This window comes from Haematobia irritans, chromosome 2, assembly GCF_050003625.1.
Source record: "Haematobia irritans isolate KBUSLIRL chromosome 2, ASM5000362v1, whole genome shotgun sequence".
In the NCBI taxonomy this organism is placed as follows: domain Eukaryota; kingdom Metazoa; phylum Arthropoda; class Insecta; order Diptera; family Muscidae; genus Haematobia; species Haematobia irritans.
The window spans coordinates 65,974,263-66,046,351 of NC_134398.1; the positions used below are offsets into that span (position 1 = coordinate 65,974,263).

The 72,089-nt window shown below is 32.0% G+C and overlaps 1 protein-coding gene and 3 non-coding genes across 4 annotated transcripts; 1 reads left to right on the top strand and 3 right to left on the bottom strand.

The window, feature by feature from the left end:
• Window positions 1-21,675: 21,675 nt before the first annotated feature.
• On the bottom strand, window positions 21,676-21,747 carry TRNAP-AGG (transfer RNA proline (anticodon AGG)). Its single transcript has one exon. It is a non-coding gene; the product is annotated as a tRNA-Pro (tRNA).
• An 11,287-nt stretch (window positions 21,748-33,034) lies between these two features.
• TRNAP-AGG (transfer RNA proline (anticodon AGG)) lies at window positions 33,035-33,106 on the top strand. Its single transcript has one exon. It is a non-coding gene; the product is annotated as a tRNA-Pro (tRNA).
• A 2,265-nt stretch (window positions 33,107-35,371) lies between these two features.
• On the bottom strand, window positions 35,372-35,443 carry TRNAP-AGG (transfer RNA proline (anticodon AGG)). Its single transcript has one exon. It is a non-coding gene; the product is annotated as a tRNA-Pro (tRNA).
• Window positions 35,444-55,793: 20,350 nt separating this feature from the next.
• Window positions 55,794-61,072, bottom strand: noc (zinc finger protein no ocelli). The gene is made up of 2 exons (XM_075295129.1): window positions 60,479-61,072; window positions 55,794-58,489 (listed from the first exon to the last, which is right to left on the bottom strand). The coding sequence occupies exons 1-2, from the start codon at window positions 60,566-60,568 to the stop codon at window positions 56,960-56,962; spliced, it is 1,620 nt and encodes a 539-aa protein (XP_075151244.1). The 5' UTR covers window positions 60,569-61,072; the 3' UTR covers window positions 55,794-56,959.
• Window positions 61,073-72,089: the final 11,017 nt, after the last annotated feature.

Below are 72,089 nucleotides of genomic sequence, written 5' to 3' on the forward strand. Positions count from 1 at the left end.
AACCCGCTATATATTATCAAGTAACATGTTACGACGAAGAGTTTTCAAAGGTAACTGCTATATTTGATTCATGTTTGTGGGTATTTAAGATTCGGCTTGGCCGAACTTACTGCTGTATGTACTTGTAAATTACAAATTTTGTTTTACATAATTTTCACTTTTTTTGTCATCCGTTATTTATTATATTATTTTAATATCTTCCAAATATACTTTATACATTTTTAATAACGTTAAATCGGCCTTAAGAAATTTCGTCCTTTTTTCTGAGAGTAGCTTTCCTTAACCAGTTTCAATATTGAGCTTTAAGTACACATTTCTAATACAACTTTCCTACATCCTGGGAGACTTTGGATATCCTCCTAGAGTACCTATAAATGTCTCTTCGTTAAATTTAAAAGTGACAACGAATGTTGTAACTCGGATTCAAGTGAGTTATGTATAAAAAATGTTATGTATAAAAATGTTATGTATAAAAAATTTATTAAATTGAGGTGAACCAAGAACCAAAATATTCTCTGATCGCATTTAAGAGCTTTTGAAGATATCAAAGTGAAGGAAAATACAAAATCCTATTTTTGGTGCAAAAAATTTTTACAATTTCATTGAATTATAAAAAACATAACCGCAGATATAACAGGTTGGCTGATAAGTCCCCGGTCTGACACATAGATGGCGTCGCTAGTATTAAATGCATATTATTTTTATATAGTACCAACCTTCAAATGATTCGTGTCAAAATTTGACGTCTGTAAGTCAATTAGTTTGTGAGATAGAGCGTCTTTTGTGAAGCAAAATTTGTTATTGTGAAAAAAATGAAAAAAAGGAATTTCGTGTTTTGATAAAATACTGTTTTCTGAAGGGAATACAGGAATACGGTGGAAGCAAAAACTTGGCTTGATAATGAGTTTCCGGACTCTGCACCAGGGAAATCAACAATAATTGATTGGTATGCAAAATTCAAGCGTGGTGGAATGAGCACGGAGGACTGTGAACGCAGTGGACGCCCGAAAGAGGTGGTTACCGACGAAAACATCAAAAAAATCCACAAAATGATGTTGAATGACCGTAAGCGTGGAAAGACTCAAAAGTCCGCTGGCAAAGTAAATGCCTCTGTTTTTTGGGATGCGTATGGAATAATTTTTATCGATTATCTAGAGTTGGGAAAAACCATCAACAGTGACTATAATATAGCGTTAGTGGAGCGTTTGAAGGTCGAAATCGCGGCCCTATATGAAGAAGAAAAAAGTGTTGTTCCACCAAGACAACACACAGTGCCACAAGTTATTGAGAACGATGGCAAAAATTCATGAATTGGGCTTCGAATTGCTTCCCCACCCACCGTATTCTCCAGATCTGGTCCCCAGCGACTTTTTCTTGTTATCAGACCTCAAAAGGATGCTCGCAGGGAAAAAATTTTGCTGCAATGAAGTGGTGATCGCCGAAACTGGTATCAAAAAATTGGAAGGTCGTTATAATCGTTGTATCGCTCTTTAAGGGAACTATGTTGAATAATAAAAACGAATTTTGACAAAAAAAATGTGTTTTTCTTTGTTAGACCGGGGACTTATCAGCCAACCTGTTAGACTTATTCTCTATGGTTGTAACAGAATATCTATTACATGATATCGTATGATGTTTCGGAGGTTGAAGTAGTTTAGCACATTTCAGGTAGTGTCTTGCTCTTTCGAAAAATTCTCAAAGAATTCTGTAAAACTCCTTTTAAATTTACAAGTATAAACATATGAAACTAATAAAAGCTATTCTGTGTGCTATTACCGTACTAACTCCTAATAAAAACCCAAAGCTTTATAGAAAAATAAATCGCGGCATTAATCTAAATGTAAGAGCCGTTATAATTTTTCTAATAAACGATAAATTTTGCTCTTATCAATCGATTGGCTTGTTAAAAGCATTATTGATTAGTTTGCAAATATAAGAAACCTTTATTAAACAAACAAAAAGGCCATCGATATCTGACTAAACTGTATTGGAATATACTACAGCCATAATTTATTAATTTATTGATAGAATTTTACTTAATCAAATAGTACGAGACGACATTTCTAAAAACGTAAAAGTAATTTATTTGTTTATTTGCACTTTTCAGCCAATGAATGATTATCGAAAAATGCTTAAATTTCAAGTGAACTGAAGGCAGAGATGATTATCAAAGTCAAATTTAAAAATAGAATGAAATGTCAAAGAAGATTGATCTAGAAAAGAATTAAAGGGTGGAGTCATCGAATAGTAAATATACCAGAAAGTGTTTTAATTAATTATGAATCATAAATATTTAATTTCCCAGCAAAAATAGCGTCGCCAAAAAGTTGTAAAAAAGTTATTTTTGTATCCGGAAGAATCCAAATTGGCACATAAGCGTGAATTTAACATGCCGTAGAACGCATGTCCATCATGACAAAAGCTAATGCGATTGTCGATTAAAAATTCTGTGGTTGCTTTTAAGAATTTTTTTTGTGTGCTTTTAAAATTGTGGCTTTCCAAAAATCTTGCTGGGTTACCTTAGTTGAATATATTTTGTTCGACTGGATTACTTTATTTTAATATAGTATAAATCAAGTTGAGCTATTTGTATTTGGGTTTACGCTTGTTTGGAAGAGTACACTGAAAGGAAAATGTACGTCATGAGAACGAATTTTTACGTCCCGATGACGAATTTTTCGTTAAAAATGAGTTAACGTAAAATTTCATCCCGGTGATGATTTTTTCCTCACGGCGATAAAATGTAATTCATCGCTGTGACGAACATTTGACATCCCATTGATCACTATATTACGTCCAGGTGATGAAAGTATTTCATCTATGCCATTATGTTTTTCGTATCTGCGATTATTCTCTTTCGTCCACGCGATGATGAAATTCTTCAAAAGTGCGATTGTCCTTCGTTGTCGCTACAAACGCGATCGTCACGGCGATGAATCCTTTTCCTAAATTTGACGTAATCTCTTCATCAATATGATGTAAGCGATTCATTAACATGATGGGAACCGTTCATAAATTTTATGTAATATATTAATCAATATAAGTCAATTTTGTGGTAAGGGGATATGTTCGCTACATAGACAATTTTATATTAATGAATGGACGGATAGTATTATATTCGTATTCGTTCGCTCGATAATATCAACTCGATTACATTGCGAACATTTCCGTCCTTATCAAATTTTACTTATATTGGTGAATAGATTACATCAATTTTATAAATGGATTATCAGAAATATTTTCTACGACACTTTTAATAAACAACCATATTGTTTTTTGTTTTAATTAAATTAAAATTTTATTTATTTGAAATAAAGTACAACTAACGAAATAAAATTTATCATACACATCTTCGAAAGCAAGGATGAACAGTTTTATGGGTTCAGCCTGTGGAGTAAAAAATGTATAAAGAAGAATTTAAAAATGTATATTTTGAATTATTTTAATATATTCGATCCTACTAGAATTTTGAACAAAATTTAACACACCTTTTTATACCCTCCACAATAGGATGGGGGGGGGGGGTGGTTATATTAACTTTGTCATTCCGTTTGTATCACATCGAAATATTGCTCTAAGACCCCATAAAGTATATATTCTGGGTTGTGGTGAAATTCTGAGTCGATCTAAGCATGTCCGCCCGTCCGTCCGTCTGTTGAAATCACGCTAACTTCCGAACGATACAAGCTATCGACTTGAAACTTTGCACATGTAGTTGTTATTGATGTACCATATACTAACACCATGTTCCAAATTTCAACCGGATCGGATGAAATATGCTTCTCTTAGAGGCTCCGCAAGCCAAATCTGGGGAACGGTTTATATGGGGGCTATATATAATTATGAACCGATGTGGACCAATTTTTGCATGCTTGTTAGAGACCATATACTAACACTATGTAGCAAATTGCAGCCAGATCGGATGAAATATGCTTCTCTTAGAGGCTCCGCGAGCCAAAAGTGGACCGATATGGCCCATTCGCAATACCATCCGGCCTACATCAATAACAACTACTTATGCCAAGTTTCAAGTCGATAGCTTGTTTCGTTCGGAATTTAGCGTGATTTCAACAGACGGACGGACGGACATGCTCAGATCGACTCAGAATTTCACCACGACCCAGAATATATATACTTTATGGAGTCTTAGAGCAATATTTCGATGTGTTACAAATGGAATGACAAAGTTAATATACCCCCATCCTATGGTGGAGGGTATAAAAAAACTCTTCCACTGTACTTTATACTATGCCTGTAAAAAGCTCATTAGGACAGTTTTGCTGTTTATTATTTTCATAATAGTGCGCCATTATGTCCGTCCATTTAAATGAGGGGGCGGTTTGCATGATAATGAAACACCTCCACAAAGCACTTAATCAATCGTCAGTGAACTGACATTTGTATTCACATTTGACTGCTCATAAATGTTGGATGATAATTTTTGCGTGTTTCGCGTGTGTTTCTAAAATTAATGAAAAATAAAATGAAATGGATGAAAAAGAATACTTTTCTTGTCTATTGTTATTCACAGTTTCTATTTTGACAGAACTTTTCACAAAAAAAAAAAAAAACACACACACACCATAGATATTTGAGTGTGATTTATGAATGTAATAAAATAAAACTGTTATAAAAGCGGCACCACACTAAAACAACATAATTTTATTTATCTATCAAATAGAAATATAACAATATTAATAACAAGCAAAAGTTCATTTAAATTGTCAACAAAAACGAAATTGTCATTGACAAAAATGCAAATAAAATATTTCAGAACAAACATTTCAAATAAATATTTTTGGATGTTTTTATTTTATGAATAAGTTAATAATTTTTGATTGTTTTAACTTAAACTATTGAAATATGCTAAACTTTAAACGAAGCAAGTTGGCATTTCTATAACGCTACTTTGTGCTATTTCAATTACAGTAGAGTTTATTGGTTCGATATTAGACGAGGTTACAACGTCATTATCTAATTGCGGGGTTCTTAGGTCTCTAATGGACATTAGAGACTTTCATTTAACAAATAAGCTTTTAGTAAAACACACCTTAAGACAACAAAAATGGGCAAAATAAAAAGAAAAGTTATTTGAAACTATTCAAGAGGCTTTGAAACATCGTCGTTAACATTGAAATTTTAATCAGCTGGCAAAAAATTGGGGCATTAGAGAGTTAATTTGTACACTTTTTGTAATAAAAAACACTAAGCTTGACTTTTAATCTCTGCAAATTCAACTTTCTTTCCTAATTTGCGCAGACAAGTTCAATCGACTTTGATTATATTTTAAAATTCATTTAAAAACTTTTCTTGAAACAACTGAATTTTTTCTATTCTTCAATTGATTTCTTCGTATTTAACCTACGAATCTCAAATTATAATTATTGGGTAGACAGCCCATCAATTATAATGAAAAAAAAAAATCAAAAATTCTAACAAGTGGGTAAAGTCTTAATTCGGGTTACAAAAGATTGATGGTTAATTGTAGGATTTTAGATAGAATGTTAAATCTTTTTTCGGTGTAAAATAAAAGCAATTGGGTGCTATACCCAAAAAAAGTGAACCATCCATGAAAGAAAATGTAGCGTTATTTTAACTAAAATAGTATTCCAATTGCAACATGTTACAAATAAGTTAATACTTTTTGTCAAATTGAAGAAAATTTATTAAAAATAATAATTTTTTCTGTTGTTTAAGAAAATTTCCTATGTTGAAGGAAAAAATAAATTGTTAAAATATCTTTATCGATGTATGAAGTTCAAGACAATTACAGTTTTTGTAAAATTACTTAAATGGGCTTATAAACTCAAGCAAACTTCTCCCATTTTAGGAAAATATGAACTATTTTATTGTACCCACCACCATAGCATGGGGGGCATATTAACTTTGTCATTCCGTCTGAGTCGACCTAAGCATGTCCGTCCGTCCATCCGTCTGTTGAAATCCCGCTAACTTCCGAACGAAACAAGCTATCGGCTTGAAACTGGGCATAAGTAGTTGTTATTGATGTAGGTCAGATGGTATTGCAAATGGGCCATATGGCACCACTTTTACGTATAGCCCCCATATAAACCGACCCCCAGATTTGGCTTGCGGAGCCTCGTAGAGAAGCAAATGACATCCGATCCGGTTGAAATTTGGTACATTGTGTTAGTATATAGTTAGTATAATAACTATGCAAAAGTTGGTCCATATTGGTCCATATTTATATATAGCCCCCATATAAACATGTCCCCAGATTTGAACTCCGGAGCCTCTTGGAGGAGCAAAATTCATCCGATACGGATGAAATTTGGTACATTATGCTAGTTATTGTCTTTAACAACTATGCTAAAATTGGTCCCTATCGGTCCGTAAGAATATATAGCTCCCATATAAACCGATTCGCACATTTGGTTTTGGAGCCTGTTCAATTCTGGGTCCCTAATTGCCGCGCAAAAGTCCATATCCGTTCGTAAGTATTTGTAGACTTACTTATATATACATTTATTTGTGTAATATATACCACGTATGGATTAACTTACAATTTAGAAGACGGTGTTAAGAAGTTTTAAGATACCTTGCCATCGGTAAGTATTACCACAACCCAAGTAATTCAGTTGAGGGTGCTTGTCTTTCGTTTCTACGCAATCGATGGTGGTGGGTACATAAGATTCGGCTTGGCCGAACTTACGGCCGTATATACTTATTTTTTTTTAGTAAAATTGTGCACTGTATGTTATTTGTATACAACTTTTTTTCTGACTTTTAGTTCACGTTATTAAAGTTAGCAAAAACTTATTCAAATAAGGAACATTTGCTTACATTGGACAAAATTAAACTAAACTCAACTAATCTTCATAAACTAAAATAAAGTTCAGTTGGCCCCCTTTTTTGAGTGCACATTTAAATCTTATATATATAACCATGTGTTGTTATTTGTATTCCAACACAATTATATTTAAGATATCTTACTGCAAGCAAACAAATATTTAGAAAGTGGTATTAACTATTTCGGGTCGTAAGAAAAGATAAGCTTAGGGTGAAACATAATATGTTTGCACAGTGCAAATAACATTTTGTTTGAACACATTGTGAGTATGCTTCAAGCTGAATGTGTTTGGGAGTATATGTTACAGAAGCGATTTTGTAGGTTGTGCTTAAAACAAAGGCTTTTCATAAATCACATCAAAAGAACTTCTTGACAAGTGAAAAATAGGACCATCTCTAGAAGAGCATTTTTGGAAGTACTTTAAAAAAAAAGACAAAGAAATTTGTTTATAGCCGATTTAACTTTATTTTAGTTCATGAAAATTAGTTGGTTTTACAAATTTTAAATATTTTTTGTTTTCTTTTGACATGAACTACACATCAGAAAAAAAGATGTATACAAATGAAGTACACAATTTTACTAAGTTGGAACATATTTCACAAATTACTAAATGGGTAAAGTTTACTTAAATAGCGTTAATAAGTTTCTCAAAAGAGTAAATTTTACTTAAATTGTGTCTGCCTTGAACTTCATATAAACAGGAAGAAAAGGACTGTTTTTCATATGTTTCGGTGTAAAAATTATAACATTTTAGCACGTTAGTTTTGAGCACAAGCATATAATTATCATAAACTAGAATAACATGTTTGCGACATATATGTCAATATGTTATAACATATTATGTTTGGGACGTAACATTTAATATGTGTGTATGCAAACATATATTAATGTAGAAATTGCTTATAAATATATATGTGGTTAGAAAGAGGGACTGAGTGAGTATGCTGCGAGTAAAAAAATGGAAGTAACCAACTGGCGCCTTAAAAATATATACCTACAAAGAAAATGTCAATAAAAGTTAAAGTAAAAAAAAAGTAAAAGTTTTTTTCTATCTGTGTATATTATAAGGTGAAACATATATATGAAAATATATATTCTTGAAGCAGAATGTGTTTGGGAGTATATGTTACAGAAGGGTGTAACACTAAAGAAATTTTAACAATTTGTACTTCCAATTTGTTTCATTCAAAATATTAAATATTCCTTTTTAATAAATCTTCTTCAATTTGACAAAAAGTATTCACTTATTTCTATCATGTTGCAAATAGTATAATATTTTAGTTAACATTTCCTAAAATTAACTTACATTTTCCTTCCCAGAAAAGAGTGAAACTGAATCACGTTTTTCTGGGTGAAAACATAATTTAGGAGGAACTTCAATTTTTTGCTGCAAAAAATTACTTAAATTGTATTAATTTTTTTTTTGAAATTTCCATAATGCGTTGATAAAATAATGACAAATTCCTAAAATTTTTGAAGGTTGTCTTTCATTTACGAAAGTCTTGCTCATTGAATCAGAAATGAACTAATATTTCAGCATTTCGGTTATTTGTGCGGTAATTGGAATTTGTTCGTAAAATTTCTGAGACATACTTGTAATAAAGAAACTTTGATTTGGCGCTAGAAACTTTCAAAATAGAATTTTGCAATAAACATAAGACAATTTTATGATCAGTTTAACAACAGTCAGTTTTCCCTGCGTACACACAAAATTTGTTTTGATTCAATCACGAAATTAATTGATCCAATTAATATTTTAATTGAAATGTCTTCAATCACGAAAATTATAATATCAATAATATTTTTAATTAGGCATAACAAAAAAAAATTGATTAAAAAATTAATTGATTTGGTTTGAAAATTTCTATTAGTTTTTTAATCGATTCAATTAAAAATTTAGTTGGTGTTGATTCAAAATATCAATTAATTTTTTTATTGATTTTTCGTAAATTTATTTGGATAGGAAAACTCGTTAAACCTTTTAATTAAATCGATTAAACAATTAATTAAGGTTTGTAATCGATATCGATTAAAGTTTTTAATTAAATTGTTAATTGGAACAATTAAATATTTAATGAAAACCGCGAAATTTGTCACTCATTTTCATAACTAACTGTGTGTTCTTAGTTTGATCAATTGTATTTCTTTTTTTTTGTATTTAATTAAAGACGTAAGTATTTTCAATCACTTTCTTTTTTGTGTTTTTATTTTGATGAAAAAATGGAATGTATCAATTAATTGTTATACCCTCCACCATAGGATGGGTGGTATATTAACTTTGTCATGCCGTTTGTAACACATCGAAATATTGCTCTAAGACTCCATAAAGTATATATATACTGGGTCGTGGTGAAATTCTGAGTCGATCTAACCATGTCCGTCCGTCCGTCTGTCTGTTGAAATCACGCTAACTTCCGAACGAAACAAGCTTTCGACTTGAAACTTGGCACAAGTAACATAGTTGTTATTGATGTAGGTCGGATGGTATTGCAAATGGGCCATATCGGTCCACTTTTACGTATTGCCCACATATAAACGGACCCTCAGATTTGGCTTACGAAGCCTCTAAGAGAAGCATATTTCATCCGATCCGTCTGAATGGTGTTGGTATATGGTCTCTGACAACCATGCAAAAATTGGTCCACATCGGTTCATAATTATATATAGCCCCCACATAAACCGATCCCCAGGTTTGGCTTGCGGAGGCTCAAAGAGAAACAAATTTCATCCGATCCGGCTGAAATTTGGTGCATGATGTTGGTATATGGTCTCTAACATCCATGCAAAAATTGGTCCACATCGGTTCATAATTATATATAGCTTCATATAAACCGATCCCCAGATTTGGCTTGCGGAGCCTCTAATAGAAGCAAATTTCATCCGATCCGGTTGAAATTTGGAACATGGAATATGGTCTCTAACAACCGTTCTAGATTTGGTACATATCGGTCCATAATTATATATAGCCCCCATATAAGCCGTTCTCCAGATTTTATCTCCGGAGCCTCTTGGAGGATCAAAAATTCATCCGATCCGGTTCAAATGTGGAACGTGGTGTTAGTGTATGGGCTCTAACCCATGCAAAAATTGATCCACATAGGTTCATATTTATATATAGCCCCGATCCTGGAGCCTCTAAGCGAAGCAAATTTCATCCGATACGGCTGAAATTTAGAACATGGTGTTAGTATATGGCCTCTAACATCCGATCCGGTTCAAATTTGGAACGTGGGGTTAGTATATGGCCGCTAACAACCATAACAAAATTGGTCCATATCGGTCTATAGTTATATATAGTCGATCCCCAATCACACAAAATTTGGTCCATATCGGTTCATAATCATGGTTGCCATTCGAACCAAAAATAATCTACCAAAATTTTATTTCTATAGAAAATTTTGTCAAAATTTTATATCTATAGAAAATTTTGTCAAAATTTAATTTCTATAGAAAATTTTGTCAAAATTTTATTTCTATAGAAAATTTTGTCAAAATTTTATTTTTATAAAAAATTTTGTTAAAATTTAATTTCTATACAAAATTTTGTCAAACTGAATTATATACGTATTTAATCGGTCTTTATACCCTTCACCACTACGGTGGTACAGGGTATAATAAGTTTGTGCATTTGTATGTAACGCCAAGAAGGAGTAATCATAGACCAACCTTTTAGTATATGGATCGGCTTAGAAATAAATTCTGAGTCGATTTAGCGATGTCCGTCTGTCTGTCTGTTGGTGTATTTTTGTGTGCAAACTACAGCTCGAAGTTATAGTCCGATTGTCCTAAAATTTGGTATAGGGTCCTGTTTCGGCTCAAAGATGATCCCTATTGATTTTGGAAAAAATCGGTTCAGATTTAGATATAGCTGCCATATATATTTTACACCGATCTGGTCATAATTGGCGTGTATATCAACCGATCTTCCTCAAATTCCGTACATCCGAATATTTTATGAGTCCCGAAAAACTTGCCAAATCGGTTCAGATTTAGATATAGCTCCCATATATAGCTTTCGCCCGATTTACACTCATTTGCCCACAGAGGCCAATTGTTTGCTCCGATTTAGTTGAAATTTTGCATAGGGAATAGAATTAGCATTGTAACTATGCGTGCCAAATTTGGTTGAAATTTGTTCAGATTGGGATATATCTCCCATATATATTTTTCGCCCGATATAGACTAATATGGTCCCAGAAGCCAGAGTTTTACCCCAATTTGGTTGAATTTTTGCACTAGGAGTACAGTGAGTAGTGAAGTCAAGTGTGCCAAATTTTATTGAAATCGCTTCAGATTTAGACGTAGGTCCCATATATATGTTTTTCTGATTTCGACTAAAATGGTCAAAATGCCAACATTTTCCTTGTAAAATCGCCTCTGCTTAGTCGAAAAGTTGTAAAAATTACTCTAATTTTCCTAAACTTCTAATACATATATATCGAGCGATAAATCATAAATAAACTTTTGCGAAGTTTCCTTAAAATTGCTTCAGATTTACATGTTTCCCACATTTTTTTTTACTAAAATTGTGTTCCACCCTAGTGCATTAGCCAACTTAAATTTTGAGTATATAGATTTTGTAAAAGTCTATCAAATTCTGTCCAAATCGAGTGATATTTAAAGGTATGTATTTGGGACAAACCTTTATATAGGACCCAACACATTTGACGGATGTGATATGTTATCCAAAATTTAGATCTACAAAGTGGCCCCGTCTGACTTTAGACTTTCCTTACTTGTTTTAAATTTAATATATACCCCGTATGGATTTACTTACAATTTAAAAGACGGTGTTAGGAGGTGTTAAGATACCTTGCCATCGGTAAGCGTTACCGCAACCCAAGTAATCCAATGTTGAATGGCAGTGTTTAGAAGAAGTTTCTACGCAATCCATGGTGGAGGGTACATAAGCTTCTGCCTGGCCGAACTTACGGCCGTATATAGTTGTTTTTATTAAAACTATGCCATCAATGTTTTTTAACTGACTTAGTCTTCCGAGTTTGATTAAAATGGTTATTGAATCAAGTAATTTTCTTAATGTTTCCAATTTGATTAAAAATGTTATTGTATCAATTAATTTTTTAATTGAAAAAAGTTTTCAGATTCAATTAACTTTTTAATTGGATATAGTTTGGTGATATTTTTTCTGTGTATAAACAATATCAATATTATCAGTTTAACAACTGGCTGTTTTGGTGTATTCAATCATAAAATGGGAGGCATATTGGGATAAGGTAAATTTTATGAAGCTGGAAATTTTGAAGAACTATAAAACATAGGTTAAACAGAATCAATCATGAAGCATCAAGAATACCATGTTTTTTTGCTGTGTATAGTTTTCTACGGGTCTCAGTTTGCTCTTTCTCATCGTCACATACAAATGCACGAAATGGATCAAGCACAGAATCGGTACAGGACTAGTCCCTGGTGTGTATGGAGCAGTCCCAGTTCTGGTCAAAACGTATGGAAGGGACGGCTCACTTTAACATGTGTTTGTCATTGACGGGGTAAATTTAAATTGTAGGACGCGTCTTGGACTCATCCCAAAGGACACGTCCTGGGAGCACTCCGTAAACTGGTCCTCAGGAACCAGTCTCGGACAAACTCTTAGAAATCCGTTTCAATTTAGGCATCCCAATCGAACCCGAAATTAAAAAAAAAAAAAACTTTTGAAATATGTCGAACAATAAGTTATTCTGATAAGTTTATTTCACTAAATGTGAAAATGCTTGATATTAAAATGTTAATTGATCTAAGATTTTTATATAATGCGAGTACGGAAATAAGTGACCACTACTTAAAAATTGCAACTAACTGGAGCACAGGTAGCAGTTCTGTGATAGGTCCGTCAGCGGCAATTTGCACCAATTTCCCGTAGGGATGTAATACCATGTACCACAGTAGCAGTGAAGGGTATATGAAATTCAAATATAAATACTGAATTTATTGTACACCAAAGTGAATCAGAAGGGTATCGACACCATTACCATTGAGCTCATCAATGTTGAAATACTCTCTTCAATGATAAATACGATTTTATGAGTCGAGGAAATAAAATACCATTAGATACCGATAAATTCCAAAAAGAAAAAAGTGTTACGCATTGGTTTAGCAAATGACATTGCCAAAACGTCGACAATTAATCATTGAACAAAATTAATATCGGTTGCCAGAGGTGGTAGGCACGCTTGTGTTGTTGTCTTGGTATATCTCAGTTCATGAAATACTGGGAGTTAGTTTGTGTTGCTGTTTTCTGTTTCATTGTAGTGATTAATTATTCAATAAATTATTAGTTAATTATCAAACGTATTATTTCGAATGAAAGGCAAAGCTGCCAGAACAAAAAACAAAACCACCAATGCGAAACAAAATTGATGTCTGTTCAAATTGTTGAAGGGCTTTTAAATTTATATTTAGTTTTTTTTCGTTGCGAGGTGTTTGTATGTTTTGCTGTTTTGTTTTTTTGTACTCAAAATTTTTGTATCAAATGACTCCAACCGACTGTACGTATGTGTTTGACTAATTATACAGTCTAGTTTTGACATGCGGTGTTTTTAACTTCGTTAAGATGATTGATTATTTTCTGACATTTTTATGATTTAAAGTCATACTTAAACACCCAAATTACCTACGTACCATTGAAGCAAACTTTAGTTTTAAATCGAAAACGCAAAACACATATCTTGTGACTAAGATTGATTGAGTTTGGTTTGAAATGGTTTCTCCTCAGATTTAACTTATTTTCATGGAGATTTTTTTGATTAGGGGAGAGAGAGAACGGAACGGAAACGTTGACATATATTTCATGTGAGTATCGCAAAAATAAATCAAAGCAGAATCATATTAGGTTTGCCACAAATATAGTATTGGATCCTACGAATTCAGTGATATGCGATTTTATTGAGAATATTTCCATATCACCACACTGAAAAAAGCTTGCACGGTTCCAAAGATTTTGTCTTTACACTAATGATTTGAATTCCGATGATTGATTCCGAGCCAAAGAGGCGGAGAATTTAAGTAAGGATACATTTAAGATATTTGAGTTTTGTGTACTTGATACTAAGAAACAAATTTTTAATTATTCGCTTTTTCTACTTTTTTCCTCATGCGCTATCGCAGTCCTCTAAAAACGTGTAAGTGATAATTTAAATTTCCAAATTCAGACTCAACTTCAAGTACAATTATGGTATGTTTCAAGCAAAAAACATCTTTACAATACAGTGTTGAAAGACATCTACTATTTTTGAACGCTTTTTAGCTTTGTATTCAAGATATAAAAAGTCGACAAATTTAAAGACAATTTCATAACATTTGAAGAATTTTTCTGAATTTTTAAAGACTAGTTGAGCTTGTTCCAACAAAATTTTCTTTCATGGAAGGAAACCTGTGTTTAAGTCGAATCACTTAACTATAAGGACTTCATTGAAAAGTTTTTTCGACTTGTGGATAAGGAAACAACTTTATATAACAGAAATTCGTCTTCTATGCCAAACAAAATTCAAATTCGAATTTCAAGGAAAACAAAACTTTGGCCTAACGACAATATTTTTCCAGTGCTCCAAATATTAAGATAAATATAACAAAAAACTTTTTCAAAAATATGTCTCAATATTTCTTGGCTTCATTCCTGTTGATAACACTATCTCTACACCCTCAAAAAAAAAAATCGCTTCTCTAACATATGTTCCAAACATATTTTGCAGGAAGCACATATATTATTGGATACTGCCGAAACATTAATATGTTTGTTTTATGTGAACATATTATATGTTTGGAAGCGTTTGAACCCAAATTATTATATGCTTGGAAGAATTTTCCCCAAAGAAGATTGTGCTCATTCCCTCACATAATTTTCACTTCCACGAAATTTTTAGTTCTTGGTACCCTTTTCTGTAATACAAATAATGTTGAAGAAATTATTCAATTTTATAAATTTTTTAAATTTGACCTTTCGCCTGGACGGAGAATCGAACCGAGGGCCATACAGTTTGTAAGCCAACAAACTATCCACTGGGCTACGTAGCAGTTATAGTCACCAGTAGACAATTATCGTTATAAGTTACATTTATATAGCATAGTTTGCAGCGCCCACGAGCCCATGCAAACATAACATTATTTAAAAGAAACATACATTTATTTGCCTCGTGGAGCAGTGGTTAGCATGTCTACCTTGCATGCAAAGGGTCGTGGGTTCAATTCCTGCTCCGACCGAACCAATTTTTTTGTAATTTAGACATTTATACTATATTAAATTTTTATATGAAACTTCGAAATGTGGGTTATTAAATATTTACAGTCAGAAACAGTGCTTGATATAAACGAAATGGCTTTTGAATAAAATATTATTTTTTTTATTTCAAAAATAACAATTTTATAACAAAAAACTTTTTTTGGTATAAAAGTTTGAAATTTTGGAAGAAAATCAAAAACTCTAACAAAAGAAGAGTACACAGAAAAAAATATCATCAGAATATTTCCAATTAAAAAGTTAATTGAAGTTGAATGTTTTTTCAATTAATAAATTAATTGATACAATTAACTTTTTAATCAAGGTTAATTAAGTCAATGATTGAAAATTTTAAAATTTTTAATTAAAAAATTAATTGATAGAATTAACTTTTTAATCAAATTCAGAAGACTAAGTCAGTTAAAAAAAGTGATGAACATTTCTTAATCAAAATAAAAACTCTAAGCCCATTCAGAAAGTAGTTGAAAATAGTTACCTTTTTAAATAAACAATTAATTGGGGTTTGCATTCAAAATCAATTAAATTTTTAATTGAATCAATTAAAAAATTAATTGAAAATTGCTAATGACATCAATTAATTTTTTAATCAAGGATTTTTTCTATGCCCAATTAAAACTGTGATTGATACTATCATTTTCGTGATTGAAGACATTTCAATTAAAAAATTAATTGGATCAATTAATTTCGTGATTGAATCAGAAAAATATTTTTTTGTGTGTATAAACATACATAAAAAATTTTATAATGTACACAAAAATTTATTTAGGCGTGAACCGTTTTTTTACTAGCATTTTACACCATTTTAAATGCCTTTAAAACTTATCGTGTTTTGTACTTAATTTCATTTTTACCTTTAAGGCCGTTAAAAATGTGTGTCCATAATGCCAAAATGATAAACAAAACACTTGTCCACGCATACATAAAATTCTCCTCTCAAGGCGAAAACACATGCTGTTTTTTTTTCAAATCTCTATGCTCTTGGTTCCGAATGTCTATTCTCTTTACTCAAAATACTCATTCTAATATTCAAATTAAATAATATTTAGACTTAAGCATATCAAATTTTTGGCCTTATCATAAAGCAGTTTCCCGAAACAAGATACAACCGGTTCACAGAAATTGTAAACATATATATGTTTACTCGAAATTTGTAAATTTATATATGTTTACATTCACACATATTATTTTTATGAAACATTCATGTCCCAAACATAATATATTTTAACATATTAACATATGTGTCCCAAACATTTAGTGTTAGTTTAGGAACATTACATGTTGGCACTTAAATATATTGTGTTTAAAAATTGTGCCCGAAAAACATTTTGTTTATATCGGAACATATGAAAAACATATTTTTCTAACAGTGTAACGTATTCTGCTTTCTGCATATATATTTTCCGATTTTGTTCAAACAAAAAATTTTTGTAGTGTGCAAACATGTTATGTTTCGCACTAAGCATATCTTTTTCAAGACCTCAAATGGTTGATTCCGGTATTTTTCTTGCGGCAAAATATCTTAAATATATGTATTTGTGTTAGAATACAAATAAAAACAAGTATATAACATACAGCCGTAAGTTCGGCCAGGCCGAATCTTATATACCCTCCACCATGGATTGCGTAGAAACTTCTACGAAAGACGGTCATACACAATTGAATTACTTGGGTTGCGGCCGATGGCAAGGCATCTTAAAACTTCTTAACATCATCTTCTAAATTGTAAGTTAGTCCATGCGGGATATATATTAGGCAAAACAAAGGCCGATTAAATACGTATATATTCAGTTCTTGACCGAGATATATAAGGAAGAAATAATTACGAACCGATATGAACTTTTGTGCGGTAATTATAAAGCCAGAATTGAAATATGGGGGTCGATTCTAGCAAACATGGCAGATTTATTTCTGTTTGGTAGATTGGTGGAATTCTTGACGTTTTGAAAGATCTTGAAAAATACTCCTCTCCAACTAAGAAGTGCTTCATAAATTTCCCATAGAAATAAAATTTTGACAAAATTTTCTACAGAAATTAAATTCTGAAAATTTTTTTATAGAAATAAAATTTTGACAAAATTTTCTATAGAAATAAATTTTTAACAAAATTTTCTATAGAAATTATGTTTTGACAAAATTTTCTTAAAAAATAAAATGTTGACAAAATTTTCTATGGCAATAAAATTTTGGTAGATTATTTTTGGCTCGAGTGGCAATCGTGATTATGAACCGAAAAGGGCCAATTTTTCTGTGATTGGGGATCTGTTTATCTCGGTTCTAAAGGGTGATTTGTTAAGAGCTTGATAACTTTTTTTAAAAAAAGAAACGCATAAAATTTGCAAAATCTCATCGGTTCTTTATTTGAAACGTTAGATTGGTCCATGACATTTACTTTTTGAAGATAATTTCATTTAAATGTTGACCGCGGCTGCGTCTTAGGTGGTCCATTCGGAAAGTCCAATTTTGGGCAACTTTTTCGAGCATTTCGGCCGGAATAGCCCGAATTTCTTCGGAAATGTTGTCTTCCAAAGCTGGAATAGTTGCTGGCTTATTTCTGTAGACTTTAGACTTGACGTAGCCCCACAAAAATAGTCTAAAGGCGTCAAATCGCATGATCTTGGTGGCCAACTTACCGGTCCATTTCTTGAGATGAATTGTTCTCCGAAGTTTTCCCTCAAAATGGCCATAGAATCGCGAGCTGTGTGGCATGTAGCGCCATCTTGTTGAAACCACATGTCAACCAAGTTCAGTTCTTCCATTTTTGGCAACAAAAAGTTTGTTAGCATCGAACGATAGCGATCGCCATTCACCGTAACGTTGCGTCCAACAGCATCTTTGAAAAAATACGGTCCAATGATTCCACCAGCGTACAAACCACACCAAACAGTGCATTTTTCGGGATGCATGGGCAGTTCTTGAACGGCTTCTGGTTGCCCTTAACTCCAAATGCGGCAATTTTGCTTATTTACGTAGCCATTCAACCAGAAATGAGCCTCATCGCTGAACAAAATTTGTCGATAAAAAAGCGGATTTTCTGCCAACTTTTCTAGGGCCCATTCACTGAAAATTCGACGTTGTGGCAGATCGTAAGTCTATTCATGATGAAATGTCAAAGCATACTGAGCATCTTTCTCTTTGACACCATGTCTGAAATCCCACGTGATCTGTCAAATACTAATGCATGAAAATCCTAACCTCAAAAGAATCACCCTTTATATATGACTATAGATTGATACGGACCAATTTTGGCATGGTTGTTCGGTCATATACCAGCGCTATGTACCAAAGTTTAACCGGATTCGATGAAATATGCTTCTCTTAGAGGCTATGATGTGTTACAAACGGAATGAGAGAGTTAATATACCCCCACCCTGTGGTGTAGGGTATAAAAAACATTTTTATAAAAAATATGTAAGTCGATAAGCAATCACGAATCACTTGTAGATGGATTGAAGTCGAAAACGTAATCAGTTAAAAATTTAATCGATACAATTAACTTTTTTACTAACTTTTTTTACATTTAATTAAAATATGTAACCTTTTAACAAAATCTAAAAATATTTTTAATTAAAAATATATTTGTATATTTTGACTTAAATTCAAAGAAACATCCAACTATAGTTATATTCGGAAAAGTCTTAAAAAAGTGTTAATTCATATCGATGTCTCCATTCCAGAGAATGCTAAGTCTAAAAAGTAAATTTTACAGGAAACAAGTTCAAAGCTTTTTTTTGGGAATTTCTCAAAAAACCGTATAAGGTACAAATTCACTTTTTTCGGTTTTAAAATCATGTTTAATGTAGATTTTTTTAGTATGTACGAATTCAAAATAGTGATAATAGAACATGACTAAAAATGACTTAGACCACTTTAGACCAAAAAAAGTTTTTGCCCGTTTTAGTTTGGAAATTTTTAAAACTTTAATCACAGGCTACTTACAATATTAACCATAACTTTTGATAGAAGTGTCCAATAAATTCGAACTTATGCAGGATGCAATTTACATCAATCCGAATAAAAAACAACGAACTCCATAAAAAAATGCAAATACGGCGTTCTCGTCCAGCATGTTTTGGGCTTTGAAATGTTTTGCCTTCATACACCCTCAAAAAAAAAAAATTGCTTCTGTAATATAGAATGTTTGGTCCAAACAAAATATTGTTTGTATTGTTCAAACATATTATGTTTCACCTTAGGACATATACTGGTAGAAAAAAATTTTAATGATATTTTCTTTGTGTGGATATATTTTTAAGCTGCCAATTGGTTACTTCCATTATTTTCCATTACATTAGGTCTCCCTTTCTAAACACATATATGGTTAGGTTAGGTGGCCGCCCGATGTATCAGGCTCACTCAGACTATTCAGTCCATTGCGATACCACATTGGTGAACTTCTCTCTTATCACTGAGTGCTGCCCGATTCCATGTTAAGCTCAATGACAAGGGACCTCCTTTTTATAGCCGAGTCCGAACGGCGTTTCACATTACAGTGAAACCACTTAGAGAAGCTTTGAAAACCCTCAGAAATGTCACCAGCATTACTGAGGTGTGATAATCCACCGCTGATAAATTTTTTGGTGTTCGGTCGAAGCAGGAATCGACCTTCTGTATGCAAGGCGGGCATGCTAACCATTGTACCACGGTGGCTCCCAATACACATATATGTTATATGCTATTTCTAAATTATTATATGTTTGCATCCAAGCATATTATATTCACAAACGTTTTATGTCCCAAACATAATATGTTCTAACATATTAACATATATGTTCCAAACATGTTATGCTAGTTTATGAACATTATATGCTTGCACATAAAAATATTGTGTTAAAAAATTTGAGTTCCAAACATATAATTTTTACATCCAATCATATGAAAAACAGTCTTTTTCGTCCGTGTAAGCATTCCAAAAAAGAGTCGTTTTCCCCATACGAAAAATCAAGTTCAAGTTTTCCTCTAAAGCACGTCAATTTTATAATGTTTTATAATGGAATATGCTCTGACTGAACATACCCTTTTCAAACTATATGTTAAATTATTAAAAAAAAAATTTCATAGAAAAAAAAAACAAATAAACAAAATCTTTGAAAATCCAAGGATGTGAAAATCACTTAAAATGTTTTCCCTTTGTGATCGCGGTATTTTTTTGAACAAATGGTGCGTATATTTGAATTTAGAGTAAATTGGAAATTTCGAGTTTCCATGGCAACCGTCAAACTAAAACATCTCAACTCAGTGTGAACGTTAAAATGTTTTGGAAAAATGAATGAGGAAAACTAGTCAGTGGGAACATACGTCGTACTCTGGAATGAGGACATCGATATGAACGGTTATAACATTGCAAATTTATTTATAAAAATTAAAATAATTATTATATAGATAATAATGCAATACATAATTAGTTGCCTCATTAAAAATATTGATTTTTCGACCAAAATGAATTAAACTTCTATTTGAACGGGATAAATAATTAATTAAATCAATTATTTTTTTTAATTTATTCTGTGATTGATACTATTATTTGGTGATTGATGTAATTTCAATTAAAAATTAATTGGATTGATTAATTTCTTGATGATAAATTCTATATAACAAATGAACTATAGGGTACACACAAAAAATGAGGCCTTAAAGCCAATTTAACTTTACTCGAGTTCATATATATTGTTATGATTTAGTTTAAATTTTCCAAGTGTGAGAAATGGCCAATAAGTATTGTATAATTTCGTCGGTAGTAACATCCCTACGGGAAATGAATCATCCACAGGACCGGTACAGGACTAGTCCCGGGTGTGTATGGACCCGTCTCAGTTCTGGTCAAAACTTATGGAAGGGACCGGTTACTTTAACATAGGTTTGTCATTGGCGGAGTATATTTACACTACAGGACACGTCTTGGACTCGTTCTGGGACAATTTAGTAGGAGCACCCCATAGACAGGTACTCACGGACCATTCTAGGACAAACTATTAGGAATCTGTTTCCTATTTGGGAAGAATCGCATGAGATATGAACAATAGGTTATTCTTATACCCGTATTTCACTAAATGTGTATATCCAATAAGATTTTAATTTCAAACGAGTATGAAAATCAAAAAAATATGACTAAAAGTTCCGAGCATCGGTACCAGTCCTGTGATATGTCCGTCAATGGCAATTTGCACCAATTTCCCGTAGGGATGGTTTAATTAAAAATTTATAAAATTAACCTACATTTTCTTTCCAGGTGAGTTAACTCTTTTTTTATAACTGTGGACCAGATCAATGCATATTAACTTCTTTTTATATTAGTCAATGTATGAAAAATTCCTAATAATTGTATAATTTTTTTAATCGAATTTAAATGAAAGACATTTATAAATAACTGGAACAACAACCCGAATAATGTCCCTCAATAGAATATTTAATTTGTGGAGAGTTTTCGACAATACCTTAGGACGCTATAGTCAATATGGTATAAAATGCAGTTCAACTCATTTCCATGAAAACAACTGTGGGATTTAGTTAGTTTTTTCATAAAACATTTCCTTCATCTTTTTATCTTATTTTTGTTAAAACAGAAAAAAAAACGTAAAACATTGAAGTTATAATAAAAAAAAAACAATCTTCACTTGGGCTCGTCCGGGATTTGAACCCGGGACCTCCCGCACCCTAAGCGGAAATCATACCCCTAGACCAACGAGCCAGTTAACGGTAGTGAGTTAACATCTAGTTTTCACACTCAACGAATACTCACACACACGTACAGCAAATGAAAACCCACCACAATCGACGAGATACAAAAGCTAAAAATAAAACGAATGTCTGCATTGATACAAACTACACAAGAGTTCCAATTACAGTGAGCGTATGAGCGATCGTAACAAACACTCACACCGTGGGCCATAGTCACTGATCAGCATAGATGGAAAATATCAAATGGTATATGAATCATCCGGCACAAAACAAAGAATACACAAATGGAAAATTCGAGATATTTAAAGGCGTTTTGTATGTAGGAAAACATTAGTTATTCGCAACTTCAACGACGTAGATTGGATGTTTTTAGCAAAATTCGACAAATTAAAAAAATTTAGTAGACATAATTATTTTTTTTTTCACTTTTTAAAGAAAATTTTGTAGTTTTAAGGAAAAAATGGTGTTCAATATTGCAACAATGTCTTTAGTGCCATACGGAGTTCAAGATGGGCGCATTTGTAGTAAAATTTACAAATTTCAAGAAATAATGTACTACTTTTTGAGAAAAACGAATTAAGAAAATGTGTATGCTTCATTTGTGTATAATTTTTTTGTTTTGACAGCACCCAACAAATGAATAGAGAAAAGTTTACTTCATTCAAGCCTTAGCGGTGTCAAAAGTACAGTATGTACGGATTTTCTAAATACAAGAAGAAATTTCTTAATTTAATCCCAAAAATATTAAGTACAGAATTCTTAATTTAAGAAATTGTCAATCGTGTGTGAGCTTCATTGAAGTGCTTGATTCAAGCCTGGTAAAGCTCTATGTAAACCTAATCTGTACTTTATTCAATAATTAAGCTTTTAATTGGGTTTAATTAGCGCTTAATTTGAGCCAAAACGAACTAGTTTTAAGCGGAATATAGGCTTGAATCAATCTTTTTTTCTCGAATATAATCCCACTTTGCTTAATCCAAGAATGATATGTCCTTGATTTAATCCTGAGCGGTATTCGATGTTATTTCGTTTTATATTGATTTTAGTATGAGTTGTACCTGTTTTATTCTTAATGTGCGTTTAGTTCAAGCCTAATCAGTTCTAAATTTAAGCTAATTTGTACTAAATTTAAACTTATTCAGTATGTACAAACTTCACGTTTGTCAACTATTTTGAATTTCTAAAAATGATTTCCATTGAATTATTGTAAATGAATTATGAATTATAAACTGAATTATTGTTAATGAATTTCCATAAAATCATAAATAAATTAATATTTTGAATTGTCAAATTGCTGAATTATGAATGAAATTGAATGAATTATGAATTATTGTTAATGAATTTCCATAAAATCATAAATAAATTAATATTTTGAATTGTCAAATTGCTGAATTATGAATGAAATTGAATGAATTATGAATTTTATTTTTGAGCCTCGTGCAAAAGCAAATTTCAGATTTTCACATCTTTAAATTTTCCTTATAATCTTAAGTTTGTTGTAAGAAGTAAAAAACACAAGCAATGTGATAATGAACTGTTAGATTATTACCATATGCCATATTTTGTTTGGCATGTTTTATATAATAAAACCATTTTATAAATATAAACGATCTTTTTAGCGCTATAAGACTTTTTTGTGAAAATGCGACTATTTTTGCGACTTTTTCAAAATTCGCAACGGTAACACTGAGTGGGACCAGTATACTCTCAATATTCCCTGAGCATTTGCTGTCAAAAAATTTGTTCGCTTTGGATCTCATAAAATTTGTCAATCACTCAAAAAAAGGCTCATGTCATATGGACGATAGAAATGCTCCAAAAATACGATAGCGGTCAATTGAAACTTTTATGACATCGTGGCCGATGAGGAATCGTGGATTTACGCCTATGAGCCTTGGCTTGCAGCCAAAGTAAGTAGGGGTCTATTCGAATTTGGAGAATATTGGTATATTACACTATGAATGTTTCATGGTGAATACACCACTTACTATTTTCAAGATCATAAAGTCCCAGCAAAAAAGCGTCGCCAAATAAGTCGCCTTTTGGATCCAGAAATGGTGCAAAATTGGCGCAGAAGCGATGAATTGGCGCAGAAGCGATGAATTTAACATGAGTTTGTTATAGGATGTATGTCCACCATTTCAACAACCGTTACACTTAATTTGCATCACTTCTTAAGGTGTGAAATCGGTTCAGTGTTTTGGATGTGAATTAAAAATTTTTGTTATATTTTGATAAATAAATAATCTTTATATTTTTTTATAATTTTTAATGCATTCTTACGCATTATGAAACGGTGGACCTCAAACACTTTCAAAAATTGTCAATTTTGTTTACAATAGATTTAGATTTTTTTTCGAAAAAAATTAAATAATTTGTACCATTTTATTAATTCTGTTTTTATCCTAGTTGAAACAAAAAAAAATTAACATTACCCATTAAAAATGTTTAAAAAAAAAAAACGAGTTATAAAAATTGAATTAAAAAACTTCTTGTGTAGTTAAAATAGAGAACATTTTTGGAATTGCTTTTAAAGTCGTGCCTTTAGAAGAATTTCCAAAATTTTCTGCTGGGGTCCTAGATGACGTTTATATTATTTTTAGGGAATATACTTGTGGTTAAAGTGTTAGATGGCTACGGTAAAAAAAAAAAAAACACCAATTATTTTTTGTTTCTTCTGTTTGTGTACTTTCCAGGAATAGAGAAAGAAAAAAATAAAACAAAATCTTCTGGGATTCCCGATGCCGAGTAAATCTCATAATTATTCTCTCTTTATAGCATGTAATAATTCATTCTAGCTTTAGTTCTTATCATCATATCGGTCCATTATTGTACCTATCAACCCTGCCGCATTTTCATAAAATTCCTTTGATCACTTGTCAATGATTACCAAATGTATAAACAAAATAAATTCATAATTTATAGAATTCATCGGTATAGTCGTCATCCGAGCGGACATTTGACTTTGATTTGTAACATGAATTACGACAACTTATAAAGGCTTTAAATCATTTTATTAATTTACAATCAAAAAGTTCCCCATAGAGTCGAATTCATTGTTGTTGGCAATTTTTATGGTTCAAATCGAAAAAAATCATACAGATAACAGCACCAAATAAGCTCCCTTAGTTCAATAGACTAAATGCCGCTAGCAGTTGAAGTACATACCTATATACAATCATAGGAGATTTTTCATTTTTTTTTTTTACAAAAATAAGCTGCGATAATAATAAGTCATTTATTTGCCGGTTATTTACGATGTGATTAAAGTCAAAGCTACTACTTACTATGCCAACATAAAATCCAAATGGAATGGCCTGAGTATTGTATGATTAACTGACTTCATAAATAATGTTTGCCAAATAGCCAACTAGCTAATCATAGTAACATAATCGCAATCTCTCACGAAGCGTTATTCCCAACGAAAAAGGTAAATGTTCTTAGAACAGTTGTAATTCTTACTAAAAGTATTATTTACCATCGATCAAAACTTTGCTCGCGTACATTTAAATCACGGTAATTGTAGTGATAAAGATTTTAGTATGGCGTATAGTGACAGGGTTCATAATGGATTAATCAAAGATCCAATATACCAATGGGGGTTCCCATTCTTGCAAAAAAATCCCTATCTCTTATCGACTCCTTAATAATGTTTGAACAATGGAATATTTAGTCAACTCGAATTTTAGATATCCTATACCAAAGATGACAAACAAGAAAATATTCTGACAACAATATCTCGAAATGAAAGATTTTACACCTATTTCAAATTATGAAGTATATTCAGTGTATAAGTGTTAAAGGGGTTTTACAAGATTTACAATTTTATATACACCTAGACCTCGCTTTGTGTCGCAGATACGTTCCAAAAAAAAACGACGCAAAGTGAATTATGAGTTTTTATGGCAAACCATGCAAAGATTGGAGACCGATAACAACGCAACTTCGAAAATCTAACGACGCAAAGTGAAAACTAGTAGTAATTCAGCAGCGACGCAACTTCGAAACAACGCAAAACGAAACGACGCAAAGCGAGGTCTAGGTGTAGTTTCAAGAAGAATTACTTAATTGACTTAATCAAAATGAACATAATATACATTAATTGAACGAACTTCTAATTACTCCTATTGACGCATAAATATATTGGCCAAAATTAGCCACGGTTGCCGCAGTTGGTGGAATTCTACACTCAAAAAAAAAGTGAACCCTATATTTCACTAAAGCCGATTTAACTCTCTTTTAGTAAATGGAATTATTACGTTTTAAGAAACTTTCCATGACTTTAATAATTATACCCTTCACCACTAGTGTGGTACAGGGTATAATAAGTTTGTGCATTTGTATGTAACGCCAAGAAATAGTGGTCCTAGGACCATCTTTTAGTATACCGATCGGCTTAGAATTAAATTCTGAATCGTCCGTCTGTCTGTCTGTCTGTCCGTCCGTCTGTCTGTATATGTAATTTTGTGCACAAAGTACAGCTCGCAATTTAAGTCCGATCGTGGCATGGGGTCGTTTTTTGGGACAGAGACAATCGCTATTGGTTTTGGAAAAAATCGGTTCAGATTTAGATATAGCTGCCATATATATTTATCCCCGATTTGGTCATAGTTAGCGTGTTTATCAACCGATTTTCTTGAAATACCGTACATCCAAATATTTTATGAGCTCGAAAATCTTGCAAAATATCAGCCAAATCGGTTCAGATTTAGATATAGCTCCCATATATATCTTTCGTCCGATTTAGACTCACTGAGGCCAAAATTTACTACCGATCTTCGTGAAATTTTGCACAGAGAATTGAATTGACATTCTACCAATGCTTAGTAAATTTGATTGAAATCGGTTCAAATTTAGATATAGCTCCCATATATATCTTTCGTCCGATTTGAACTTATATGGCCACAAAAGCCAGAGTTTTGCCGTGATGTGCTTCAAATTTTGCACAAGGGGTACGTTGAATAGTACCGTTAAGTGTGTCAAATTTTATTAAAATCGGTTCAGATTTAGATATAGCTCACATATATATCTTTAGCCCGATTTGGACTTATATGGTGTCAAAAGCCAGAGTTTTGCCCTGACTTACTTCAAACTTTGCACAAGCGGTACTTTTAACGATACTATTGTATGTGCCAAATATGGTCAAAATCGATTCAGATTTAGATATAGCTCCAATATATATCTTTCGTCCGATTTGAACTTATATGGCCTCAAAATCCAGGTTTTTGCCGTGATTTGCTTCAAATTTCGCACAAGGAGTACGTTTAGTAGTACCGGTAATTGTGCCAAATTTGGTTAAAATCGGTTCAGATTTAGATATGGCTCCCATATATATCTTCGGTGCGATTTGTACTCAAATGACCAGGGGGCCAAAGTTATACTCCCATTAACGTGAAATTTCGCATAGATAGCAGAATTATTATTCTAACTATACATGTCAAATTTAGTCAAAATTGGTTCAGATTATATAGCGCCCATATATACATACACCAGAGTTGGGGAAATATGTTATGGTAGACTGTTATACATTTTAGACAGATTTTCAATGGAAGTTTCCTCCAACTAACTGGATAGCGTTATCCGATTTAAATTTTAATTCTAGAGATTTTGTAGAAGTAAAAAAATTGTCTCCTATATATAGCTTCCAGCAAATGTGAAGTAGTTGAGATGGTAACATAAATTTTGGCCTACATAGGGGTGAAGGGTATAATACAGTCGGCCCCGCCCGACTTTAGACTTTACTTACTTGTTTTTTACGTACATTAGTTAAATTAACTAAAACAGAGGAAACGAGTAAGGAAAGCCTAAAGTCGGGCGGGGCCGACTATATTATACCCTGCACCACTTTGTAAATCCACATTTTCGATACTGTATCAAATCCGTCAAATGTGTTGGGTGCTATATATTAAGATTTTTGTCCCAAATACATACATTTAAATCTGACTCCATCTGAAAAAAATTTAAAATCTATAGACTTGAAATTTAAGTCGTCTAATGCCCTGGATGATACACTATGTTACTAAAAAACTATGTACCCATTTTGAGGCAACTTCGCAAAAGTGTATTTATGATTTATCACTCGATATATATGTATTAGAAGTTTAGGAAAATGAGAGTCATTTTTACAACTTTTCGACTAAGCAGTGGCGATTTTACAAGGAAATGTTGGTATTTTGACCATTTTTGTCGGAATTAGAAAATCATATATTTGGGAGCTATATCTAAATCTGAACCGATTTCAACCAAATTTGGCACGCATAGCTACAATGCTAATTCTACTCCCTGTGCAAAATTTCAATTAAATCGGAGTTAAAAATTGGCCTCTGTGGTCATCTATAGACTTCAACCAAATTTGGCACGCATAGCTAAAATGCTAATTCTACTCCCTGTGCAAAATTTCAATTCAATCGGAGTAAAAGATTGGCCACTGTGGTCATATGAGTGTAAATCGGCCGAAAGCTGTATATGGGAGCTATATATAAATGTGAACCGATTTCAATAAAATTTGGCACACTTGACTACACTACTAATTGTACTCATAGTGCAAAATTTCAACCAAATTGGGGTAAAACTCTGGCTTCTGGGACCGTATTAGTCCATATCGGGCGAAAGATTTATATGGGAGCTATATCTAAATCTGATCCGATTTCAATAAAATTTGACACACTTGACTATAGAACCAATTGTTCTTCTTGTGCAAAATTTTAAGCAAATAAGGGTAAAACTCTGGCTTCTGGGGCCATATAAGTCCATATCGGGCGAAATATATATATATAGAAGCTATATATATGAACCGATTTCTTTCAAAATCAATAGGGTTCTATTCTGAGCCAAAACACATACTTGTGCCAAATTTGAAGTCGATTGGACTAAAACTGCGACCTAGACTTTGATTACAAAAATGTGTTCACGGACAGACGGACATGGCTATATCGACTCAGGAGCCCACCCTGAGCATTTTTGCCAAAGACACCATGTGTCTATCTCGTCTCCTTCTGTGTGTTGCAAACATATGCACTAACTTATAATACCCTGTTCCATAGTGTGGCGAAGGGTATAAAAATTATACACAAATGAAGCATAAAGATTACGTAATTCGTGTCTCCCAAAATAGTTCAGAATTTCTTAAAATTTGTATAATTTACTAATAACGCGCCTATGTTGAACTTCGTGTGACACTAAAGACATTTTTGCAATTTTGAACTCCATTTTTTCCTTCATACTACGAAATTTTCTTTAATAAGTGAAAAATAATAATTTTGTTTAATAAATTTTCTTGAAGTTGTCGAAAATTATGTACTTATTTTTGTGAAATCGCAAAGTCCAATGTGACTTAGATCTTCCTTTTTGTAAAATTTCTTTTATTTATACAATCTAAAATCATTATAACATTTAAAATTCGACACATTTACAATTTAACTTATATTTAAACACCAGATATTGTCGCTAATAGGAGGGAACATTCACTCATTCGAAGAAAGATCACTTTTTTCATACTACACCGAAAGAATTTTCTTCGTAAAAAGAACGAAAATTTTCGTTAAAAGTACGAAATTTGTCATTGTTTTACAACCAAAGAAACTTTTCATTAAAAGTACGAAATATTTCGTACTTTTTACGAAGAAAAGTTCTTCCAAAATTTTCGTAGTTTGTAAGAAAAAAAATTCGTAATTTTTATGAAGAATCTTCGTACTTTTTATGAAAAATCTTCGTACTTTTTATGAAACAATTTCGTTCTTTTTATGAAAATGTTTCGTACTTTTTATGAAAAATTTTCGTAGTTTTTATGAAAAATGTTCGTACTTTTTATGAAAAACTTTCGTACTTTTTTCTGAAAAATGTTCGAACTTTTAGAAAAAAATTTATAGTCGAAAGTGCATTTGGTTGTAGTTGCAAGTGTGAAAAATGACATCACTACTTTATATCTTAAGTTTTTGAATAATTTTTAGTTTTATTTGCTTCACTTTTATTCATAGCGCGCTATCACCCAAATGAGAAGTAGCATAGACTTGCATAAAAAATAGAATAAAGGAATACACTCAAGCACATTATAAAAGACAATTTAATGCCGCGAACGGAAATTTTACAACTTCAATGAAACTTCTTCGTTATTTCAAAGAAAATTCGTACTTTTTATGAAGAAATTTTAACGCAGAATGTTTCGTAAAATATTCGTAAAAACTTCTTCACAAAATTCATGAAATATGAAGAAAGTTTCGTTAAAAGTACGAACTTTTTACGAAGAAAAGTTAATGTAGAATGTTTCGTAGAAGTTTCGTATATTCGTAAAATGTTCTTCGTAAAATTTAAGAAAATGAATGAAAATTTCGTTATTTTAATGAAGAATTCAGGAAGAATAGTTAATGAAGAATTCTTCGTAAAATTAACGAAGAGAATTCTTTCGGTATACAAATTTGATCAAAAACTTCAAAATAAGTTTTGTTTTCAAATTTTGGTAGATTATTTTGGCACGAGTTGCAACCATGGAAGTAAAATGGAAATTCTTATTATTTTCTTTTTTGGAGAAATGATATTTTTAGATCTAAAAATATTAAAAAAAAAAAACAAAATTAAATTTAGAAAAATTTTTCTGAAATTTTTATTTGAATCGGTGGTACGGTGCTTATAATTGAATATTTGAAGATCAAATGGCCCATGCCCTTAGTCCAATTTTGGCATACTCTTTACAGATATCTCACGAATAAATGCTTCAGTATTGTCTTCTAATGCATCAAGCCGGAATTTCTGTACAGACATGAGCTTTAAAATATTCCTACAACAATAATCTAAAGGCGTTAAATCGCATGATCTAGGCGGCCCATTGACCAATCTCGAGCGTGAAATAAAATGTTCTCCGAACTCGCCTCTCAATAACTCCTTTGTTACGCGTTATGTCATACAAGTCATTGCTTTTGGGTAACAAACATTGGATATCGTCTTCGAAGAGACACAATTTGAAGATTGACAATATCTTCCACATTTTATGTTTTAAGGACAATTTTGTTAAGTACACCTAAAGAAAAAATACTTTCCTCCGGAACGAAATTTTAGACAAACGAAATTTCCTTTTGTCACAAGTGTTGCAATGATTGTATATAATACGTATTATTTACTTCAATAGAAAACTTATTAGCATCAAAAGAAAACTTTGTTTGTTCCTCAGAAAAAAAAACTTTTCTCACAGTGTAATGTAATATTGTTGGGAGCCATGCGCCATCGAACGGAAAATGTGGTAACCAGAAAATGAAATATTCTATTTCGGTGTTTCAAAATAAGTTTTTAAGGGTTTTGCAACATTGTGGACGTTTATAACACAATACTCGGTTCAAACGCCGTCATTGAGTTCGATACAAAGCTCCTGTAATGGCTACACTCGGTTGCAGAGCACATAGTACATCATCTTCTACTGGCCTCATCAAATACACAGCATAAGCTTGTTTGCCGTCGTTTTTAGAACATGATCGAAATATTGGTCTCATACCCCGTAAAGTATGTTATATGTATTCTGGGTCGTGTTGAAATTCTGTGTTGATTTAGCGATGTACGGCTCTCCGTCCGTCTGTTGAAATCACGCTAACTTCCAAACGAAACAAGCTATCGACTTCAAACCTGGTACAACTAGTTGTTATTGGTGTAGGCCGACATCCAGATTTGGCCTCCGTAGGCTCTTGGAGGAGTCAATTTGATTGGGTTAAATTTTGGTATGAAGAAATTTATTTTGGTTTGAAGAAATTTACCTGTATCGAAAATTGGTATATATTAGTCCATAATTGTCTAGAGCCCCAATTTCAAACGACATCCAGGTTTGATTTTCTGTCATGAGAAAATCACATAGGTTCATAATTATTTATAGACTCCTCTTTATAAACCGATCAAGAATTAAGGAGGAATATATAGGTATTTAATCTGACACAGACTCTATATGGACTACCTTACAGTTTAGAATACACTGCTAAGAAATAAAACTCTTCCTCGTCAAAATCTTTAGACTAATGACACATACAGAAAACAGTACCTATGGTTATGACGTGAAACCATCAAACATGTACCCAGCAAAAATTTTGGAAGTTCTTCTAAAGACACAAGTTTAAAAGCACATCCAAAACTGTCTTTCCATGATGTTCTTTATTTAACTACACATGAAGTTCTTTTCATTCAATTTTTTATAACTCGTTTTTTTCATATTTTTAATGGGTAATTTTACCTTTTTTTGTTTCAAATATGTTAAAAACAGAGTAAGAATTAAAAAAATTTTACAAATTATTAAAGTTTTGCGAAAAAAATGCTAAGTCCACTCTAGAAAAATTTTTTTGAAAATATTTGAGATCAAATGTTTCAGACAAGGGTTAGAATGCATTAAAAATCATAATAAATTATAATTATTTATTTCCATCCACAACACTGAATGCGGATCACATCTTAATATGTGATGCGAATTCAGTGCAGTGGTGGACATCCGTCCTCTGGCAAGCCCATGTTAAATTAATCGCTTCGGTGCCAATTTTGTACGACTTCCGGATCCAAAAAGAACATCTTTTTATATGTAACTTAAATAGAGGCAGTTGCCACCAGATTATGGCATGGTTTAGGGTAAAAATTGCTTTAATTTGGCAGTTAACGTATAATTTATGATGCCGCAAACTTAATAAATAACTTCGAAAAAATGTTGTTTTCTTAAAAAAGATTAACTTAAAATTATATTCCACAAAACAAATCACAGTTTCAGATTAAACAAATCCATATATCTTAAGCACAATCCACATAATCTGTTCCGAATGTCAAAATACTCTGTAATAAATCTCAACAGTGATTTTTTTGATTTGTAATCAATAAATACTTTTTATGGTGAGTTTTGCTATTTTTAAGTAAAATTTATTAAATCCAAGAAATGATTGATATAACAGGATTAGTATTTGTTATGGGACAAAACGACTCGGTGGTTGTTTTGTAAATTTAATCTAATGCCAAATGCGAAATCTTTATTATTTATTGGATACAATGAATTAATAAATATTGTTGGTATATTGATTGAAAGTCATTATGGCTTTATAAGGAATTTAAATCATTTAAGTCGTTTGGCCTCTTAAAGTTTTGTAGATCACATACCAAGAAAAACTGTGTAATCGATTTTATTGTAAAAATATGTTTCTCTAACTGTAATAATTTTTTGGTCGTGGCGAAAAGTTTTTTTATTAAAATTTGAAATCAAATTTTTCTTATACACAGATGATCTAAATGTTTATCTGGTATGTCATAAATTGCACATAGATTTTACTCGAAATTTATGCTATACAACTGGCTCGTTGGTCTAGGGGTATGATTTCCGCTTAGGGTGCGGGAGGTCCCGGGTTCAAATCCCGGACGAGCCCAAGTGAATGGTATTTTTTAAATACTTCATATTTTTAATAAAATTTTTACATTTCCAATTAACTATCCATTGAACAGTTAAAAGAAAATTTAATTATCATAAAAAAGTATTTGTTGTTTGCAATTTAAGGTAAAAATCATTGGATTTATGACTTTTACAGACACTTAAAGAACTTGCCATTGATTCCGAATAAAAATGCGGCTTCTGTTAATCTTTTATGGTATGATACACATTTTAAAGACAACTATCTTAACTCTACGAAAAAAACGGCTTCTTTGAAAAGTTTATCGAGTATTTTCGCCAAATATAAAGACTTTGTACCAGACAAGTGCCAGTTTAAAATTCCAAAGTAAAACACAAATTTGAAGCAGACAAAAAAATTCAATCAAGGATGCAACGTCTACAACATACCAGTACCATAGGCCTAAAAATTAATTCTTGTTATGCAGATTATTGAAACAAAATGAAACACATAAAAACGTTTTTCTTTTCATTAAGGACAACCTCCTTATATCAAAGATATGACTGTCCATTCCAACTGAGCATCCTAAATCCTTTAAACAAAAACGACGATTTTTTTAAATTTATTCAAAAAAGTTGTTCTTCGTATTGTGCAAATTTCGTGTCTTAATATTTGGGTTGCATACTCTTTCAAATAAAGTTAATCTTTTTTATGGTAACATTTGAATGAAAAGCTATTTTATAGAACGAAATTAGACCAATTTTGGTGATTGCTCTATCCTTACATCACACACCGAGTTTAAAGCAGATTGGACAATAAATAAGTTCTGGAACGTTACAGAAATTATATCTGGAGATCGGTCTATATTAGAGATGTTTCGTAGTTCACCACTGTTGTATCACAATGGATTGAATTGTCTACCTGAGTCTGAAAATATAGGGCTGCCACTATACCTAACCTATAGGTCTATATGACTTATTTCGACGAGGAGGAATGATACCTACACTCAGAAAAAATTTACTTTCGTACAAAGATTTTGATGGTTGATTCCGAGCCAAAGATCCTGCTTCTTTAAAATAACGACATTTTTAAGATACAAATTTAATTTACTGAATTTCCATTTTTTAGATGTAATTAGTTACGTACAAATAAAAATATTTACATTGCTGTAAAAATTATTTCTTTTAATTAAAAAATGTTTTTCTTTATTTTAAGAAAAGTTGGACTTACTTCAAGTACATATGACTTTAACGGAGGGTCGCAAATTCAATGAAAAACCTTTTAAAGTCAAGATTTTGAACAATGTTTTAAATAAAATTCCTTTATTTGAAAAAAATCCGTAATATACCATAATTTGCTGTCCTAAATTTCGGGTTGCATTATCCTTCTTATTAGGCCAATATTTTTATCTGCGTATATTATAGCTCGCACTTCATAAAGATCTGATAAATAAGCCAAATCTGAATTAAAGGTTACGCAACCTAAATTTTAGGAGACGCAATTAACAAATTATTTTTGTACTTAATAATTTGTTAATTAATTTGTTAATTCTTTCAAATAATGACATTTTAATTAAAATAAAGTTTATAATCTTCACTTCAAGAAGATATTTTATTAAATTTAAGACACAAATTTTCTCATTGAACTAAGGCAATCGTCCTTAAATTAATTGAAATATTAATATTAGGATTTAAGATAAAAACCTTTCAAATATAGGCTATGACTTATTTTGAGGATTTAGCATCTTTGGTTTAAAGTTTTTTTTTTTTTTTGAATTAGGAATAACATACATGTTTAACTTTGAATTAGGCGTTATAATTTGGATTTTTAAATTGGCATTTGTTTGTACGTGACTAGATTTATTATTATACCGCGAAAAGAGAATAAATATGGGATAAATTAGATCTGTATCCTAATTTTATTTTTTTTTAAGCCAGAAAGACTGCTAAAAATGTCATTATTTTAAAGAGTGTAATGATCAGATTATATATCGTGTAATTTGAGTGTAATGATCAGATTATATATCGTTTGGGCCTAAGTTTCAAGCAGATATCCGGTTCCGTTAGGAACTTATCTTAATAGAAATATAATATTTATTAAAATCGGAAGCTATATAGTTCTTAAAATAAAACAAAAATCGCTCCTGTAGCTCAAATTGCGAACAACTCACAAATCTAATCTTAGTCGATCAGAATATATAAAGTGAGATCGAAGATTAATATTTCTGGAAAACAAATTTTCACAGATCAGAGTTACTACTGCCTGACCGCATATTGGTTTATGTTATAAAAATTTTATGCACTTGGGCTCGTCCGGGATTTGAACCCGGGACCTCCCGCACCCTAAGCGGAAATCATACCCCTAGACCAACGAGCCAGATGAACATTGATTGCTCTAAGTGAAACACACTCAAATCGATAGTACTCCATACGAAATATAAACCATCCAACTAAAATCAAATTTTTTGGTGTTCATTATGGAAATACACATAAACACAAATAAAGACATAGTTGGCAGTTGCGGTAGGTCAGGAGAAATTTATGAGCATAGCCAACGTAGGGAAAATTCGACTATTAAATTGGTTTTGTTTTAACATATACTCGTACTTATTTAATAAATAGCTTAACATAAAAAAATAAATTCGAGCCTATTGAATCTTATACTATAGCTTCCTACATGGATTATATAAAATGAAAATCTACCAAAAGAAATCGAGAGATGGAAACGCAGCTGTTTATACGCTCAAAAAGATTGTCTAATTGGATATTGGTTACTAATCGGTTACTATTAAGTTTGTCTTTCACCGGGATATTAATAAAATTTTCAATATTATTTTTCTTTACTTATTAATTTTAAAGGGAAAGCGCATGGTCACGCCAGGCAAATATTTGATCAAAATGATTGTAAATTTTTCCAGGACCATTTTGGAAATATCTGGATACCATTTTTGGAACATACTCCTACCGTGATATTTTGGGCCTGAAATTGGCTGAAGTGTTAGCTGGTTTGATTGTAGCGACGAATTCTTGTTTGGATTTCTGTCAAATATTTTTCCATTTGTACCGTACTGTACCGTGACAAGAAAGGCCCTACAAAAGCTAAGGCACTTTTAGTTATGATTATACCCAGCGTTTTTACCTATAAAATGTACTTTTATTAGTACACTGAAACACATAATTACGTAAACATAAAAATTTGATGTCCTTAAACACGAATGCCATCCTTGTGTAGCATAGAAGATTTCAGGCTCAATTAGACTATTCAGTCCATTGTGATACCTCATTAGAAGACACATTTCCCTGATGCAAAGACTATTTACTAGGCCAAAATTTGATCAACTTTTTATTGAAAGCGTTTAGTCATTGAGTTACGTTGATTAGACATTGAAATATGTACTTTACAAAAAAGACAGATTCCATGGAACTGAGGCCAACCTGGTTCCAATGAATCAATTTTTTTTTCTCAAAATTAATTAAATCATATTTAAATGTGAATTTTTTTGTATCTTGACTGCAGTTACTTGGATCCAAGATTTTTATCTTCCCCGGGGCAAAGAAGAGGCATCTTTAAAATTATGTTAAGACATTTCGTAGGCACCTATCTAGCTTTAGCAGTTTAAAAAATCCAAATTATACGAGATATTTCAGATACCTTCCAAGGGGGTTTGACGAAAATCCCAGGGTGCCAAGCCCATTTTTTGCTATAAACTGGTGTAAAAATAGACAATATTCAGTTCTGCGCCAAACCCGGATGACTTTGTGGTTTATATTGGATTGTATAACGTTTTTTTTTTATTTTTTATTTGCTGTTTCTTAAGCTTTTTTTTTAACACATTTTCTTTACATTCTTTACATTTATTTAAATTTTATATTATATTTATTATACCCTGCGCCACACTGTGGAACAGGGTATTATAAGTTAGTGAATATGTTTGTAACACCCAGAAGGAGACGAGATAGACACATGGTGTCTTTAGCAATAATGCTCAGGGTGGGTCCCTGAGTCGATATAACCATGTCCATCTGTCCGTCTGTCCGTCCGTCCGTCCGTCTGTCTGTGAACACATTTTTGTGATCAAAGTCTTGGTCGCAATTTAAGTCCAATCGCCTTCAAATTTGGCACACATTCCTAATTTAGGTCAGAATAGAACCCTATTGATTTTGGAAAAAAATCGGTTCAGATTTAGATATAGCTCCCATATATATCTTTCGCCCGATATTCACTAACATGGACCCAGCAGCCAGAGTTTTATTCCGATTTGCTTGAAATTTTGTACAAACATAACACTTAGTCGTATAGTCAAGTGTGCAAAATTTGATTGAAATCGGTTCAGATTTAGATATAGCTCCCATATATCTTTCGCCGGATATGGACTTATATGGCCCCAGAAGCCAGATTTTTGGCCCAATTTGGTTGAAATTTTGCACTAGGAGTACAATTAGTAGTATAGTCAAGTGTGCAAAATTTTATTGAAATCGGTTAAGATTTAGATATAGCTCCCATATATATTTTTCTCCCGATATGGACTTATATGGCCCCAGAAGCCAGAGTTTTGGCACAATTTGGTTGAAATATTGCACTAGGAGTACAATTAGTAATATAGTCATGTGTGCCAAATTTGATTGAAATCGGTTCAGATTTAGATATAGCTCCCATATATATATATCTTTCGCCCTATATGCACTTATATGGACCCATAAGCCAGAGTTTTATCCCGATTAGGTTGAAATTTTGCACAAGGAGTACAATTGGTAGTATAGTCATGTGTGCCAAATTTGATTGAAATCGGTTCAGATTTAGATATAGATTCCATATATATTTTTCGCCCGATATGGACTTATATGGCCCCAGAAGCCAGAGTTTTGGCCCAATTTGGTTGAAATTTTGCACAGGGAGTAGAATTAGCATTATAGCTATGCGTGCCAAATTTGGTTGAAATCGGTTTAGATTTAGATATAGCTCCCATATATATGTTTTTCTGATTTCGACAAAAATGGTCAAAATACCAACATTTTCTTTGTAAAATCGCCACTGCTTAGTCGAAAAGTTGTAAAAATTACTCTAATTTTCCTAAACTTCTAATACATATATATCGAGCGATAAATCATAAATAAACTTTGCGAATTTTGTGTCTATAGATTTTGTAAAAGTCTATCAAATTCTGTCCAAATCGAGTGATATTTAAATGTATGTATTTGGGACAAACCTTTATATATAGCCCCCAACACATTTGACGGATATGATATAGTATCGAAAATTTAGATCTACAAAGTGGTGCAGGGTATAATATAGTCGGCCCCGCCCGACTTTAGACTTTCCTTACTTGTTTTTATTTTTATTTTGTGCTAATTTTTAGCAAGAAAGCAAGAATAGCAAAAGGAAAACTACGTACTATCCGCAATGTCCCAACACTCCCCAAATGTATTGATTGATTTCCAAAATATGCACATCTTAAATAATTATGTAAATTGAAATTATCATATCTTAGTTTAATATTTTTTTATCTGTTTTATACTTTTTTTGGAAATATCAAATGAATTCCAATAAATTTTCAAAACTAAAACGAACTTCTGAGTTTTTATCATAAAAACCGCAAAAATGAGGACATACATTAGACAAACATTGAGGGCAAACATTGAAAAAAAAAATGAAAAAAATGTTTTAAGCAATGATTATAAACTTCTTTTAATTAAAAGTTGAAGACCATAAAGAAATGTGTCTTTAATATTATGCAAATTGCATATTCTAAAATTTAGGTATAAAAAGAAGACGTTTTTCAACACTTCATTTAAACACACTTTTAAAAATATTCTTTATTTTACTCAGATTTTGCAATAAATTTATTTTTTTGTTCATTTTTATGAACGTTTTATTATCAAAAAATCAAAATTTCTTTTTTGGAGTTGTAAATTCTTTCTCCTCGATAAGAAATAAGAGTTTTAATAAAATTCCATACTACACCCAGAGAAGGAATGTGATCACCTCAAACATGTTTTAAGAGCAAACTGTTATTTTTGGGTGGTGACTATGTAACATGGTTTTCGGAAATCACGAGAAAATAAAATTTTAGTGACAAACATTTTACATGGTCACCACACAAAAATAATATTTTCCTTCTCTGCGTGTAGTTAATAAATAAACAAAGTACTTTCAGTTTAGGAAATTTTTACTGAATAAAGAGAATTTCATTATTTTAAACAAAAAATTAAGTTAATTGAAATAAAAATGACAAAACTAAATTGATGAACATTTTCTCCTTTACTTTCGAAGGACTTTTTCCAGGTGTATATTCAAGTATGCAAACCCCAAATTTCAAAGTGAATTTTAGTATAATTTTTCGTGGCTCTAAATGAATATTAACATAATTTAAATAGAAACAAAGATACTGGGCAAGTTTTTTTCAGTGTTATGTTATTTTGGTAAACTGTATTGTTTGCTCATATCCCATCCACGCTTACAATATAGGTTGTAGTAATGCAGCAGGGAAGTATTTCCTCATGGAACGTGTATTTGCGAACATTAAGAAAAAATATTGTCATGGGCCCAAAGATTTCTTGTCCTTAAAATAAGAATGTGTTGTTTGCTCAGCGTAGAAGACGCATTTCTCTGATATAAAGTTGTTTTCCTTGTCAACTTTTCAATGAAGTCAGTTTGTCCTTATAATTAAGTGATTTGACTTAAAAAATTGTATCTAACATGATAGAACATTTGTTTTTTTTTTTTTTTTGACTAAGATCAACATTGCTTTAATTCTGAATTGTAAAAAATTTCAAAATTAAAGAAATTGTCTTTAAGCTTGTTGCCTTTATTTATCTTCAATAAAAATATATAGGAGACGTTTTTCAACATTTTTTGATTGAAAATATCATATCATTTCTACATGAAGTCGAGTCTGAATTTGGAATTGTAAGTTGGCGTTCACATGCATGAATTGGAATTTTTTCCCTAGTATCAAGTACGCAGAACTCAAATTTAAAAGGGGATTGTGTTAAATATATCCTTAAATGAATTCTCCACTTTATCGGCTAGGAATCAATACCAAATGTCATTAGTGTAAATACGAAATCTTTGGAACCGGGCATGCTTTTTTTCAGTGAAATTAAACAACGTTTTCATTTAATACTAACTGCTTACCAATTTTGAACTATGTTACCTCCAAGATTATTTGGTAATGAGGAATTTAGCCGGGTACATCCAGAGAAGGAATGTGACATCTCAAACATGTTTTAAGGAAAAATAATATTTTTGGATAAGGATAAAATAACATTTTGCTCTCGATGGTGATCGTATTCTCTCTATTCGTTTATTTTTTTTTTTTTGTGTATTTCCCAATAAGTTTGAACAGTTTTCCATGTTTTTTTTTTTATCCAACTATAATTAATTTTGTGTTGCACCATTGAAGTTATAAAACCGTATAGAAATTGATAAATTGATTGAATTAAATAACGAAAGCAATTAATACAAATAATTTTACTTACACCAAAATCTTTGATAAAACAACAAAATATCATGAATGTTATGGCTCATGAAGAACAATCAATTCACATGTCTGTCGAACAATGTCAGCAACACTTGAATCCATCAATCTCGTATCTCGTAGATACATATGTATCATCATCAGCAACCAAACAACACCACCACCAGCATAATTATCATCTTGATCACTCGCCCATGATCACTCAGAAAGCGATGATGGGGGATGTCATTGTCATCGCCTTGATTACTTAGCTGTGAAGGAGAATAAAGAGCTTGCTTGTGTCTGTTGCATATTTGACAATTTCAATTAGAAAATCACAACAAAGTACGGAATATATCAGAACAAATTGCTTAATGTCTGAACATGGTATTTTTTTCATTCCACTGAGAGTTTCAAAGTTCTGCAGTGATGCCATATTGATTTCAATTTTAATAGAATCAGTTTTTTTGTGCTATTTGAATAAAGTCGATGGTAATGTTGCTGGCTGGATCCCATTTGTTGGGTTAACACAACAGTTTTTCGTTTTAACGGTTATAAACCGTAAATAAGTAGACAAAAACTAAAGGCGTACGAAGCAACTTATATGACATTCAAATCAATATAAATAACTTTCACTCTTAGTTGCTCAAATACTGAAATCCGTTGATTTTTCATGTTTTCAATATATACGGTTAATTAATTTCCCTAATACAGATCTTCCGAAGGAAGTTTTACGAGTGCTTCAACATTAAAAAAAAATATTTTTGAATTCGAACGTTGCTATTATGTATATAACTTTATATTTATTTATTCTTTTGATTTATGCGGCACAAAGTTTTAAATATAGAAAGAACGGGCGAAACTTTAAAAATTGACAAAAAAAACCTGTGAAAGTTCGCAGTATCTGCCGAAAGTAGTAACTGGTTACTTTTAATTAGTAAAAGAAAATAAACTTTTTGAATTGGTACTTTGGATCATTCTCCTTTCGAGTCATAATAAGATGTGCCATGTAATTTTATTCTTTTTTTGCCGATTCAGTTTTGATTTTAATGCCTAATCTCAAACTTAGTACCCACCATTAAGGAAAGCTATTGTGGCTCGGTCGAGGGTTAAACTTCCAAGAAGGATCATGCCTGTGCACATCTAAGTACAATTTTTAGATAGATTCTTCTTAAATTATTAATACATTATATCTAAAAATTAAGTACATATAATTCTATTAATTACGCCAACCTTTTGTATTTTAAATTTTTGAGTTGAATATTTCAATACATCCTGGGGGGCTAAAATTTCATTAGAGTTGTGAATTCTTAAACATATTTAAAAATAAGCAAAAACAAAGTAAAATTTGTGCAATAATGCTAAAAAAGTTAAATTTAGCATCGGTTAACAACAGACTTGTCTTCTGTGCTAATACACACAGTGGCTCCAAATCCTTTATGTGTTTGGAAGCAATTCTGAAACTTTTCAACGTATAAAGATATCAACATACTTGTTTTCCTCACAGTTTGCAAGTCTGTGAGTTCCTAGTGGATCCATGGGCTGACCTGTAGGCGTTGCAATTTGGTCACTTCGGGGGTATAAAATCCGCAATACGAATTTCGATGATTTTGTCGTTGCTATAGCATGCCTTTTATAGTTTACGAGATGAGTTCTTCTCATCCTAAAATCGGCAATTAAAAAAAAAAAAAATATTTTGTTTTAAAAAAAATCTCATTTCGCAAAGCACTGTCTTATGTGTCCACTAACTGTAAAAGGTTTCAACGTCCTACGGGTAAACAGCCGAGAAATATGCAAATTACAAAAAAAAACGTTATTTTTAACATATGTCCCCACTTTGGAGATTTTTGATAAGAATTTTGGGAATGGTATATTTAGCAATACTATTTATTAAAACAATTTTCCCTGCAAAACTCAATCGTAATGATTTCATAATTAGTTCAAAAGTTAGTTCAATAGTTATGTGTAGTGACCAACACTAAAATATATGTAGATTGGTATCTGGCATTTTCTTTTCAGTAACTTAATAGTATCAATTCTCTTAATCTTCATGTCCAATAAGCTCGAATAAATATTGTAATCAATGTTTCAATTCATATTTTTAATTGCCGAAAAATTTGAAATAAAAAATGGTTCCTTGCCCCGAAATCTTTCAATTTTCGCATTTTTGTTATATATTATGTTTAGGCCGTTGCTTATATGGGAGCTATATCTAAATTTGATCCGATTTCGGCACTCTTGACGATACTATTAAATATACTCTTTGTGCAATATTTGAAGCAAATCAGAGTAAAATCCTGGCGTATGAGCCATAATAAGTGCATATGGGGCGTAAGATATATATGGGAGCTATATTTAAATCTGAACCGTTGTCAGCCATATGAGATATGAGCCCTAATAAGTGCATATGGGGCGTAAGATATATATGGGAGCTACATCTAAATCTGAACCGGTTTCAGCCAAATTGCAAATGCAAATTCTACTACCTCAGCAAAATTTCAAGTAAATCGGAGTGAAACTTCGGACTTGGAGTGAAAATTTGGTCATCGGTTGTTATAGGAGTCTAACTCGGCCGGAAGATTTATAAGGCATCTATATCTAAATCTGAACCAATGTCCACCAAATTTAGCACACTTGACTATAGTTCTAATTTTACTCCTTGAGCAAAATTTTAAGCAAATTAGAGTGAAACTGTGCCTTCTGGAGCCATATTAGATACTTCACTTGTGTTACTTCACTTTTATCGGTTCATAATTGCGTATTTGGCATCTACAACAAAATTTCATACCCCCGAAGTGACCAACTTTTAACGCCAACAAGTCAGCCCGTGAACTCACTTAGAGGAAAGCACCTCAGTTTTCAAACAAAGAAAAAATTATGTTGATATTCTTATCCGTTCAAAAGTTACATAATTATTTCCAAATAAAAGGGATTTGGGACGATTGTGTTACGTTCAGCTCGATGATTGAATGCAAATTTGCACGGGGAGCACTTTTCTACTGAAAGAAGACTTTTTCGCTCGGGCTTAGCGCTAGATATATTTGTTTGTATGCCTAATGTTTTATATAAAACGCATTTGACATCAATATGGCAACACCCGGGTGATACATTCACATTTTTATGTCCGATACCACGAATATATTTATGTGCATTTTTGAAATCTGGAGTGTGTATGTATGTATACTATACTCTCGTATATAGCAATAATCAAATCAATTGAGTATTGTCACAATTAATTTATTTATGAGACCGACGATGACTGAATAAATGCTTGAAATGACAGCGCAAAATGGGAACGCTTTTGTGCCTAGCTCTGCATTTTGTTTTTCTGTGTATGTCACCCTATACATCCGTCCGTCCAAAACTATGTCTGTCCACATGTCGCATGAACCATATCAAATTTTATTAAAAATGATCGTTTTGTTGTGATTTAAGTTTTTTCTAAAAAGTTTTTTTTTGTTACTATTGTTTATTGTTGTACAGTATGTGAGTTTTAATCGAAATGATAGTGGCTGGGTTGCAAAAAAAAAAAAAAAAAGAAAACGACTATGAAATATCCCCCTGATGTTTATTTATCGTTACAATGCGGGCTATTTCAAAATAAATGTTTTGTTAATTCTCGACAATGGTGAATGACAACAGTATCGAATGGTGCCGCCGTTAACATAGAAAAGGGCATTTTATTCAGAGTTTCCACCATTACGAATGAAATGATTTTCTTTGATTTAAATCAATTCTCCTCAATAAAAATTATATTTAGATTTATTGTAAACGACGATTGATATTAACCGTTAAACATATATGACAAGATTTTTTTTATTATTTCGACATTTGGTTTGCTTTTTTTTATAACATCATGAACCGTGAACTGTGGGGTAATGTAAAAGCATGTTGACAAATGTTTTTCACGAACATCAATGAAGTTCGATCGACAATTAACAAATTACATATACCTTTTTATAGTCTATACCATTATACAAAAACAAAAAATTATTAAAATTGAACCAGCGAAGGTTTTTTTTAGAAAAATAAATATTTTCTTTACGACAATGAAAATGTTCGTTAAGAGTACGAAATCTGTCCTAATTTAATAGAAATTCATTACATCAATAAAAAGTTTCATAGTATGTACACTGTTAGAAAAATATGTTTTTCATATGTTCCGATATAAACAAAATGTGTTTCGGGCACAATTTTTAAACACAATATATTTAAGTGCCAACATGTAATATTCCTAAACTAACACTAAATGTTTGGGACACATATGTTAATATGTTAAAATATATTATGTTTGGGGTATGAATGTTTCATAAAAATAATATGTGTGAATGTAAACATATATAAATTTACAAATTTCGAGCAAACATATATATGTTTACAATTTCTGTGAAACGGTTGTATGTTGTTTCGGAAAACTGCTTTATGATAAGGCCACAAATTTTATATGCTTAAGTCTAAATATTATTTAATTTGAATATTAGAATGAGTATTCGGAGTAAAGAGAATAGACATTCGGAACCAAGAGCATAGAGATTTGAAAAAAACAGCATGTGTTTTCGCCTTGAGAGGAGAATTTTATGTATGTGGGGACTGTAAATTTTTAATAACCCACATTTCGAAGTTTCATTATAAAAATTTAATATAGTATAAATGTCTAAATTGCAAAAAAAAATTGGTTCGGTCGGAGCAAGAATTGAACCCACGACCCTTTGCATGCAAGGCAGACATGCTAACCACTGCTCCACGTGGCCAACAAATGTATGTTTCTTTTAAATAATGTTATGTTTGCATGGGCTCGTGGGCGCTGCAAAGTATGCTATATAAATGTAACTTGTAACGATAATTGTCTACTGGTGACTATAACTACTACGTAGCCCAGTGGCTAGTGTGTTGGCTTTCAAACTGTATGGGCCTCGGTTCGATTCTCCGCCCAGGCGAAAGGTAAAATTAAAAAAAAAAATTATAAAATTGAATAATTTCTTCAACATTATTTGTATTACAGAAAAAGGTGCCAAGAACTAAAAATTTCGTGGAAGTGAAAATTATGTGAGGGAATGATCACAATCTTCTTTGGGGAAAATTCTTCCAAGCATATAATATTTTTGGGCTCAAAATGCTTCCAAACATATAAAATGTTCACATAAAACAAACATATTAATATTTCGGCAGTATCCAATAATATATGTGCTTCCTGCAAAATATGTTTGGAACATATGTTAAAGAAGCGATTTTTTTTGAGGGTGTATGAAATTGTTCCATTGAAATAATTTTAATAAATAAATCTGTTCATATTACGGAAAACTTTCCGTATTTTTTGGAAATAATTCTTTTGAACGCCGAATCTTATGTACCCTCCACCATGGATTGCGTGGAAACTTCTACGAAAGACTGTCATCTACAATCGAATTAATTGGGTTGTGGTATCATAAAACTTCTTAACATCGTTTTCTAAATTGTTATTTAGTCCCTACGTGGTATATATTAGCCAAAAAAGGTATGTATAGGTAAGTCTACAAATAATTACGAATCGATATTGGCTTTTGCACGGTACGTAGAGAGCCAGAATTGAAATATGGGGGTCGCTTATATGTGGGCTATATACAATTATGAACTTGATATGGACCAATTTTTGTGTGATTGGGGATCGATTTATCTGAGGGCTATATATAACTATAGATCGATATGGACCTAGTTAGGCATAGTTGTTAACGGCCATATACTAGCACAATGTACCAAATTTCAACTGACTCGGATGAAATTTGCTCCTCCAAGTGGCTCCAAAACCAAATCTCGGGATCGGTTTATATGGGGTCTATATATGATTATGGACTGATATGGTCCACTTTTGGCATGGTTGTTATATATCATATACTACCACCACATACCAAATTTCAACCAGATCGGATGAATTTTGCTTCTCCGAAAGGCACCGGGGGTCAAATCTGGGGATCGCTTTATATGGGGGCTATATATAATTATGGACTGATATGAACCAATTCCTGCATGGTTGTTGCATACCATATACTACCATCATGTCCCAAATTTCAACCGAATCGGATGAAATTTGCTTCTCTTAGAGGCCTCGCAAGCCAAATCTGGGGATAGGTTTATATGGGGGCTATATATAATTATGGACCGATGTGGACCAATTTTTGCATGGTTGTTAGAGACCATATACTAACACCATGTACCAAATTTCAGCCGGATCGGATGAAATTTGCTTCTCTTAGAGGCCTCGCAAGCCAAATCGGGGGATCGGTTTATATGGGGCTATATATAATTATGGACCGATGCGGACCAATTTTTGCATGGTCATTAGAGACCATATGATGACACCGTGTACCAAATTTCAGCCGGATCGGATGAAATTTGCTTCTCTTAGAGGCTCCGCAAGCCAAATCGGGGGATCGGTTTATATGGGGGTTATATATAATTATTGACCGATGTGGACCAATTTTTGCATGATTGTTAGAGACCATATACTAACACCATGAAATTTGCTTCTCTTAAAGGATCGGCAAGCCAAATTTGGGGGTCCGTTTATATGGGGGCTATACGTAAAAGTGGACCGATATGGCCGACTTGCAATACCATCCAACCTACATCGATAACAACTACTTGTGCCAAGTTTCAAGTCGATAGCTTGTTACGTTCGGAAGTTAGCGTGATTTCAACCACGACCCAGAATATATACTTTATGGGGCCTTAGAACAATATTTCGATGTGTTACAAACGGAATGACAAAGTTAATATACCCCCATCCTATGGTGGAGGGTGTAATAATATCATCAATTTTACGAAAACGTTTTTACGAACATTCGAAATGTCTACGAAATGTTGTACATTAACTTTTCTTGACACAAATAAATTTATAATTTTTATCAAATCGAAAAAATTTGATAAAAAAAAAATTATATTTTTTCCATTGTTTAAGAAAATTACGTATTTTGAAGCTAACATTTGGTCAAATTTGGGAAAATTTGGCGATGCTTATATAATATATGGGACCTATTTCGAAATCCCAACCGATTTCGATAAAATTTTGCACACTAAAAGGGTGTAATTTAAAATTTTGCACACTAAAAGGGTGTAATTATGTTCTGCCAAATTTGACGACGATCGCTTGGAAAAGAAGCGCAATCTGATCCGATTTGTCAAAAAACGACATGTATCAAAATGGGACGAACAAAAGGGACGGCACCAAGGGCTAGATCGACTCAGGAAGTGGTTCTGAGTCTATCGGTATATATTTTATGGAGTCTAGAATCAATATTTCTGGTAGGCGAAATTTTTGGCAGATCAAAGTTATTATACCCTGACTATTTTGTGGTTAAAGGTACAAAAATATATTGAAACTAGCCGATTTTGGTATGAGAAGAACTCATATACTGCTTGACTAAACTAAAGGCTAAAAGTATCCTTATTTAGTCTTATATAAGAACAATTAAAAAGAAATGGAATAAAGGTAGAATTACATACCATGCGTTCAATGTGTCCGATGATTGAAGAGTTGAAATTTCCCTTTGAAATCAAAAGCTCGAATAGTCTGCCGCAAACAGAAAAAAATCAACCCTTCCATCAACGCACGGATTGACGCATGGTGTGTAATTCAACCTTAAGTCTAGAACAAAAGTGTTACGACAAAAATTATGTAGGTAAATTCTTCGAAAAAATTGCCATAAATTTCTTACTTTTTTTTTAAATTCCAATTTGTGTAGTGTACAACTTTTTTTTTTTAAATGTTTCTTCTAAAATACGATGAACTTTATAAGGAATACAGCTAAGAAAAGAAACCAAGAATGATCCTGTTATCAAAATACTGACTCCAATTTTTATACCCTCCACCATAGAATGGGGGTATATTAACTTTGTCATTCCGTTTGTAACACATCGAAATATTGCTCTAAGACCCCATAAAGTATATATATTCTGGGTCGTGGTGAAATTCTGAGTCGATCTGAGCATGTCCATCCGTCTGTTGAAATCACGCTAACTTCCGAACGAAACAAGCTATCGACTTGAAACTTGGCACAAGTAGATGTTATTGATGTAGGTCGGATGGTATTGCAAATGGGCCATATCGGCCCACTTTTACGTATAGCCACCAATAAACGGACCCCCAAATTTGGCTTGCCGATCCTCTAAGAGAAGCAAATTTCATCCGATCCGGCTGAAATTAGGTACATGGTGTCAGCATATGGTCTCTAATGACCATGCAAAAATTGGTCTACATCGGTCCATATTTATATATAGCCCCCATATAAACCGATCACCAGATTTGACCTCCGGAGCCTCTTGGAAAACCAAAATTCATCTGATTCAGTTGAAATTTGGTACGTGGTGTTAATATATGGCCTCAAACACCAATGCAAATATTGGTCCATAATTATATATAGCCCCCATATAAACCGATACCCAGATTTGACCTCCGGAGCCCCTTGGAAGAGCAAAGTTCATCCGATTCGGTTGAAATTTGGTACGTGATGTTAGTATATGGTATCGAACAACCATACAGGAATTGGTTCATATCAGTCCATAATTATATATAGCCCCCATATAAACCGATCCCCACATTTGACCCCCGGTGCTTTTCGGAGAAGCAAAATTCATCCGATCTGGTTGAAATTTGATACGTGGTGGTAGTATATGATATATAACAACCATGCCGAAAGTGGACCATATCAGTCCATAATCATATATAGCCCCCATGTAAACAGATCCCCAGATTTGGTTTTGGAGCCATTTGGAGGGGCAAATTTCATCCGAGTGACTTGAAATTTGGTACATTGTGCTAGTATATGGCCGTTAACAACCATGCCTAACTAGGTCCATATCGGTCTATAGTTATATATAGCCCTCAGATAAATCGATCCCCAATTACACAAAAATTGGTCCATATCAAGTTCATAATTGTATATAGGCCACATATAAGCGACCCCCATATTTCAATTCTGACTCTCTACGTTCCGTGCAAAAGTCCATTTCGATTCGTAATTATTTGTAGACTTACCTATACATACCTTTTTGTCTAATATATACCACGTATGGACCACGTATGGAAGTTTTAAGATACCACAACCCAATTAATTCGATTGTGGATGACAGTATTTCGTACACGCAGATAAGGAATATGATCACCTCAAACATGTTTCAAGAGCAAAATGTTATTTTCGTATGGTGACCATGTAACATGTTTGTCACTAAAATGTTATTTTCTCGTCAAATATAACCTGCTTGCCGAAAACAGATACATGATATCCGAGAAAATAGCATGGTTGCGAAAACCATGTTACATGGTCACCACCCAAAAATAACATTTTGCTCTTAAAACATGTTTGAGGTGATCATATTCCTTCTCTGGTTGTAGAAGTTTCTACGCAATCCATGGTGGAGGGTACATAATATTCGGCCTGGCCGAACTTACGGCCGTGTATACTTGTTTATTTCAAGGACAAAGAATCGTTGAGCACAACGATTCTTTGTCCTTGAAATACAAATGCGAGCTTTGCTTAGCATATATGTTAAGACGAATTTCCCTGATACAAAAAGCTCTTCCTTGACCTATTCTATAGTTTCTATAAATTCTATTCTATAAATCTTTTAGAATTAAGAGGACTTTAGAATTAAGAGGTTCGAATTTAAAATGGTTATCCCAAGTATGCTTCAAAAGTTTTAGGAACGAAACGGTACCAGATTACACCAGCGAATTAGGATGGTCTTTCATAATGAAATAACTTCTCTAAACTTAATTATTAAAAAGGCGAAACAATACCCAAAATATCGTTGGTTTTTGTTCACTTCCGTTTTGGGGTCTTATTTCGTGAGGCTCATTTCTGCAAAACGCGAAGCCTTAACATGTTACAACAGAGATCAGGATTGGTAGTTAACGCTTTGAGAAAAAATTTTAATCTACCCGTATGATTAATATTAGGTCACACATTTTAGTGGCATTACAACCATTGACCATTCGCCTGCCCAGATGTCAACACCATCCAATATGTTTGAACATGGGGATTTTTTTTGGAACGATTAATTCAAAAGTTTCAATATCCAACTGGACAAATAAAATAAATTGTTAAATTTATCTTGTCTTAGCTAAATTTGTACTTAAAGTGTCGACCTATATATTTCTACGTTTATTTTTAAAGGCCATCTGACGCAATCTTTGGTTAAGCATTCAATAATGCATAGCACTCACTTGAAATTCCAATCGCTTGGAAACCTGCCAAGTGGAAACACTTGCTACAATTTTTGCAAATTAATTTTTTCCATTTCATTTTAATAAGAATATAACACTCATATTCAGATCAATTGTCTTGATAACATGACTTGTCAGTCATCTATTTAGAAATCCATCGGTTCTCGAGTAGTTTCTTGACATTTGGAGTATTTCTGTTATTCTGATTTGATCCGATCACATTTTTTTGACAGCAAAGGCAGCTGCACAAGCACTACTCAACGATGCGCGTTAGTGTTATCAGTTTGGAAGTGAAGAATAAAAAAAGTACATATAATTTGATTGATTGTAAAGTGTCATAAAGAGCACTCAGTATTAAGTGCTGACAAAAGCAGGCCGCGCAGGCATCAAAATAATCAAGGCAAATGAAATTGTCTTATCTATCCGAGTGAGCGAGAAAGAAAGGAAATTGAAAAAGCTATAATCAGACAGCTGTTTACTGTCAACTGCTATAAATAGTTAAACATGTCTAAGTATAGAAGTAAAACAATCGGAATATTGTCAAATTAATTTTTAAAATCGTGCGAATTTCAATAACGAAATATGATGGGGTATAATCAAAAATCGCATTCCCCTGTATTTATACCTCAAACAGAGATACGGTTGAAATTTGGCAAAGATGACGAGATGTTACCACTCTGCTTAGTATTATTTTATTTTAGTTAAGCAAATACATATTTGATGCTTAACTAATACCAAAACTAGACTCTATTGTGAAAAAGTGACTAAGCAATAGTCACTTTCATACAGATTAACTACACACAAAAAAATTTTTTTTTGATTCAATCACGAAATTAATTGATCCAATTAATTTTTTAATTGAAATGTCTTCAATCACAGAAATGATAGTATCAATTAAAAAATTAATTGACAGTCAATTAAAAAATTAATTGATCCAATTAAAAAATTAATTGATACTATTAATTTGTGTGATTGATTTTTATTTCAATTAAAACATTTGTTGATTTAATTAAATTTTTAATTTAATATTTTTTAAAACTCAATTAAGACTTTAATTGAAAAAAATTTCGTGAAATTTTTTTCTGTGTAGGACAATTATTATAAAAATTTCATTGGAATTGAAGTTTTTACATATTAAAGCGAGTTAATAAATCGTGTGGTTTGTAACGGCACAATCTTTTAGGTTGATTAGAACTTTGGAGTAAATTACGGGCTTCACGATCAGTATGGTTCTGGAGGCGGATAAGATGTTTTCTGCAATTCTAAAGATTTTCTATTTGATTGTGCTCATTTTTAAGTCTCGGTGGAGGTCGCTATTTCGGCCATACCATGGAGCGTTTATTGCACTTCTTATCACTTTATTCTAAATTCTTCGTATTTATTGAATTTTCCAATTTTATTTTGAATATTTTGCTGAGTTTGAAAAATGCACTGGTTCATTGCCTATTTTTAGGGATTCGGAACTTAAGGCAATTTTCGTGAAGTCAAAATGAACAGATTTGCTACAGTTGAGCTTTAGACGCCAGTTTTTTTTATCAATTGGTGTACCTAAATCACGCTAACTTCCAAACGAAACAAGCTATGGACGTGAAACTTGACACAAGTAATTGTTATTGCTGTAGGCCAGATGGTAATGGTAAATCGACCCTATAGGACCATTTTTAGATATAGCCCCCATACAAACCGACCCCCAAATTTGGCTTGAGGAGGCTCTTAGAGGAGAAATTTTCATCAGATCCCGTTGAAATTCGGTACGCGGTTTTAGTCTAGGGCCTCTGACAACCATGCAAACATTGGTGTAGATCAATCCATAATTATATTGATGTCTCCATTCCAAAGAACACTAAGTCTAAAAAGTGAATTTTACAGGAAACAAGTTCAAAGTTTTGTTTTTGGAATATCTCAAAAACCGTATAAAATATAAATTCATCCTATTTCGGTCTTAAAATCATGTTTATTGTAGATTTTTTTAGTATGTACGAATTTAAAATAGAACATGGCTAAAAATGACTTAGACCACTTTAGACCGAACAAAGCTTTTTGCCCTTTTTCGATTGGAAATTTTTAAAACTTTAGTCACAGGCTACGTACAATATTAACCATGACTTTTGATAGAAGTGTCCAATAAATTCGAACTTTTGACAGGATGCAATACAATCAATCCGAATAAAAAACAACGAACTCCATCAAAAAATGCTAAGTCGACTTAGCGTACTCTGGAATGAGGACATAGACATGTAGCTCCCATATAATCTGATCCCCAGATTTCGCTTGCGGAGCCTTTTGGAGGAGAACTTTTCATCCGATCTGGTTGAAATTTGGTACGACATCTAACAATCTTACCACAATTGGTATATATAGCCTCATCAGTATATATAGCCCCATATAAACCGATCCCCAGATTTAATTTCCTATGCTTCCTGCAGATGCAAATTTCATCCTATGGCCAGGCACCCATATTAGGTGAATATTGTACTGCTCGTTGAGAGATTTGCGGCAGTCGATGGCCGTTTTTGAGTTAAGGAACACACAATCCAATGATTTTATTGCAGGTTGACTGTTTGAATATATATTAATGCCAATATTTGTTGAAACATTACTTCTCAGCCAATTCGCCACCTCTCTTATTGCTAATATTTCAGCCTGAAAAACACTACAGCTATTCGAAGTTCCAAGTACTTGAGAATATACTCCGAAACACACTTGTCTATCCAATTTGGAGCCATCAGTGTAGAAATCTATATAACGTTTATTCCCTGGGGTCTGTGTGCACCACGCCTCACTGTTGGGAATTAGAGTTTCAAACTTTTTGTGGAAAAGTAGTTTCGCCAGAGTGTAATCCACTAAGTTTGGCACATCTGGCATTATACAGCTGTCTGTTTGCACCATGAAATTAAGGGAATATGTTCCTGTCTTGCCTTTTGCACGAGTACAAAACTACCGTGGCTTTCTTCAATATTAAGTTTAAAGTTCAGCTTCATGTCCAAAATAACGCGAAGATATTTAGCACACTCACCAAAGGGAATTTCTATACCCCCTAAGGATATGAGCGTAACCGAGGGGATTTTACGATCTTTGCAGTACATGTTCTGTTCTGCCTTTGCAGGATTTACCGCAAGACCATTCTCTTGCGCCCATTTCCCAGTCATCCAGAGGGCTACTTGAATAATATCCTTAATTGTGGATGGGAATTTTATTGTGACCGCTAGAGCCACATAATCTAAATATGCCACCACTTCTTTCTTTCTTTTGCTAGGGAAACCAGAAGGTTGTTTATAGCAACATTCCACGGAAGAAGTGATAGAACTCTTCCTTGCACTGAAAAAAAAGCATGCCGGTTCCAAAGATTTTGTCTTTACTTTAAAAATTTTGGTATTGATTCCGAGAAGCGGAGAATTCAAGTAAGGATACTTTAAAGATAAAATTCTCTTTTAAATTTAAGTTTTGTGTATTTGACTCTAGGAAGCAAATTTTAATTTTTCGGTTTTTTTTTCATATGCTATCAAAGTCCTTTAAAAAGAAGTTAACGACAACTTTATTTTCCAAATTCAGACACGCCTTCCAGTAGAAATTATGCTACGTTTCATGTAAAAAACGCCTTTAAAATAAATTTTTGAAAAACATGTCCTAGTTTTGAACGATTTTTTGCTTTGTAGTCAAGATGCAAAACTGGACTGAGTAGTCTAAGTGAGCCTGATACATCGGGCTGCCACATAACCTAACCTAACCTAATGAAGTGGTTTTGTCCTTATAGTTAAATGATTCGACTTAAAACGGGGTGTCTCCATAAAAAAAATGTTTGATTAAGGTCAATTTGGCTTTAATACAGCTGAAAAATTCTTCAAAATTAATGAAATCGTCTTTAAATTTAATGACTTTTTGTGTTTGTGAACATGTTTTTCTTGAAATATGGTATGAGTTCTACTTTAAGTCGAGTCTGAGTTTGGAAATTAAAATTGTCATTGACAATTTTGACGACTAAAATAAAATATATTTCCTAAAATCATGTACGCAAAGCTCAAATTTCAAAGGGAATTGTGTTTTAGAGGTATCCTTACTTCAGAGAAAAGACTAAATGTGCTTAGGTCCAGGGAAGTCGCTATATGTTAGGGTAGAGATAAATTAAAATGATTGATTGTTTTATGAATTTAAATTTCGAACAGCAAATCAATTAATTTTTCATAAAAACTTCAATTAGGGATTGGTTAGGTATAGTGACAGACCCATATGTTTAGGTAGCCTAAACATATCGGGAGACTAGACTATTTAGTCCATTGTGTCGATATACAATTTTGACAAAATTTTCTATAGAAATAAAAATTGACAAAATTTTCTTTAGAAATAAAATTTTGAAAAAAATGTCTATAGAAATAAAATTTTAACAAAATTTCCTATAGAAATAAAATTTTGACAAAATTTTCCCTAGAAATAAAATTTTGACAAAATTTTCTATAGAAATAAAATTTTAACAAAATTTTCTTTAGAAATAAAATTTTGACAAAATTTTCTATAGAAATAAAATTTTGACAAAATTTTCTATACAAATAAAATTTTGACAAAATTTTCTATACAAATAAAATTTTTACAAAATTTTTATACAAATAAAATTTTGACAAAATTTTTGTAAGTACAAAATTTTCTCCAAATTTTGGTAGATTATTTTTGGCTCGAGTGGCATCCGTGGTAACCACTTTTATAAATGAGTGCTGCCCGATTCTACTTTAAGCTCTACGACAAAAGACCTCCGTCTTATAGCCGAGTCCAAACGGCATTTCACATTATAGTGAAACCACATTGAACATTGATACACTCAGAAATGACACCAGCATTATTGAGAGTTGATAATTCACCACTGAAAAACTTTTTGGTCGAAACTGGAGTTGAACCTACTACTCTAGCTTTCCGATTTGGGGACAAAAGAGGGAAAAATAGTGGTAGCACTTATCACATTTGTGATCCCATTTTGATTAATCCAAAGTACCTGGTAACTGTCTGCAGTGCCTTAAGGCGGCAATGTTATTATCCCCCACACCATATTGATTTGATTTCATTCCCAAAATAAAAGAAGTAAATTTAAAATTTTCAAAGTTTTTTGTTATATTTGTTTTTTTTTTTCTTTTTGGATTTTTCTTTAGTTTTTCCTTTTATAAGTATAATTTATAATGTGTCTGCTTTGTTGTCAATTTCCAAACAAATGAAAAATATATATTGTACAATTATAATCTATATAAATAAAAGTTATTTATATATGTATGTATGTATGCATAGAAGTGTTATTGTTTGAAGTTATTGGTATCAATAGATTTTCTTGTTGTTATTGTTGTTGTGTAGATTATTTACATTTTCCCTCATATGAATAACAAATCTAAGATTGTGTGGGTAAATGGTTTAGTTTAGATTTTTCGTTTGTGTTGGAGACAAAATTACATTGGACAATAGCGCAATAATAAAACTAGACAAAATTACATTAAAATAACTTAAGGACTAAATAACTAAAAAACGAAACTGTGAATTTCGTTATGTTTAAAAGGGAGAAGGGGTGAATATATATAAAAAACAAAACAAAGCACTATTTTCATACATAAACAATAATGAATATTATTAAATAAAGGATTTTTTCTTCTCATTTAAAAGCAACAAAAATTATGGAAGTTTTAGGATTTTCTTTTCTTTGTGGGTTTTTTGTTTTTGTTTAGCTTTTTCTTATGGAAACATGGTATGCTTTGGCTGCTTGTGTTGAAATTAAAAGTTAATTTTACAATGTAGTAATTAAAAATTGTTGTTTTTTTTTTTGGATTTTTTAGTGTAGTTTTTCTTTTTGTATTTTGTGTCTTATTAAAAATTAGCTTTTCCTCTTTTTTTAAAACTAACAAACTATCGCTCAAAACTACAATTTAGTATCACAGTGTTGAAACCAGTCCACAATTTGGACGGTTTTGACTCATTTTTGGGGGGTTTGATTTTCCATGTAATTCTTCCTTTTTTCGGCAATGAGTTTTTTTTGTGTTGAAAACTTTTCAAAGTTTCTTCCCCGGTTGAAAACCACTTTTTGTTTTAGTGGAGAGACCTTGCTCCTTGGGTCAATACCTTTGTGATGGTGGGTCAAGGAATTCAGTGGAGACATGTTTACTCCATCAATTTTATTTGGTATAACATTCATGAGATGATTTCAAGATCACTTTCACAAAAAGCCTTCGTTATAGGCTCTTCACTCGTCCCAGCTCTTCAGCTTAATCACTTATTGATGTACTGCAGCGGACCCGATACGTTGGCCGTACATAGCATAGGGTGAATAGTAGGGACCCAAAGCGGCAGCAGCAGCGGCGGCAGCTGGGTTAAATGCTCCTGGGCCTCCGAATGGTGAAGGACCTCCGGGACCCATGGCACTTGGGGGTTTAGCATAGGGATGATAACGAGATGCCGCAGCGGCGGCAGCTGCTGCTGACATTGGGCTTAGTTGGGGAGCAGGATAACCACCTCTCAATGCCGATGGGGGAAATAGAGATCCCAATAATGATTGTGCTTGGGATTGAGCCAAAGCCGCGGCAGCAGCAGCTGGGTCAGATAAATTGCCAGTGTGGGTCCTCAAGTGTGAGAAAAGTTCATCTGAGGTTTGGAATCTTTTGCCGCAATAGGCATCACCTACCACCCAACTGCAAACATAAGGGGCAGACCGGGCAGCAGCAGCACTTGCGGCGGCAGCTGCAGCAGCTTGAGAGTAAGGGTGACCAGGAGGTAAACCAGCACCACCCATCATAGCAGCCATACCATATTTCTGGTGTTCACATTGTGTACAACCCGCCGGGCAAGGGGCACCCATTAGCATTTGCTGTGTATGAGCGGAGTATGGGCATCCGGGACAATAGGGATCTTTGCAAATTGGAACAATGGCTTCACCACCGGCAGGAGTCTTGATGCGTTGATAACTGATATAAGGGTTGGGGGGATTTTGTCCTGGTCCTCCGGGATAACCGCCATTAGCAGCAGCAGCTGCCAACATAGCTGCATGGTGATGGGAAAAACCGCCGGCCGCAAAAGGTGGACGAAAAGCGGGATTTGCGGCTGCATGTTGTTCCATGCCGGGTGGACAGCACAAAGCTGACAAAGGATTCAAGCCATATGGGCCACCGGCGGCTTTATAGGCAGCCGCAGCAGCAGCGGCCGCTTGGGCCATACTACTCATCTCTTTGGGATGTTGAGCTGAACCATTGGCATTATTCAATACCTCCATGCCAGAGCGTACAATGGGACTGGCTCCGCGTTGTGAAGAACCCGCCGGCGAGACTGTCTTACGGCTTGTATCATGCGGTGTAGAAGAACCTCCAGTGGTTAAATCTTGAGATTTATTGAAATTTTCTGGTGAGCTATTGGATTTACTGCGTGATGGCACTCGTGTATTATTCGCATCACCATTATGTGATGAAGCCTTGGAACTTGGCCTATTATCCTCATTTATGTTACTGCTGTTCGACGAAGATTTAAAAGTATCACGATTTTGTTGACTCAAAACATTTGTCTCGTAAGGTTTAAATGCCAATTTCACTTCAGTTGTTGTAGGCGTTGTAGATTTAGGTGATTTGGCCTGTGTGGGAGATTTAGCTGATCCTGTTTCAGAACTAACACTGGACGAAGAGGAGGAGGCCGATGAAGTTGAGCCAGATTTTTTTGTTTTATCCAATGCCAATAGAGGTTTAACAGCCGATGAATCAGCACCAATTTGTGAACAGGTTTGAGCCAAAAGAGCCAAAGGACTTTTCTTGGAATCCATCTGGAAAGGGAATGAAAGGCAAATGGAAAGTAAGTTAAATTGTTACAAAACTCACAGAAATTTAAGATTTTACAAAATTGTTTGGGAATCTTAAGGTAATATGTGTGCTACCTACTTGACTATATATATGGTATTTGGTAAATTTTTTAAATGATAATTGAAAATCATTAATAATTATTTAAAATGTTAATTAATATTATTTATTTATTTCAATTACTATTTAATATTTAGAAACATCTGATCTTAAAAATTAATTTTTCCCAATTTGCCGACGGCATATCATTACATTTTTGAAGGACTTAAAATTTAAGAACACAAAACATTAATGTTAAATCAATTTAAATAAAACACTTTTTTTTTAATTTTTATAATAAAGAAATGTTTTTGCTTTTAAAAACTAATAGAAATGCCCAGATTATAAAGTACTCCAAGAAATGCTCAACATTGATAAAATGTGTGTAACTACTTTGATTATGGGAAAAACTTGGTATTTTTCTTTACTAAATTAAATTTATGATTTGTGAATATGAGAACATTAAATCATGTAGATAGAATAATAAATTAGGTATAGTCAAAAAATATTTACTTATTAATGATTTTATATTCACACATTTCTCACAAGGCGTAACAAATTTAAAATCTCTTTTAAATATTTTTTTTATATAAATAACATGTATAAATCTCCACATAAGCCAAATAAGTAGTATTTCTTAAAAAATAATTTGTATGAAAGTTATAGCTAAGAATGCCCTCTCAAAAAAGTAGCGTGTGAAAAATTTCTAAGAGAATAATGGTCAAATTTAATTTTTTTAAGAAGGATCTGTTTGTCGTTAGAATATCTAAATTGTTAAAAATGTTTTTTTTTGTTCAAGAGTATATACCATTTAATTATTATTAAATGAAAAAAATAAATTTTCATTAAGTTTCTTTGAACTTGTTTTAGTTATTTACCTAAAACATATAGTTTTTTTCTTATGTAGATTTCAATGTTAGTTATGTTTATGGAGCTTTGGTAAACGAAAATACCTATTTAAAATTTATTCACAGTTTTTAATTTAATTTTTATATGGGGCAAATACGTTGATATATTTTTTTACTTTGTGTGAGATAAATATTTTTGTTTGAGAACTAAAAATTCATTTTTTTTATATTTATTTCCGCTCGCATTTTGTTTTTTTTTTTAATCTGGTGCTTTTGAAAAATGAAGCAATTTTTGATTAATAACAAAATGTTAAGGAATTTCCCATAAAACTAATAAATATTTCGCATGGATATTTAGAAATGAAAATATTTCTTTTAGGATTATATTACTCACTAAAACATCAACTTCTAAGTGACTCACAGGCGTATTAGATTCTTCAAATATACTAAATAATTTCTATTAACAAAAAATTGAATTGGCATTTTTTTAATCGTTAAAAATTGTTCAAACAAATAATTTACAAAAAGACATTTTTTATTGTTTTAGATTTTTTTTAAATTTTTATAATAAATAAATCTTTATTTAATTTTTAAGGTCTTTTTATATCCCAGTATTTCCAAATTTTTATATTGTAGCTGATTTTGTCAAAATTTAAATTCCTAAATTTCACAGTATTAAATATTTATAGGTGAAATAAAGTATAATTTATGTTTTATTTAATTTAATAATTTTTTATTAGATTTAATACTTATCGGACTCATAAGTTTTGTTTCTACTTCAAAGATATTTTTTTTTGGTGTAAGAGTTTCTTGACATTCATTAATTTATATATTTTAATTTTATAATTTACATTTTCTTTTTTGAAAATTTCTTCATAGTACTGAGTCAAAAACAAAACAAAAATTAAAGTCCTCTTAACACTCTACATTTCCTAACTCTCAACTACACAATCCTAACCCTTATGCTAAATTTTTTTAGAATTACCCTAAAACATATATTACTAATATAATCATTTGTTTATGTCTAAATTTTTCACCCTATTAGAGGTTTTTTTGTTCAATACTAACCGTTGCTTGTAATGGAGCCAAATAATCAGGTTGCAAATATTGGTTATTACCGATGGTAACAACACCACCGCCACCTTCTAGGACAACCATATTGAAGATTTTGCAGTTTTTATTAACCGGAACTAATCCACAAAATTATAGCAGGGAGATTGCTGGTACGGTGAAGTAATCCACAAAACAGCAATGAGCAGCAAAAAATGACGTTTGGTGTAATCCACAAATGTTAAGAAGTTTATATTTTATTAATTTTTTTTTATAAATTCACAATATTTATTGTTTTTTTTTTTTTGTATGGTGAAAACACTTTCACTAGCAAGTTTTCTTGCCTTTCATATAATATTTTCTTTCTCTTGGGTTTTTTAAAGAAAAAATATTTTTTTCTTTATTTTGTAAGTTGTTTTTTTTTTTTTTCAAGATATTTATCTTTTGTTTCCGTTTGATAAGCTTTATATCTTTTATGAGCTATGTTTTTTTTTCCAACAATAGTATTTTTTTTCTCTTTATTAAGTGGGAACCGTTTGAGCTTTCAGGTTTTCTAAGATTTTCTTTTTCCGAATAGGTCTGAACGCTACGACAGTTGAACTCGAACTGATTTGTGTTCAGCAGCTCAATGGAGTAACTTACCTCGGCGAGAATTTCAAATGTCATAAAATACCACACACACACACATGTACAACTGACAAGGGAGAGCAAACAAATTTAAATTCTCTTGAAATGTTCTCTCACCATTTCGCTCTTTAGCTCTTGTGTTGGTTTTTTTCTTATGAAGCACCTAAGGTATTGTCATACTCAAAACCTGCTATAACGTTATACTACTGCAGCCAACAAGGGATGTAAATATATTTTTATCTCTTTCATTTGTAGAGTAATTTTCAAATATGGCGTCTTGAATAGCCAATCATTTCGCATGCGCCATAGATGTCAGCGATAACCTAAGACCCCTTTCAACAAAGGCATGTGTCGTCCATCAACACTTTGGTGTAAGCAAACAGGTTTTCCCATTAAAATTTTCATATCCATCCATTATGAATATTAGGAAAGAGAATGAAACTCAATCTTTAGGGAATATATTACTCACTACTCTCAGAGAAGAGTAAAATGATTCCCAATTGTATTTTGTTCTCATTTGTTACAGCAACCAATCACACTGCGGCATTTGAAAAATTTCTTTACAATGGTAACCCCATATTTTGGGGTTACCCTTGTATTTCCCCCTTTGAATATAGTAAAAGAGCAACTGGTAGCACATTTCCATCCATTGAGAGCAGTTCTCACATGAAAGCCGACAATTTCGACTCTCTACAAAATTTTTTTACTCTCATTATTTCTCTATGAATGCCAGGGATGGAAAATACAATTTCTAAGAAAGTACCAAAAAGGTATTATTATGAGCGAAAAAGTACTTTTCACTAATTTCAACAAAATTCCATTGGGAGATTATTGTCAAGAGCACCTTTAGACTGTAGATAAATAAAAATAAATTTTTGACAAAATTTTCTATACAAATAAAATTTTGACAATATTTTCTATAGAAATAAAATGTTGACAAAATTTTCTATAAAAATAGAAAATCTATAGAAATAACATTTTCGCAAAAAAAAAATATTTTCTATCAAAATAAACTTTCTGACAAAATTTTCTATAATATAAACTATGTGACAAAATTTTTTATAGTATAAAATTTTGACAAAATTTTCTATAAAAATAAAATTTTCGTTAAAGACTTTCTCAAAATATTAAAATATTTTGTCAAAACTATTGTACCATAAATCTGATATCGGCTCAAAAATGTCTACACAAAGGTACTAAATCATTCGCGGGGGTACTACGGTACTGAACTGGGTGAAAAAGTATTGAAAAAAATACTATAGTACTGTATTTTCCATCCCTGATGAATGCCATAATTGTACCTCATCGAATGTTGTGTGAAGATTCGTTCCATCAGTGTTTCAGCATATGTTCGACGCCATGGTTGAAGTGTCATAAAACTGTCACGTCTATCACGCCTTTTCACTAGGCTGATGACAGGCAGGCATATGGTGACGACGGAGAAATAAAACGAAAAAAAATTATTGAAAATCATTACCATCATCAAATTGATGGACGGCCTTCTTCCTGTTTTACTGCATACACTGATATTTGGACTCATAAATTAAGCAAAATGGAATTTACGCGAAGATGGATTGGCACCGTATGGATAATGACAAGTGAAGGAATATAAACAAAAATGATGGAATTGTGATACGAAATTATACTATTAAAATATAATACACATTCATGTTGTATTTTAAATTTCAATTGTCAACCTTTTTTTGGGAAATCAATTTTTTGCGAGTAATTTTCAACCTATGGTGGTATTTTAGATCAAACAACCAGGACAGATTTGGTTTTAAATTAATTGTATTTTTTCGAATCTATGTTTTTTTTTTTTTGTTGATCAAATTACACATTCAAATGTTGGAAAACATTAATACAAAAATAAGTCTTCTAAAAAACCATCCATACAAAATGAAAATCATATTCAATTATATCAAGGTTGATAAATAGAACTTGTTTGAAAATTTTGTAAAAATTTTACACAAATTTGAAAAAAAGAACTTACCGTTTCGTGGGATTAACCAAAATTGTCACCGATTTCCGTCGGTTCGAAGTTCTTCCTTATACCCGATGTGGTGTATTTAAATCGTTTGTCTTCATCCAAGACATGTCAGTTTGTTGTTGTATGGAGGAACAATGATCAATTAAAAATTTATTTTCTAGCCGGTTCAGAACGCAGTACAGGAACAATTTCCTAAGAAGTGGTTTGGGTCCACAGTATGTGATCCTGCATCATTTCTAATAAATTGTAAGGAGTTACTTTTTTCAATTCAATTAATAGATTTACTGAATTTCTTATAAAGTTAAATTAATGTGATATTCTGAAACTACATTTTTGGTGTACATTCATGTTTTAAGAAAAACTAAAAAAAAAAAAACACATTTTGAAAAGAGGACAAAAAACAATAACTTCCTCTTTATGACGTCCATTAACAATTGCCAAAATACCTAAAAGGACAACAGAAATATTAGAGGAAGGATTACATGATTTACTACTTATCTCTTTACGTTTCCGAAAATTGTTCTATACTCCCAATTACAGACTTTTTGAAGCTTTCAACGCTCAAAAAGAAAGTAAAGTCTCTTGAACCAATTTTAGCATAACAACAAACACCGGTTTTGGGTGTTGTTAGCTCTAAACAATATCATGGGGATGTCCGGCGATATTAAGAAATGGACCGAATCATTGTGAAACATGAAAAAATGTTTAAGGAAATTAGATGAACAATTTCCTTCACGGACACATAAAACAGATTAGACACAAAAATTTGCCTAGTTTTCCTTGAAATTTTTGTACTAAAGAGAATAGTTTATAACAAAAAGATTTTCTTTTGTATAAAATTTAATTTGAGAGAAAATTATTTCTTCTTTAAACCCATTTTATTTTTTTTAATTATATAATTATAAACTGTAATAAAACTAATATGTATACCGACAATAATAATTAGAGGATCAGCCTTTCTACACTTTTTTAGAACTTTACTGTTCATCTACATTCAAAAAACGGGACATTGAAAATCGCCAAAAATTATAAAAAATATTTATATGCCACAATATCACAAGAGTTTTTAATTCACATCCAAAACACTGAATTCGGAATTCTGCATTCTGATTGTAGACATCCGTCCTATGACAAGCCCATGTTAAATTCATCGCATCTGCGCCAATTTTGCACCACTTCCGGATCCAAAACGAACATTTCCACTACTTGTTTGGCGGCGCTTCTTTGCTAGGTAGGAATAAAAAAGCTTGATTGAAAGTTTACTGATTTATTTGGTACTTTCAATTAGTTTTTATTTCTGAAAACTAATTATTTATAGTATTATTAACATATGCATTTATTTATAATTATATTTTCTTTATATTTAGTAATTTTCTTGTCATATTAAAAGAGCCCAGAAAAAAATGGAAGCTCTTCGCAAGTCGTTCCTTCATTTCAATAATTTTTAGTATACTTTAGTTACATGCACAAAAGTTTAAATGGCAACCCAATTTATGTCAGGCCACATGAACTAAAGAATAAAAAAATACACAAACATGAAGCATAAAATATTAGTAAATTAAAATTTCACACGAAGTAGTACGGAATCTCTTGAAAATTTTCTAAATTTTAATAAAAATTTGTCCATGTTTGAATTTCGTATGACGCTACAGACATTTGTAAAAGGAAATTATAATATCAATCACCAACTCAAATTACCAATTTAGTAATTAAGAATTTAATTGATTCTATGACTTTTTTGTTCTTTTTTTATTAAAAAATCAATGAGTTTTTTAATTTAATATTTATCCAAATTCAATAAAAATTTTAATTGAACAAATATTGGTGGTATGTTTTTCTATGTAAATTTCTGATAGATTCTTAAATGCAAAGCGGTTGACTAACACATAATTATTTTTAAGAAAAGTAATAGGGATATAAACCAATATATAATATAATATAATATAATATAAGGATCAAAATGAATATAAAGATATAGTAGAATATATAGATTAGCCAGGACTAGATCGACGTAGATGGATCGGTCATTCTATAATATTGGATATGAGTACAGAGCGGAAACAAAAGAGAATACAAAAGTACCAACTTTTTGTTTATGCGATGAGTAGACTTAACGACCTCATCAGTTCGCTTTGTTCGGCGAACTAATGCCTTCAATTATTATACATGGTAAAATTTTTCTTTATCATAAGGATTGAGCTTTAAAAATCCAAAATACCCTAAAACTAGAATAGTGACACACATTTTTCACTATATAAAGAGCAGACTTCTTTACGTTTGCTTCCGAATTGGCGAATTGTTTCCCTTCGTTTAAGTGGCATATAAGGTAAATATTTCTTCTTAAATAAATATCGTTGTCTTTGACTTGAAATCGATATAACAATTTTTAAAATTATTTTCTAAAGGTGGGTATTAACTTCGAGTTTAACTTCTAAAATCGTCATTTTTTCACGATTACTTTTCTTTAATAATCCATTTTAAGGAATACAAACTTTGTTAAAATTTGCTTTGGGCTGTTCCCCATCAAGTTATAATAAAATTTGTAACAAACACTGAAAAAAATATTGTCGTGAGGTCAAAGATTTCATGTCTTTAAAATACGAATACAAATTTTGCTTAGCATAGAAGACGCATTTCTCTAAAATAAAGTTATTTTCCTTGTCCAAAAGTCGATAAACTTTTCAATGAAGTCACATTGTTCTTATAATTAAGTGATTTGACTTAAAAATGGGTATCTTAACATGAAAGAAAAAATTTATAGGCTAAGGTCAACTTGACTTTAATAATTCAGAAAAATTCTTTAAATTTAATGAAATTGTCTTTAAATTTGTTGTCTTTTTGCATCTTGACTACAAAGCAAAAAATCGTTCAAATATAGGACATGTTTTTCAAAACTTTATTTTAAAGAAGTTTTTTACTTCAAACATAGCATAATTTCTACTGGAAGTCGAGTCCTAATTTGGAAAATAAAGTTGCCGTTAACTCGTTTTTAAAGGACTTTGATAGCATATGAAGAAAAAAAGCTGAGAAAGCGAAAAATTAAAATTTGCTTCCTAGAAGCAAGTACACAAAACCTAAATTTAAAAGAGAATTGTGTCTTAAAAGTATCCTTACTTGTATTCTCCGCTTCTTTGGCTCGGAATCAATACCAAATTTTTTAAAGTAAAGACAAAATCTTTGGAACCGAGTATGCTTTTTTTTCAGTGAACATGTATAATTTTGCCTTGTTTTACTGATTCAGTTTTCACTTTAGTGAAAAAATGACGATTTTAGCGGCTAAACTCGAACTTAATACTCACCTTAAAAGTATAAAATGTTGTTGTTTTTCGTATGAAAAAATCCATAATCTGAATGCACATATTTCTTAATTTTCTAATTAAAATTACCTTGAACTTGCCTCTTCAAATTTTAATTACTATTTGCCATTTAGTATATTTCAAATATTTATACCCTTTTAGTTGATTCTTTCATTGGCAAAGTGCAAACGGCTGTTTCCATTTCCTGCTGAATACCCGATTATTTGTTTTCATTAAGCTCTTGGATTTTTTTCACTTGGCAGTGTTTTTGTCGTTACTTCTTTTTCAATGTTACCAAAACTTTTTCTCTAGCCTTGCTTTTTTTCGACTACCTCCCTCAGGTTCATGTTTGTGGTTTTTGTTCACGTTCTGTTTCATTGAAATAAAAGTAGCGTCGGCTTTATTATAGATAGTCCATTTTTTCAAGTTTTTAATTGTTTCACGTCTGAGCTTAATGTTATTGCATATTTGTGGAAAGAGTTGTTTGTTTTATGGCAGCCTCATAAATTATTCATTGATACATAGTCGAATAAGTAACATTGTTTATTCTGAGTAGCCAATTAAATGATGACTATAAAACAAACCAATAAAAATATAAGACATTTCTGACATTTTTATCGTAGCTTATTTAATTTACTAACGAAATAAATATTTGAAAATTATTCATGGTTAAATGGCTGGTTGCAGTTACCACTCGAAAAGTAGATCGTATTAATACTGAAAAGATCCAATGAAAGTTCTTCCATTTCGAAGGCTTTTCGTTTTATTCATGCACACATTGAATAACTGTTATTGTACAAACTTCGGATATAAAAAAATCACAGATGTTACCATCTGAACACATCACTCCTTCAAATCACAAAGTCATTAAACTAAGTTTGCACTACCATGTGGATTATAAATAGCAAATAACAACCATCATAAGTCCATAATTTATTAATGTCATTTAAGGCTATTGTTACATGTCACAAAATTATTAATTGGACGTTGAGAGTTAACACAGAGAAGTTGAGCGGCAGCCAAAGGACAACACCAACAGCAAAAAGGATACAAATCTCTTTTGTTGCCCTCACGTTTTGGCAACACTCCACCCTAGTGACAATACTGCAAAGGGACAGGAAAACACCCGAGCAGAGGCTTTGACTATGAATTCGCAGCATGACATCCTGGTATAACAATAAAAACTGCGTTTGATATGGTCACATTTTCGATATTTTCGATTTGGTTTTTGTGTTACGAAAATCTCTTCGACTGCAATTGACAAAGTGCTGTGAGCTATACTCACTACAGGGCCCATAGTTTTGTTTTGCAGTTCAAATGGATAAATGGACACAAATTTTTCTTAATTTAACTGTAAAATTTTCAATGTCACATTACGCTGCTGTGAACTCTTCGCATCGTCTATTATTTCGACACCGGATCGAAATGGAGAAACAAACAAATGAGAATAACTTTACAATACCCAATTGTTCCTGACATCGGACCGGACGTGTGGTGTTCCTCCCGTTATTCTATGGGGACATGACAGAGCAGATAAATGGTTGTCAATAAATTATGGAAAGATTTTCAAAAAAACAGCAGTGGCAGACACTTTGCCCAGCAGGACATAATCCAATGTTCTCTCAATTTTTGTTTTTGTTGCTTCAGCTTCTTCGATATTTGCTCGAACGAATGAAGTGAAATTAATAATAAGTGACTGCAAATACGTTTACAAGGTAAGCAAACATTTCGGATATGCTGGTGATATCATGTACACAGGCAGAATGGAAGTGAAATTAATGGCAGTGGGACGACTGACAGTTGAAGGAAATCGATCTTTTGTTCTTTGCCCATTTTGGTGACATTAAATGCAATTGAGGATTTATCGCTATTCTAGAGATTTATCAATCTATTTTTTATATTGCTATCACCTATTTTTTATTTCACATTAACGCCATGTAATGTTATCCAATCGCCGATGGAATACCGGAATTGTACACGGCAGGCGATACGAAGTTTTACCAATATACATTTGTGAAATTAGAAATAGCTGATATATTTTTTTGTTTTATTGATACACTCGAAAACCCGGTCAACCCACCAGGGCGCAAAACCAATTTAACTCTAGTTTAGTTCATGGAAATTATTGAGTTTTATATAAAATTTCTCCAAATGAAGTATAAAGATTTATAAAATTCGTATTACCCACACCCTCAAAAAAAAAAAATCGCTTCTCTAACATATGTTCCAAACATATTTTACAGGAAGCACATATATTATTGGATACCGCCGAAACATTAATATGTTTGTTTTGTGTGAGCATATTATATGTTTGAAAGCATTTTGAGTCCAAAAATAGTATATGCTTGGAATAATTCCCCAAAGAAGATTGAGTTCATTCCCTCACATATTTTTAACTTCCACGAAATTTTTGAGTTCTTCGCATCTTTTTCTGTAATACAAATATGCTGTTTTTTTTTCAAATTTCTATTTTCTTGGTTCCGAATGTCTATTCTTTTTATTCCGAATACTCAATCTACTATTCAAATTAAATAATATTTAGACTTAAGCATACCAAATTTTTGGCCATATTATAAAACAGTTTTCCGAAACAACATACAAGCGGTTTCACAGAAATTGATCTCATTTCATTCTCTCGCTGTGTTATGTTGATATCTTTTTATTCAACCCTCCCGGTTTCCATCTCTATTTCTTTCTCTATACTAACTCTCTCTCTCTGTCGCTCTCTGAATAAAGTATCACAACATATATATGTTTACTCGAAATTTGTAAATTTATATATGTTTACATTCACGCATATTATTTTTATGAAACATTCATGCCCCAAACATAATATATTCTAACATATTAACATATGTGTCCCAAACATTTTGTGTTAGTTTAGGAACATTACATGTTTGCACTTAAATATATTGTGTTTAAAAATTGTGCCCGAAACACATTTTGTTTATATCGGAACATATCAAAAACATATTTTTCTAACAGTGCACAAAATAGTTTAGAATTTCTTAAAATTTTTAAGTTTTACCACAAATGCACCCATCTTGAAATTCGTTAAAGACATTTCTGCAATTTTTTCTTCAAACTATGAAATTTTCTTTAGCAATTAGTAAGTGAAAAAAATAAAAAATTGTGTCTAAGAAATGTTCTTGAATTTGATTGAAAAATATTTGTTTTTTGATAAAGTTTAGTTAAATTTTTCTGAACTTAACACAAAGTTTTTCTTCCTAGCCCTTGTTTTTTTGAGTGAATTTCATTATATGTTTTACAATCCATCAAAAGTATTTGATAGATTTCAAGCACACAACAAAAAATCAATTTCTCAATTGAAAATCGTAATTAAATGGAAAAAAATTTAATTAAAAATACATTTTATTCATTTACATATTATTACAATTAATACGATTGACTCATATTTGATTTAACTAAATTTTTAGTCAAAACAAAAATGAACCACACTAATTATTTTGACTAATTAAATTTTTAACTGGATCCAATAATTTTTAATTAAACAAACAAATGTGTCTGAATCAACACAAAATGAACAAAGTGATTGGGTACCCCATCGTAAATCGTTACAATGATACTGGTAGCGTTGCCAAACGATATAGTCGTGCAAAACAACTATACCTGAAATGGTTCGGAAAATGCAACATAAGCTTATTGAAAAAACAAGACCACCAAAGCAAAAAAAAATAGACTCGAAAGAGAATAGGAGCAGGATATGGGAAAAGAAAAATACCCAAAATTGTATTATTTTAAAGGAGCGGGTGTACTGCCATTCGAATTGATTGAAATGAAAAATATTTTTCTTTACTTTAAGGAAAGTTTTCCTTAGTTAATATACATACGACTTTAACAAAGGGAAGCAAATTTCCAAGATTTTTGTCCTAAATTTTGTTTTTTTCTTTCTTTCAAGTTCATTAATTTAATATTGTGTAACTTGCTTAACCTAAAAATAATAATAGTGTGTATTGTTTGGTCAACATTTTCTTCAGTGTAGGTTGTAGTGGTAGTCCGTTTCTCCAATAACTTTTTAATAAAGATCACAACCATATTCGAAAAAAGATTCAAATAGAATATAACAGGTTGGCTGATAAGTCCCCGGTCTGACACATAGATGGCGTCGCTAGTATTAAATGCATATTATTTTTATATAGTACCAACCTTCAAATGATTCGTGTCAAAATTTGACGTCTGTAAGTCAATTAGTTTGTGAGATAGAGTGTCTTTCGTGAAGCAACTTTTGTTCTTGTGAAAAAAAAAATGGAAACAAGTAAGTAAAGTAGAAAGTCGGGCGGGGCCGACTATATCATACCCTAAACCACCATTACAGAATTAAAAATCATAAGCATTTGTGGTGTAACATATAGGTCTGGGAGATAAACCGCAGTTGCATATTTAAGAAAATTAAGGGGTACATGTCTATGGGTGCTTTGTGTCAATCTGACTATAGCTCATAGTCAATGTTGCAAGGGAAAATGTTCGGTTTACCCTACAAGGACAAAAAAAGTTTCCTACTTTCCCATCATTCCCAAACAATTTTCCCTACTATATTTTTCAATAAATTTAAAAAATTTTACAAAACAAAAATGGTTCTAAGTACTTTATTATCTCAAAACATGCATATGCAACGTATATAATTTAGAATATAAATTTGTATTACCACCACGGTTGCCACAGTTGGTAAAATTCTACCCAAATTAGTAATATTTCTTGTTAAATCTTTATAAAAATAAAATTTTGGAAAAAGTTTCTATAAACAAATTTTTGTGAGAAATTTTTCTATAGAAATAAAATTTTGACAATAAATTGTATAGAAATAAAATTTTGAGAAAAAATTCCACAGAAATAAAATTTTGAGAAAATTTTTTATAGAAATAATATTTTTTATTGTTATTTTTGATCTCAGCTTAAAGCCATGCATTGACTAAACTACAAGTGTAGCTTAACCAACAGAGGAAAAGTATGCTTGTCAAATTTATTTGGGCAAAGCCCTATAGACTGCAAGATGCCAAATAAATTTGACAAGCATACTTTTCCTCTGTTGGTTAAGCTACACTTGTAGTTTAGTCAATGCATGGCTTTAAGCTGAGATCAAAAATAACAATAACGATTGAAGAGAAGCCAACAATAACAAACAAAACGAATGAAATAATATTTTGAAAAAATTTCTATAGAAATAAAATATTGACAAAATATTCTACAGGAATAATGTTTACCACACATTGTTAAAGATCAAGCCTTGCCGGCTTCTAATTTCCTCCTCTAGAGCCACCAAAATGTAACAATTATTACAAATTGTGTTGAGTGAAAATGTCCTACATTGTGGCCCTACGTCCCTACAAGACGCTAAATATTAGAAAAACCCTACATATAGGGAATTTCCCCTACTTCTAGCAACACTGGCTGTGTTGATATTGCGCCTTCGGAGCTAGTATGCCACTAATATTGAGCCCATTATTAAAAAAGAGAAAATCGTTAAATTAGTGTGGGTAATAAATACAAATTTGTAAAAATCGAGCAATATTCTTATGTAAGAGCTACAAGTACGTATAAGTACGATCGGCTAGTACATCAAAATTTGAAATTTGAGTAACATTGGTTAATAAATTAGAGTACTATGGCCAAATTTGGGAAAATCGAGCGATGCATATATATGGAAGCTATATCTAAATCTGAACCAATTTGCATAATATTTTGCGGGTTTGATTAA

Excerpts from the sequence above, each read along its gene's own strand:
- noc (XM_075295129.1), bottom strand. The coding sequence starts at position 60,568 with ATGGTTGTCCTAGAAGGTGGCGGTGGTGTTGTTACCATCGGTAATAAC. Across the intron at positions 58,490-60,478 it reads TGGCTCCATTACAAGCAACG|ATGGATTCCAAGAAAAGTCC; the intron begins GTTAGTATTGAA and ends TTCCCTTTCCAG.